Below are 72,089 nucleotides of genomic sequence, written 5' to 3'. Positions count from 1 at the left end.
GGCCAAAGAAGATTGGCATGATCATACATAGCCAAACTAGTTAGCTTGGCAAAATAGGCATTCAAAGTTGTATAAAAGAAACACAAAGAGCGTGCAAGGTGGTAAATTTCCATTAAAAGTTAGATTCATTACAGGAGGGGATACAACTACCCTAGCTACAGTTCAAAATACAAAGAAGAAAAGGAAAATGTACAAAAACAGAAGGTATAAGAGCAAGTTTCATCACGGTTACACAAACAGATTATCCAGCTCGACATCGACATTCGCACCGATTTCTGTTGCTTCCAACTTGACCCCAGTACCTTCGTCAATGGTCAGATCGACATTGCTCTCCTTAACGCCAATGTTTGGCTAGATCTGGTTAGGCACTTCCAACCAAACTGGCAAAGCGGGTTGACAAATAGGGTTAGCAGTGGCCAAGGGAGCTACAGAATTTGGTGCAAAGCCCTCTTGCTCTTCTATAGTAAGGAACTTTTTTTGCACGGCGTTGGCATAAGTTGCCATATAACTTGGAATGAAATGAGGAGGAGGGTTAGGAAGACCTAAGAGTCAAAAGGCTGACCGAGCTTATCCGCTGTCACACTTGAAAAAGATATCCTTGGCCGCCTCGCATTGCTAGACGTAGGTTTCTTCACCTTCTTTGTAACCTCGGTCCTCAGCATCCTCTATCTTTTTCTCTAGTGCCTTTATTTTTGTGTCTTTCTTCTTCTCAAGCTTGGTGAGTTCATGCAGATAGCGATTTTTCTTTTCAACTAGGGCCTTTTGTTTGTTGTCTTCAGCTGATTTAACTAGCCTACCTAGTTGGTTTTGGTCGGCGACTATCTCGACCAGTTTGGCCTTGATCTCCTTTAGTGCCTCCTTGGTCTCGTTATCCGCAATGGTCGCCTTGGCATTTTTTCTCAGTTCTAGCACACGTTAGTCAGCAATATGGTTTTTATGTACGGCTTGCAAATCATGAGAAAACATTAGCAAAATCGAACAAAGTGTTGAAGACGAAACGTAGATTTGAACTTACCAAAACAAGAGATTTGGTGGCCAATCGAGTTGCCTTTAGTTCGGTCAATTGCTCATGCCGCTCCATGTGGCCAGTTAGTGGTCCTTCTCAGCGCACACTGAGTCGGTGGTGGTCACAATGCGGCCCTTGAAGGTCACGGCTAGTGCCCACACTGGGGGAGGGGGGGGAGGAAGACGGGTCAGCATGGCCAAAGCGATGACCTCCCTAGGATTGTTCGGCTTCAAGTTGCCCGACCTCAGGATGCTCGATCTCCACTTCGTCTACCAGCCGTTGTTGTTTGATGAATGAATTGTGAGGCCTCTTGCTGGGCCGAGATGTGGATGCCTTTGTGGTTGGGAGAGCGACGACGATTTCACGCAGTTGCTCGGTTGCAAAAAGTTCGGCTTCAACTTTAACAGTGGCAATAGGTGCCTGTTTGGTAATAAGGGCACATACAACTCTTTTTTTTGCCATTTCTTGCTCTTTGGTGAGGGGGACGAGATTGATTTGAGAAAGGCTTAGGTCTAGTTCTGGTGAAGGTTCGAGGAAGAAGTCAATGACTTTGCTTCTCCTCTTGCCGCTATACCAATAGGTTGGCTCGAAGTTCAGTAGCTCAGTCCAATTCCTATGTCGATATCTTAGCGCAATGCGAAGCACATCTTGGTTAGCGTACATGTAATTCTCGTTGAGCACGTTCAGTTCTGTAAAAAGATGAAGAGTTAACACGGCAGTAGATGATGAAATAGCTAAGAAAAGTAAAACTGAGTTACTCACACCGGCTGTGCCTTTATTCCAGTTTATGTTATAGCCCGGTATCCTGGTCTCTTGGTCCTCATAATTTCTAGAGACCCAAAGAAAACTATTGTCGTGCAAGTCTTTGTCCGGTGTGCACTTGACGGGTTTTTCTCTTGGCCTCTTTGACTTTGAGGTAGTGTACCCAATTGTCATCGTTTTGACTAAATGGGTACTGGTGGAAAATCTTGGCCAATCCAAGGTTTAGGCCAAGATGTCGGTTTAGCTCGACTATACCGTTGATAATGCGGTACGTGTTTGTGGAAACTTAGGTTGGACACAGCCTGATTTGCCTAAGGAATTCACACATCAAGGGCTGGACCGAGAACCAAAGTCTGCCTTTCTACTATTGATAGTACGGTGAAGGGGCAATAACCGGACTTGTCTGAAGGTTCTGTGTCTTGTTCGGCCAAAATGAAATGTACATCGTTTGGGATGTTATAGTCTTTTCGGAATTTGGTTATAGCGCCTGGTGAGCTCACCATGAAACAATATTTGCCCATGGCCTTAAATTTAAGGTGATAGGTTTTTGCTCAGCTGTCTAGCTCAGATCTGGTTGCTCGATTGAGCAGCGCCGCCGAGGGGTAGCGCGAAAAGAAGTGCCTAGCCAACCTAGTCAAGTTTGCAAAGTGAAAAATTAAAGGTGTTATGCCCAAGTGTTGATCGAGCTAAGGCAAGCAAACTAAAGTTTGCTTGACCAAGATAGTGCATGCGATTTTCTGCGCGATTCTGAGCTAGTCTTGTTGGCCTGAGCAAGGTGTTAGCTTGGCTAGGAATGTGGGCAAGGGTTTAGCCTGGCTCTAACTAGGGGCAGGATAATAGCTCGGCTTTGGGTATGAATAATGTTCCTAGCTCGACTGGTTTCACTCTAAGTGGTACAAATAGGTTTTTTCGTTCGGTTGCAGTATGATTTTGGATCAAAATCATTGTTATAACTGGTTTTGATCCCAGTCATTCGGTATTTATGTTACGAAATTTCAGGGGTTTTCCATAGGCTTTGATTCAATTCCAACCTAATTTCAAACACATTTTAGTGGATTTCTACACTAAAATGTTATTTTTGAACCTAGATGATGTGTTGACAGTGATAGGAATGCTTAATAGCTTGAGTATTTATGGAAAAGCAGTGAAAGACATGAAGAACTTACTGGTTTAGGTGTCAAGTTGGAATTCTAGTCTGTAGAGATACCTCATCGAGTGATTGCGAGTTCATGGGAGCAAAAATTTGCTTTGACCTGAGGCTATAGTGGAATAGTTGAAAGGAACGAGAGCTCTTATTTCTAGCGTTCGATGTTGAAGATAATGAACAGTGAGTGGCACTATTCCTATGTATAGGCGTTATATACATACGACTTGAAATGGCGGCATTGTTTGAATGTTTGGGTAGTGTATGACGGCTGTCGCAGGGATATAGGCACAATGGGGGCTTGCCATGTGTCTCAGATGTGTTAGATATGTTAGATATTTTAAAAATGCTAGACTTGTGGATGGATGTGTTGTGCAATTGAAGAGACTTCGGTGAACCAAGCAATCTGTGTGAACCGAACCACTATTCTAGCTCGGTTAGCGTGAGCATTCTTAGTTTGGCTGGAAGAATATAATCCTAATCATGCTCTATCCATTATCTTCCAAGTCTTGGCAACATGGTAACCTCGGCAAGTACGTAGATACTTCTTTCAAAATAACCTTGGTTTAACTTCAACTTGTAAACTTTCCTTAAAACATCTCAACAAGTGTTAAACGAACTTTAGCTTGTAAATTTCAACTCCCAAGTATTATTCTCCAACTCTCTTCCCCCTAATGTGAACTTAAGTTCCACTTGGGTTCTCATTAAGCATGTGGCTATGACCTCGTCGCCAAAGTTTATATTAAGCAGAGACTAGCCGAGGTTCTCAACCTTGGTTGCTCTGTTAATCTTACCCAAATGCACTTAGTTTCAATCTGTGTTTGACTCTGCCAATATGGCAAGTCCAAGTTAATTCAACTTAGTTCAACTCTATTATATGCAAGTATAATTCAACTCTGCCATATGATGAGTCAAAGTTATTCGTTATGTTTCAATCAGAAACATCGCCAACTTAGTTCAACTCTATTATATGCAAGTATAACTCAACTCTGTCATATAATAAGTCTAAGTTATTCGTCATGTTTCAATCAGAAACATCGCCAACTTAGTTCAGCTCTATTATATGCAAGTATAATTCAACCCTTCCATATAATAAGTCTAAGTTATTCGTCATGTTTCAATCAGAAACATCACCAACTTAGTTCAACTCTATTATATGCAAGTATAATTTAACTCTACCATATAATAAGTCTAAGTTATTCGTCATGTTTCAATCAGAAACATCGCCAACTTAGTTCAACTCTATTATATGCAAGTATAATTCAACTCTGCCATATAATAAGTCTAAGTTATTCATCATGTTTCAATCAGAAACATTGCCAATTTTTTCAACTCTATTATATGCAAGTATAATTCTACTCTACCATATAATAAGTCTATGTTATTTGTCATGTTTCAATCAGAAACATCGCCAACTTAGTTCAACTCTATTATATGCAAGTATAATTCAACTCTGCCATATAATAAGTCTAAGTTATTCATCATGTTTCAATCAGAAACATTGCCAATTTTTTCAACTCTATTATATACAAGTATAATTCTACTCTACCATATAATAAGTCTATGTTATTCGTCATGTTTCAATCAGAAACATCGCCAACTTAGTTCAACTCTATTATATGCAAGTATAATTCAACTCTGCTATATAATAAGTCTAAGTTATTCATCATGTTTCAATCAGAAACATTGCCAAGGGACTGGTCAATCATTTTACACAAGTTTGAAGTGAAAAAATCGAGCTAAAACTTTATTATTACTTCGGCTAATAACAAAAAAACTTTGAAAAAGACAAAAAGAAATCTAATGATAGAAAAACTTCAGGTTGCAAGTATTCCAAGGTCTTGGCAACTTTTTGCCTTCATTGTCTCCAAGCCGATATGCCCCATTACCCAGAACTGAGATGATTCTATAAGGTCCCTCACAATTTGGGCAAGGCTTGCCCTCTCTAGGATCCTTCTTGTTGTCGATGACCTTTCTCAGGACGAGGTACCCAACTTGAAACTCTCGTGGGTGGACCTTCTTATTGTAAGCTCTGTCAAGCTGCTGCTGGTTTGCCCCTAGCTGAATTGCCGCATTCTCCCTTCTTTCTTCCAATAGGTCCAGATCTCGGGCTAAAAATGCATTTTTAGTTTCATTCTCTACTCCTTGGGTTCTGATCCCTGGGATGCGACCTCTAATGGGATTACTGCCTCTGTGCCATAAGCCATAGCAAATGGGGATTCCTTAGTTGATCTTCTCGACGTAGTCCGATATGCCCAGAGTACATTGGGCAACTCATTCACCCACTTTCCCTTTGCTGCTTCCAGCCTCTTCTTAATCCCATCCAATATAGTTTTGTTTGATGTTTTTGTCTATCCATTGCTTTGAGGGAAGCTTGGAATGGAATAGTAGGTCTTGATTTTGTACTTTGCACAGAAGCTCTTGATTAGCTTATTGTCAAATTGGGTACCATTGTCTGCTATTATCGCCCTTAGGATCCCAAACCTGGTGATGATGTTCTTCCATATGAAGTTCTTTACATCAATGTGCCGAATCTTTGCAAGGGGTTCAGTTTCTACCCACTTGGTGAAGTAATCTGTTGCCACTAGCAGGAATTTCCTTTGTCCAGTTGCTTGAGGCAGTTGTCCAACAAGATCCATGCCCCATTGGGCAAATGGCCAAGGGCTAGACACTGGGTTCAAATTTGCTACTGGTTGGTGTATCAAAGGTGCAAACCTCTGACACTTCTCACACTTTCTGACATAAGCTTCAGTATCTTTCTACATATAAGGCCACTAGTACCCCTAAGTAATGGCCCTATGAGCAAATGACCTGCCCCCAGTGTGGCTTCCACATACTCCTTCATGTATTTCATACAAGAAGTCTTCAACTTGTGAAGGATGCATACACCTCAAAAGGGGACCAGTAAAAGATCTTCTGTAGAGATGCCCTTCTGCTGTCAGACTGAATCTTGCCGACTTTAGTCTGATCTTGTGTGCTTCTTTATGATCATCTGGTAGTTTTCCATCTCTAAGGAATACTATTATCGCATCCATCCAGCTTGGTCCCATCTCCACACACATTGCCTCATGCTCTGTGTTCAGTGGTTCTACACTTAGACTTGACAAGTAGCCAACCATTATTGTCCTTGCCTCTCCTGGTTTCATTGCACTAGCCAGGTTGGCCAAGGAATTAGCATGGTTGCTGTCATCTCGGCTAACTTGCTATAGTCGGCAATTTTGGAATAGTCCTGCCCACCTCCTTTACATAGGCCATCATCCTTTTGTCTCGGGCTGCGTATTCACCTGTTGCTTGGTTGACGATAAGCTGGGAGTCACAGAAGACCATTACCTCGTCGGCTTCTATTGTTGCTGCCAACTTTAATCCTACGATCAGTGCTTCATATTCTGCCCCGTTGTTTGAGGCGTTAAACCCCAAATGAATGGATTATTCCAGCATCTGCCCATCCAGTGATACTAGCACTACTCCTGCTCCCGCTCCTTGTTGGTTTGAATTTCCATCAACAAACAGTCGGAAGGAATCATCGACGTAAATACTGCAGGGCCTGAGTTTCTTTTCTTTCCTCTGTTCTGCTATCCCCAACTGGGTTTCTCCTCATTCACCTGGACATTGTATACCTCGGCTTAACGGAGCCCAATGTATGATAGTGCTTGGTGTGAACTTGGCCACGAAGTCGGCCAAAACTTGGCCTTTGATTGTTGTTCTAAGTCTGAATTCTAGGTCATATTGACCCAACACCACTTCCTATCTGGCTATCCTGCCTGTCAGATCTCCTTGCTGCAACAGAGACTTCAAAAGATGCTCAGTTAACACCACAATTTTGTAGGCTTGAAAGTAACGATTCGGCTTCTTGGAGGCCATTACTAAAGCCAATGTCAGCTTTTCTAAGGGTAGGTATCTGGTCACTGCATCTGCTAGGGTTTTACTCACGTAGTAAATTGCCCTTTGTTCTTCCTTTTCTTCTCTGATTACTACTGCACTTACTGCATGCTCTGAAACTGCCAAGTATAAGAATAGTTCCTCTCCAGGTACTGGATTTGAGAGAACTGGAGCGGTGGTCAAGTATTTCTTCAAGTCGGCCAAGGCGACTTCGCACTCTTCTATCCATAAGAAGTCTGTGGCTTTCTTCACTAAACTAAAGAAAGGTTTGCATTTGTCAAAACTTCTGCTTATGAATCTATTTAGGGCTGCTGCTCCTCTTCCAGTCAACATCTGCACTTGTTTTGCCGACGTTGGGCTCTTCAACTCCAGGATGGCCTTGATTTGATCCGGACTTGCCTCTATGCCCTTTCTGGTGAGGCCAAGTATCCTAGGAACTTCCCTGACCCAACTCCAAATGCGCACTTCGACGCGTTGAGTCGGAGCCGAAATGTCCTTAGGATATCAAAGACTGCCTTCAGGTCGGCTAGATGATCCTCAGGTTCCTTGGTCTTCACGACCATGTGATCAATGTATACCTCCACTGTTTTGCCTATTAGATGTCTGAACATCTTAGTCACTAATCTCTGGTAAGTTGCTCCTGCATTTTTCAACCCAAAAGGCATCACCCTGTAACAATACAGCCCTTTTGGGGTGATAAATGCAGTCTTCTTCTCATCTGAGGAGTACATAGCTATCTGATGTACCCTCTATAAGCGTCCAGGAAGCTCATCCTTCCATACCCTAAAGTTGCATCCACCAATTGATCAATTTTGGACAGTGAGAAACTGTCTTTGGGACAAGCCTTGTTTAGGCTGGTGAAGTCCACGCAGACCCTCCATTTCCCATTCTTTTTCTTTACAACAACCGTGTTTGATAACCATGTTGGGTAGTTTACCTCTAGAATGGCTCTGGCCTCCAGAAGTTTATCCACTTCCTCTTCTACTACCTCAACATGCATCAACATAGGCCTCCTTGCACACTGGATGGCAGGTTTGGCCAACCTGTCCACATTCAGTCTATGGCAAGTGACCCTGGGGTCAATGCCAGGCATCTCGTATGGTGTCCAGGCAAACACTTCAAGGTTTGCTCTCAAGAATGCCTCTAATTCCTTTTCCTCTTCCTTGGCAAATCCTGAGCCGAGAAGGAAGAAGCGCTCTTCATCCCCTTGCTGGACTAAGATCTTCTTCAGGGCTTCCTCACTTTTCTCGGCTGGTTCTTTACCGACGTCCTCAAGGACCTCCATGTCCTCATCCTCAATCTCTGCTGCTTCTGCTTCTCGTACGTTGCAGGTGGATTTCATTACTTTCATAGAGCAATTCTTTGCCTACATCTGATCCCCTCTGAGCTCCTCAATTCCTTGTTCTGTTGGGAACCGCAACAACTGGTGCAAAGTTGAGGGAACAGCCCCCATTGCATGTAGCCATGGCCTTCCCAGGATATCATTGTAAGAGGAGGGGGTGTCAATTATGGTGAACTCAGTTTTTACCTTCTTGGTGCCAGCCTGCACCTCCAAACTTACTGCTCCTAGGGGCCACGTTGGCATTCCGTTGAACCTAACCATTGGACCATTGAATTGTTCCAAATCATCTTGGTGAAGGCCAAGCTCCTTGTAACACCTGACATACATGATGTCACAAGAGCTGCCCTAGTCAATCAGAATTCGCTTTACCTGTCACTCTCCAATTTGGAGGGATATTACTAAGGCATTGTTGTATGGATATTGTACCATCTCTAGGTCGTCTTCAATAAAGGACACCATTGGTCCCTGGCACTCGTCTGCCCTAGGTCTCTTCTGTCATACCTGATACACACGTTGTAAGTATTTTACCTTCTGAGTTTCCCCACGTATCTCGTTCTCATTGACCTTTAAGTGAATCACATTGATCACTCGAGGTCCGCCTGCTTGCGGTTGCAGTGCTGGTGGAGGTGGTACTGCCAGTGCCTGAGGTAGTCTCGCTTGTTCCTCTCTTGTCTTGGCTTCATCTACCAAGTCCCTTAGATGACCCTGTCTTACCAGGTCTTCCAGATGTGCCTTTAGGGCTTTGCACCCTTGAGTTAGATGTCTATCCTCATTGTGGTAGGCACAGTGCTTCCGCAGACTTCTTCTATAAATTCACCAAGAATCTTCTCTAGTGCTCTATAATAGGGCTGATTCCGGATTCTTTCCAAGACCTTGTAAACAGGAATTCAGAATACGATTGTGACTGTCTGTGCAGCCCTCAGTCCTGTCTCCTGCTTATTGTACCCACTATTACCTCGACCTTGCTTCGGTGAGCTGTTTCTCTTCTCCTATTTTGATGCCTTTGTCCCTGGTATGTCCTCCTCGGCCCTCGCATACTTCTCTATCCTGGCCATTAATTCCTTCATGCTTTTTGGCAGTGCCTTTGCCAGTGATTTTTGAAGCAGCCAATCATCGTTCAAGCCATTCTTGAAAGATACGACTGCCACCTCTTGGTTGCACCCTGGTATTCAGTTGAACACCTCATAATACCTTTTGGCATAGGCCCTATGGCTTTCACCTTCGCCAATTCTCAGAGCCATCAGGGAGTCCACCCTCAACGGCTATAGTTTATTTGTCACAAACCTAGCCACGAACATCTCGGCCAGGCCTTCCCAGCTTTTCACAGTTTCCTTCGGCAACTTATGAAACCATTCTAATGCGATTTCCCCAAAGGATGAGGGGAACACCTTGCAAAGCAACGGCTCATTCCCGGTGTATAATGCCATTGAGTTCAGGCATAAGTCGACGTGAAAGTTAGGGTCGAACTTACCATCGTATATCTGAAATCTTGACATGCGGAACCTGTTCGGGACCTCAAACTTGTCCAATTCTACCGAGAATGGCATTCTCGGCTTCACCAGTGAGGTTACCTCGGCATCTTGTCACTTCCTCTAGAGGTAATGCCTCAAATCCTCCTTGGTTCGACCAGGAGCTCAGCCATCAACGGATTTCATCCTCTTTGGTGCGCTACTCCTAGTATCGTTATGAGTCCTCTTGGACCTCCCTCAATTAGTTGTGTCGAAGCAAAGCTCCTTCCCTTGAACGTGCCGATGTTCTTTAGTGTGTGCTTTTTTCGTACAATGTGTCTTCTGAGACTCACCTTTCATTGACTCTCCTCGCCTGACCTCCTGTGAAGGCCGGTGAGAGTGTTCCTTGGTGTTGGTGTGTTGAGGGATTGTAGGAACTGTTTTATGCCCTCTTTTCTGGGCATCTTTCTTGGCCGCTGAAATCGACGTATCTTGTAACAGAAACGGTGGCTGCATGACGTTGTTCTGCATCATGAAATTGACGACCGATTGCAGGTCTGCCAATTTGTTCGCCATTCCCTTCATCTCTCCGTCCCTTCGCAGGCATCTATCTTTCCACACCTGGAGGTTGTTCTTGTTGTAATACCCGCCTCGATCTGCCTTCTTTGGTACGTCTCCCTCCTGGCCGACGTCCTTCTCTCCGGGGTTCTGGTCCCGAGTTTCTTCATTACAGTTATCCTCTTCTATGTTAGGGTCAATGCGTTTATCACTCCCAGTAGGGATGTCATCCCCAACATTTTCTTTCTATCCATCGTTGGCCATCCATTCTCCTTTTTTTCCCACAAACAACGTCAAATTGTGTGTGTTATTTTCTAATTACGCTGCCAAATAGGTACTCAGCTAGAGAACACCGGCAGAATAGATTGCGTCCAAATGACCTGTCACAGAAAGATGAGACTCCTGCGGTGGTTCGTCCACCCGGAGGCACTCTGACAATCAAGTCACTAATCAATATCTCTCAAAGATAACCAATTGTGCTTAACTCATAAGCCAGAATACAAAAGCGTACCTTAGATCCATGAGGGTGCCCTTCTTTTATAGCCAGCACTTACCTGATCCCTGTAGAAGCCTAACTTCTCTTGGACTCTGGCTCAATGCTCATCCTGACTCTCTAATAGATAAAGATAAACTCCGTAAGAGCTTCATCCTTATCTAGGCTGAGGTCCTCCCCCATTCTAGGACTGTTATAGCTTATCCGTTTATCTCGGATTTCGGTATCTCCACAGATAACCTCAGCCTAGTCGAGATCATCTCAGCGTCATGACCAGGACACGTGGCACCTCGGCTGGCACTTCGGTGCCACCTTGGCCACATATTTGTTACTCAAAAAATATGTCCCCACAACACGTATTTCACTTCTCTGGCTTCTCTCCCAATGTCAGTACCCCGCTCCCAGTACTACAACTCCCAATTCGAGCGGGGCCGCTGCATAGACTGAGACTTCCCTTACTTTCGCTGCTTCTTTGACACCATCGCTGCAGATCGGGTAACAAAATTCTAGTCTTCAGATTTTAGTGTTTCCATACTTTGCTGCATGGCATGCCTCTACCATGCGGATTTTGTTCGAAAGTCCTTTTGGCATGGCATATTACTTGGAAGAGAGGTTCATCCGTTAGACGTGAAGCGTAGCTGATCTTGACATTCCACATCCTCCTCCTCCTCCTCCAGGCATAAAAGTAGTTGATGATTTCCATGACGAACCCCAGATTCACTTACTGATGTTAAGGGAGGACGGTGATCAATAACATAAGCCTGGCGACGTCACTGCCTTCTCACAGACTCGGGTGATGGCGCTTTTTACCCAGGGTATGATTCACGTCGTTTTGGAGGTTGCTGCCACTGGAGAGGTTCCTGCTGTAGCTCTCATCCCTAGGCTTTCGATGATTCCTATTGAGGTTACGTACATGCGACCAGACGGGGTGATTGAACAGATCCCCCTTGAGCACATTAAGGAGAGGGATCACAGATTAGTGATCGTTCCCGACATCGAGCAGGTACACGTCTCTCTATATGTCTGCCCATTGTACTTTTTCCTTTTCTGCCCACTGTGCTTTATTACTTGTTGCCCACTGTGCTTATTTTGTGCCCACTGTGCACCATTTTCTTGTTTCATATTCTCAAATATTTCCTCTTTTACAAGTACCTACGTGGTATGTCGATGACCTCCTCCGGGCAGTTGACAGACTGCTTCTGATGGTGCGTAAGAGGCAAACTGCTCTAGCAAACAATGGGATCGAGGTACACTTTGTCCCTAGATTACGGCCATTACAATCGTGCTTATAATTCTATTGGTCTTTTCTAATATCTGTACTCTTTTTTTCAGCTTGAGCCAGCACCAATTACACCTACAGAACCTCCTTCAGCAAGGAGACGGGGCCCAATGAGAGGCAAATGAGGGGCTGATCCGAGGGAGAGGCCGAGTGAGACAACACTTACACTCCGAGGAGTCCTTTGATGAGTACATGACCCTTGAGGAGGAAGGAGAGGAGGTCGACATGTAGTCTAGCAGCCCCTGTGATGACAGTGATGCACCTCCTCCGTAGTCGAGGAGGAAGAGAGCGATGATGGGTTACTAATTTTCTTTGCTTTTCTTTTGCTTTGTAGTTAGGAACTATATAGCTTCAGATAGAGCTATGTATTTTTTTTTTAAAGACTTTTCTTTTGTTTTTGGCCTTTGTAAAACAATGATCATGGTTAGGCCTGCCAGTTAATGAAAGAATATTTCGGACGATTTCCTCTTGCATAACATGTGATGAATGGCACAACCTTTGCATGGTAACTTTGTACAAGACTTTAAAACTGTGAATTCTTGCACTTGCATTCATTCATGAATCGGATAACAACCTATAACCGGACAAAATGTTGCAACTCGATAACAGAAAAGCACAATGAAAACAACTCGAAAACACTAAAAAACACTTAATACAAACAAATTAAGAGTCAAAACATAGCCACAACACTTCAATGCCAAAACCTGCCTTTCTACAACCTGCTTAGCCTAGGCCAATATTTAGACCCGACCAGGTCTAAATAGGCACAACCTGGCATCAATGAGCCACGGTCGGGCCTAAAAATGAGGTCAACCAGTGGGATCCAGTTGTCATGCACTGCCTCTTCGCAAACTCTATAAATGGTGCTCTCATGCTGTTTTTCTGGCAGAATAGCAAGTCTTTGGTATTTTGCTCTCAAGCTGGAGATCTTGTTCAACAATATGCTCAAAGACCGAGTAGCCACTTTGGACGGCTCTGAAAAGGTGAACTTTCATGGTTTCGGCCTAAACACTCTTTTTCCTTTAAGCTGTACTTCGCTTTGTTTCCTATTCCTCCATGCTGTTGTTCGATGCTGGAACCCAATCACACGTGTATTTCACTTTGGATCACAAGAAATGTGTCCGACGCTCGAAGAATTTCAAGTATTGATAGAATCCCGGTGCAATGAAAAAATCAGGCCTCAGCCCCGTTTTGGCCATGCCCAAGCTTTGGGATGGATATGTGGGCTTACTTTGCACGAGGCTCGATCTTTAGCTCACGATGAGGAGTTGAACATCCCAGATTTGATTTTTCAATTTTCCACCACCAGAGACAATGGCGACCTCCTTTGGCGGGGTTATCGATAACATGCACTCTGCTTATGCTTACTCGCACACTTCCTTCTTGCCCCTAGTTGTGGCGGAGCTAGGATTAGGTTGATTGAGGTAGTCCAATGCTTGGAAAAAGGTAAGAGCTGCATTGGTTTAGCACTAGCCGAGATCCTGATGGGTTTGGATGCCTTTCATCGGCGAGAGACTACCTGATTTGCAGAGAGTCTGCTACTTCTTCTGGTATTGTTTCCCACCCTTTCTTATTTATGATTCCTCGCATCACTCGACACTCACTCTATATTTTTATCTCTAAACCCTTTTCTTACTTTTTTCTCACGTACGCCTCTCTATTCTTTAATCTCTCTTATTTTTCATCCCTTCCCAGGTATGGCTCATGGATAAGCTAAAAGTAGTGGACCCTTGCCCTAAGTACTCGGCCAGAGCTTATTTTTTCCGCCAAAGGCTAGTGGACTTCCCTTCAAAGGGATGATGGTGCGATTGGATGTGCAGTAGATCTACAGCTGACATAACTTGATGTTGCCCTAGCTTAATTTGACTGAGATGAGCTACAACATGTCCCGTCAGCCAAGTATATAGTTGATTGGCCTCACACACTATGTATTCTATTTCCCTTTTTGGTTCGGACGCCAATTGGGACATGATCAGACTTGTCTAGAAGAAAGGGTAGAATACCTAGCTTCCTTTTCAGTTTGTGGTTCACACTTGCCTCGGTACCTCACTACTTGGAGGATGAGAGAGCTTTTGGCCCCTACCCTTAGCTTCAGTTACATCTTTTCTAGCGAGTGCTTGTCTTGGTTTGAGGACGAAGCACAAGTTAGGCCAACTTTAACTGCAGAAACTTTTACAAGCACGAGTAGAGGACGTAGAACTACCTGACTTATCTATGTCCCTAGTTTATTACTTTGACCTTTTTTTTTTCAAGCTTTATGATGTAAAAACGCCTTCGATTTAAATCAGAGAGTTGGAGAATGTACTTGTGTTGAAATCAATAGAATTAAAGTTGCGAGTATTAAAAATTTTCCTTTTGGTCCCAAAATTGTCAAAGTTTTGAAAGGTAAATTTTGAGAAAAATCAACTTTTATTAAAACTTTTCAAAACCATATTCAGAAATGATCACTGCTTGACACACATGGACTTGGCCCTCAAGATGTACAGCCCCGAATCAATAGATCATAATTACCCATAACTGCATCCACCACACTGGTCCTTCAGCCAAAATGAAGATCGCGTAACCAAGCTAACTGATAATAAAGAAAGATGGCCCGATCAAATAAACGAAAAGGATAGTTGAGTTAGAAATGGTTGTGGCCAAACTTTAGGATGAAGTTGCCTACATATCCCAAAGATGGGAATCAGGCCTTACGTAGTTCGGTTCTGGTTCACTCGAGTATTAACTCTCTCCTTTTGTGCTCTAACTTTTGCCAAAGTCGCATTTTCAGGTTTTCAACCTTGCGAGTTCAGCTTTTCTTTATTTCTAATTTTTCATGATTTAATTTTTGCCTAGATCACCCTTCCGGGTTTTCGGCCTAGGGATCCTCTCAAGGGTAGTATTTCTTTAACTTGTCCATGTTAATCGGCTATCAAAATTCCAGGCTATCTAAGTCCATGAGAATAATTGCCCCTCCTAACCAGATAGATTTAATGATGTAAGGACCAGTCCAATTGGTTCGGAACTTGTCCCTAGGGTCATGGATAGGAGCTCAGCCTTCTTTTAGTACCATGTCTCCTTCCTTGAGATTCATGGACTTAACTTTCTTGTTAAAAGCCCCAGCAATTTGGCGTCAGTAGCCCTTGACGTGATACAATGCCCTTAGTCTTCTCTCATCAAACAACATTAACTCCTCAAATATACTCTGTTGCCAGTCTACCTCTACTATCTGACACTCGACCATAACTCGCAATGACAGCACTTCAATTTCAATTGGCAGAACAACCTCCATCCCATAGAAGAGAGAATATGGGGTTGCCCCTCTAGATGTTTGGATTGAGGTTCTGTAGCCCTAGAGCGCAAATGACAGTTTATCCAGCCAGTCCCTGTATGTTTCCACCATCTTCTGCAAGATGTTCTTAATATTTTTGTTGGTGACCTTAACTGCTCCATTGGTCTGTGGTCTGTATGTCGATGACTTATGAAAAGTCATGTTGTATTTCTCAAGCAGATCCACCACCTCCTTCTTGAAGTGTCAGTCGTTATTTGATATGATCTCGTTCGGAACTCCGTACTGGCAAATAATGTTATTTCTGATGAATTTGGCTACATGTGATGCTTTCAACACGGCATAGGACTGAGCTTCTACCCAATTTGTCAAGTAGTCAATCTCTACTGGGATGAACTCGTGTCCATTTGACCCCTATGGCGAGACTGCACCAATAACATCGATTCCCTAAACTGAGAAAGGCCATGGCGAAGTCTTATTGTAAAGCTTTGACGGCGGTATGTTCATGTGATTAACATGGATCTGGCATTTGTGGCATCGCCAGACAAAACTAATGCAATCCTCCTCCATGGTTGACCAGTAATAACCTTGTTTAAGGATCTTCTAGACTAGCATCACACCATTCATATGTGCCCCACACTCTCCTCCGTAGATAGCCTCCATGAGACGCTTCGATTCCTTTTTCTCCATACACAGCTTGTGCATTCCCAGATGACCTCTTTTATACAACTTACCCCCTCAGATGATAAATTAGACGATCAGACCCCGTTTGTCCTTGGCATTTGCCCTTGGTGGATACGTCTCTTTTTCTAGAAAATTTCAAATGTCATAATACCATGGATTTTTGTCTTGCACTTCATCTATTGCGGCAATGGTCTCATAAGCCGGCGTGTATTTCTGTTCAATAATAATTGGACACATCTTCACTCCTAATGAGATGTCTACCATAGAAGATAGAGTTGCCAGTGCATCAGTGAACTTGTTGTTCTCTCTTAGCAGGTGCGTGAATGTCATCTTTTCAAACCCTGGAATCAGAACATCTAAAGCCTGATGGTAAACCTTCATTTTCTCTTCTTTGACTTTCCGGTCTCCGTTTTCTTGAGAAATAACCAAGTTTGAGTCCCCAATGACATCTAACCTTATTGCCCCTAGCTCTAGGGCGGCTTCTAAACCGGCAATACACGCCTCATATTCTGCTTCGTTATTAGACACTTTGAACCAGAGTTTGAAGGCTAAGGGTATATGGGAATTATCGGGTGCAATCAACAGCACGCTTATCCCATAACTGTACTAATTGGACGCTCCGTCAAAGTACATCGTCCATGTTTCCGCTTCCACTAATAGAATGTCCTCATCTGGGAACAAGTATTCTACTGCCTCATCTCCTTCTACTGGGTGGTCTGTCAGGAATTTCGCTATAACTCTCCCTTTAACAAATTTTCGCATGACATATCTGAGACCAAATTCAGAGAGAAGAAGCAACCAACGAGCTAGCCTACCCGTAAGCGTTGGTTTCTCAAAGAGATATTTGATAGGATCTAATCTCGAAACCAGAATTACAGAGTGAGCTAACAAGTAATGTCTTAACTTCCTGGTAGCGCATACCAAGGCTAAGCAAGCTTTCTTAAGAGGAGTGTAGCGGGTCTCGTAACCTAGCATCTTATGAATTGTACTTTACCCAGAAAGCCATGCATCTCCTTTTCAATCCTTGGTGATGGCATTTCTAGGATAGCCTTGATTTTGGATGGATCCACTTCAATTCCCCTCTAGGTGATCAGAAATCCCAGCATTTTCCCTGTCTTATACCGAATGTGCATTTATACGGGTTTAACTTCAACCTGTATTCCCTGATCCGTTGAAAGAATTTTTCCAGTGTGGTGTAGTGGCCTTCTCGCTCTTTGGACTTGCTAATCATGTCGTCCGCATACACCTCAACCTCTTTGTGGATCATATCATGCAGAATGGTGGTCACAGCCCTCTGATAGGTAGCCCCAGCATTTTTTAACCCCAACGACATGACTCGGTAATAGTACGTACCCCATGGTGTGGTGAAAGCTGTCTTTTCCCAATCCTCGGGTGCCATCAGAATCTGGTTATACCAAAAAAATTCATCCAGAAAGGAAAGCAATGCATGGCCCGCTGTGAAATCTACCAACTCAATAATATGAGGTAGTGGAAAGTCATCCTTCGAGTTAGCTCTATTCAAGTCCCGAAAGTCGACACAAACTCGAATTTTACCATCTTTCTTCAGAACTGGGATGATATTGGCCAACCAGGTCCGATACTCGGATACTAAGAAGAATCCTACAGCAATCTGCTTGGCGACCTCTTCCTTGATTTTCAGCGCCCAATCCAAACGAATTTTGCACAGCTTCTGCTTGACTGGTCACGCCTCGGGGTCGAGAGGGATCCGATGCTGTACAATCTCAGGATCGATTCCAGGCATGTCTTCGTAAGACCATGTGAAAACATCTTTGAAATCTTTTAATAAAGCGATTAAATGCTCGCGTTCCTCTGGAGACAACGTGAACCCGATCTGAACCAATCGTGGATCCTTCTTAATACCCACATTAATGGCAATGTTTTCATCAAAACAAGGCTTAGCAAACCTCTTCTCCTCTCGATTAATCAAGTTTTTTCAAAGCCAGAGGAATTTCTTCCTCTTCGTTTTCGTTAAAATTTTGAAAATCCTAGTTAATGCAATAAACCAGCAGCACAGAAAGATACACAGAATTTGTAGAGTTCTCATTCAAAAGGTCCAGATCTTTGGTTACAAACTCAAAAGAAAAGCTGAATGAAGACCTAGATAGGACTTTGGTATCCGGGTTACCACCCCTAGAAAATACTAGACTCAGACTTAGAAGAACTCGAATCTGATTCCAACTCCACAGACTCAGTGGAATCAGATTCTGGCTCATCACCCGATTTAGAACTAGAAAGAAAGCCTTCCTCCAGCTGCCAAGTAAGACGCGGTGCCCTCGATACATCCAAAATTCTAGAGATTGGGTCTACACCCAGTTCTTCTCCGATCTTTGAGACAGTAAAGTTATCCCTCCAGTTCTCTAGGTTGGTTGTAGGATCTGTTAAGAGATTGGCCAGTGCTGCCCCCACTTCAACCTTGCTATTGTCTGAGTCATCTTCCATTCTTTGGTTAGCTTTGATGTTTTGTTCAGCCATTTCCTCACCACTATCCTGCACCTGTATATCAAAGAAAATCCCAAATCCGACGATGCGTGTGACAACCCAACTCTATGTTATGTTAATTAATCTTAACCATGCTTATAATTATGCGATTGATGTGACTTTGATTGTTAATTATATGATTATGTGCGTTTGTGAAATTCTATCTGTTTACCGTAGGAAAATCTGTTTGATTTCCTATTGTAAAATTTAAATTGAGGGCCGTAGAGGCATCAGAAACTAAAATTGATTGTACCAATACGATTAGCATAATTTGTAGAACCTACGGTGAAATTTAATTAAAAATTTATTCAGATCAAAATAATTAGATTAAAGTAATTAAGTTAAACTTAGTTAATAGGCCTTAATTAAGTGGATTAGCCAAGTGTATATATATGGGCCCTTTTAACACCCAAGCTCGTTCCTTTGAGCTCAAAATTCCAGGCATACACTCTAGAGAGAGAGAGAGAGAGAGAGAGAGAGAGAGAGAGAGTACACGGTTCTAGGGAGAGAAGGAGCTCAAATTGTGGAATTTGGCTTAAGAGTTTGGAATTTTGGAAGCTAAACTCAAGAAATAGCTTGAAATTGTAAGAATTGAGCCTTTAAGTGAGTGTTTAGACATGAGTTCATGAGTTTGAGATGTAATTATGTGAACTCAAGGGTAAATTGTAATCAAGCATATGAATTGAATTGAATTTGATGAATTTAAAGCCAATGTAATCATGCATGTAGAAAATTTGCAATGAATTTGCATAATCTAGCATGTAGCATATTAATTTGAAAAAAAAAAAAATTGAGTATCAAATCATACATGCATGCATAAATTTAATGAGCTTCATGATCTTGAGCATCATTTATGCAATTTGAAATGGGATTGGAACAAATAGTTGACATGCATGAAGGATTAATGAAGTTATGAAATGTGTATGAAGTTTGAATGCACAAACTATGGCCATACCAAAAAGAATAAAGAATAATTTGGTGAATTAGATCATGATTTTGAGTGATTGGTCTCAATTACCTGTATTCTCATGACATATAATGGTTTTCCATGTTTCTGGCATCAACTTGCAAACTTTGGAGCCTTGAACATCAAGCTTGAACTTCAAACAGAATTCTAGAAAATCCAGAATTCGGCTTGTCCGCTCGAGCGAGGAAAGCTTAGCTCTAGCGTAAAATTGTAGCTCCCAGAAGTTTTGCAGAAATAACACGGTGGCTCGAGCGGATGAATCTGCCCTCGAGCGTACCCTACCTTGTGTGACTCTTCACTTGAGCGTCAAAAGCCTCACTCAAGCATAAATTCCAAGCAACCAGAAGTTTTGCAAACCAAAACGGTCCGCTCAAGCAGAGGACCCTGTTTCAGAAATCTTGTAAAGGAGTTTTATGTTTTGTTTTCCGTTCTTTTTTAGTTCTAAGCACTCTTAGGCATGCATTGGGCATTCTAAATGAATTAAAGAGCATGAAAGAAGCCTAAGAACATTATATGACTTAAAGAACGGAATGAATTGAATTATGACCCAATGTGTTATGAATTATGTAGGGTCGAGCGTAAGGGCAAATCAAGCACCGGATCACTGTAAGTAATATCTTAATAAAGATATTTTTGTATATACATCATTTCCTAAATGTTGTATATGTGGTAATTTCTAAACTTATGAATTCACACTATGAATGAGTATTCTATCTACTCGTTTTGTGAAAGAATCTGTAAAATGAATGTTGTGAAAATGGAAAATGGGCCTAAGGCCGTTTGGTATATTTGACAAGGACATAGATGGGGCCTAAGGCCATTTGGTATATTTGACAAGGACATAGGTGGGGCCTAAGGCCATTTGGAATGTTTAACAAGATAGACTAAAAGTCATCTTATACATGAATTGGGCCGTAGGGTATTTTGTATGATTGATGAATAGACCAAAGGTCATTTTGAATAAAGAATTGATTGGACCAAAGGTCATTTTGAGTATATATACGGATGCAACGCATAGCTATGAATATGAGAATGTTGGACCCAAGGTCGTTTAGTATTATGACATGAAGGACCGATGGTTATTGATACATGGATCCATTAGACCTGAAATTGGTCTACGAATGAGTATTGGACCCGAGGTCGTTTTGTATAGATGGATCCAAGGTCGTTTTGTGTGCGATAGACCTAAGGTCATTTTGTACATGAATATGATGTGTTGGACCCGAGGTCATTTTGCTCATTATGGTCTATAAATCTGATATGAATGGAAATAGTAGTTCAACTGTTTAAATTATAAGTATGACCTATTCATGAACGAATCTCATTCGTTAACCTCTTTACTCTAGTATTATTCACTGAGCATTAGCTCACTGTTTATATTTATGTATGTAGGTGAACAGCGGGATGTGTAGCCCAGCCCCAGTAAGCAATGAGAAACCATGTTCTGAGAGATTAACCAGAGTCTCCTCACGCAAGAGGCCTTGCTTTTGCTTTACTGCTCTTTGAACCTTTTGTGGTCATGTATGACCAACCTTGACTAACCTGGTGTATAATCTGAATTTTTGTTAACACTGGTTTTGAATAATCCTGGGTGTATGTATGACATACTTAATGTGAATATGCGTATGGTGTGAGTTATTATGTGCATGTATGAATGTTTAGTTAAGCCATGTATGCACAGCTCAACGGACAAACTTTGAAAATTTTCTTCCGCAATTTGGCCCCTTATTATTAAATACGTTTTGATTTTTTGAATAAGGTCACAGGTAATCTCGTGATTACTGGCCGGTTATGACTCTAATCCATAGGGACAGGTTTGGTTCATGACAACGCGCTTCTTTGAGGAATTTACCCAAGGCTCGGGAAAGCCACAAAAAGGAAAATCCTCTCACTCTCGAACAAAACGGCCGTTGAGTGTCCCCCAAATTGGCATGTGGACGAGCTCATAATGCTTTCCAACTCTCTTGGCCTTAGCTTTGCCCTTTATCTCTTCTCATTTTCTTATCCAGTCCTCTATTGTTGGCACATAGCCCAGTCCAAAGGTATGCGGGTTATGTGGCATCTCTGCCGATGCTGCAACACCTTTATGTCCGTTCTTTCCAAGTCGCATTCTTGGAACATGCCGCAACTTGTTCATGACGTATATGGACTGGGCACTAACGTACATGCCTTCGTCCGTAGCCAGAATTGTCTGCACTACCCAGGCTTCAGCCAGGGTGAATCCTGAGAGGAATACTTCCTCCTCACCATTGTTGATCTCTAGCACTAGCGTGGTCAACTCTGGTGGTGGTGGATGGATAAGTTCCCAAAAACAATGGCTACTTCTCCCTCATAAGGGTACTTTAACATCTGATAGAGGGTGGAGAACACTGCCTTCACGTGATGTAACCAAGGCCTCTCTAACAGCAGATTAAAGGTAGCCGGTACATCCGGGACATGAAACTCGATCTCTTGCTCTGACGGGCCTACTTGAACATGCACTTTCACTGTACCCATAACGTCTCTGCTTGTGTTATCATACGCCCGTATCACCTAGGTTGTGGGGATAAAGTCTTCCGGTTTAAGGCCAACCACATATGCAATGCGGGAAGGACAGACATTAATGGAATAACTGATATCTACTAACACCACCGGTACCCACTTCTCCCTACATTCTACAGATATATACAACGATTTGTTGTGAGCCAACCCTTTCGGCGACAGCTCTTTGCCAGAGAAAGTAAGCATTGGCTTAGCACCACTTGGAAAAACCAGGTCCACAAGTTGCTCGGGCGTAGTATCAATGGACAATTTAGCCTTGTCCATTGCCGACAATACCGCCTGTCGGTGCACCTATGAGGCCGTGAGGAGTCCCTAGATAGAGATATCAACTTGGATTTTCTTAAGCTGTTTCAGTACTAACTCCTCTTCTAGTTGCTTCTCTTTCTATTTCTCAGCCTCCTTGTCCTTTTCAAACACCTGTACTTGATCTAGGTGCGGTGGTTTAAAATACCATCCACTGCGGGTAAGATGGTCTATCTCCTCCGCATACCATGTATTATCCAGAATGCAGTCTCGTCAATCTTCATCAATATGGCCCAAATGCAAATCATTGTCATCCCACCACTCGTCTTCGGTTGCCGACAAACAATTGTCCGGCTCTACTTGAATCGTTTTTACAATGCAATTGTCCCCCTTAGCACGACAAGCGATTGCGATTTTCAGGCTGTTCTTAATTCTTTCTCTCTCAAACTACATTAGCATAGCTTCTTGTTCAGTGTCTGTGGTGTTCAAAACTCCCATTTTTTAACTTGGGTTTCCCGCACATGTGCCCTCCAGCAGTTTTCCTTTCTCATCAACCTTTCTGGCCACTACAGCTATCTCTACTTCATTTCCCTCTGGTTTCATCCTAGTTTCTTCTTCCTTGTTTGGCTCATCACTCAACCATCATGTGTTATTAGTCGATCCATTCAGGTTGAACCACTCAATCTGTACATCTCCCTGATCATGCATATCAAAGAACTGTAGGTTATCCAAATCCTCTTCGAGGTCTACCAAATCATCCAACCCTGGGCTCTGGCTATCCTCCCTAACCACATTGATGTCTTTCGAGATTGGTAACACCAATTCAGGCTTGGTTTGACTATTTGCCGCAATATAGTAACTCAGATCATATGCCTTTTCAAACAAATCCCTAGCACACTCCGACGACAGGCCAACACCTCGTTTCGAGGCCAGACCCTCCGTTACCACAAGTATTACCACCACATTGTGAGGCTCAGGTTGTGGGTTAAATACGCCATATCATGTACAGATTCGTGCTATCAAGAATGAATAATATTGGTTTCAGTAGATGAGAGGGGGTAATATATACGCTGGGGTCATAAGAGATGGCCAGTGTATGGATACGGTTAAGGTTTCGGGGTGGAGGGACTTGATTATGGGCTAAGAGTGGATTTGTGGTTACATTTGGTTTCTGAGGTGAAGCGATAACCTTGTTGTCAATGAGATCCTGAAACTCATGACGCAAATGGCAGAACTGGTCAGTGTCATGACCATGCTGCTAGTGAAAAGCATAGTACTTTACAGGATTATGCTTGGGTAGAAGAAGGTCGGGGAGTGGACGAGGTTCTAAGGGTTTGAGGTGCCCTTTTTTATCAGCACTTGCATGGCTTTGGAAAGGGTCATGTATAGCTGGTTAAAAGTCCTCTGGGATCGGGTAGGGTTGGACGATGTTTGTGGTCCTATATTGGCAAAGGGGTCAGCAGTTTTTGTCATGGTGACAACACTTACATCCAATGACGTCGCAACTGCGCTACCACTGGCAGCATTGGAATTGCGAACAAATGACCTTGTTGCCGACTCCTTCTCGTCTGTAATAAGCCCCTCCTTTATGGCATCTTCGACTTGCACTCCCATTTCATGAAGTTCTGTAAACATAAACAATGGAAGCACAATCATTTTTTGCAACAAGTTGCCATGTAGATTCCGGATGACCATTCTAATATGGTCCTTCTTAGAAGGCCTCGTGGCCATCATCGAGGCTTTAGCTCTCCACCTTGTCACAAATTTAGAGAAACCCTCCTTCGGCTCTTGGCGTGTTGCCTCGAGATCACGAGTTGTGACCTCAATCTGCGTATTGTAAGAGTACTGAGCAATGAAGGCTTTGACCATCTCCTCACAATTCTGTTTGACGGAATCTTCTAACTTAGCATACCAAATGGCCGCTATACCCGACATGGTGCTACCAAAGAGAGACAGCTTTTGTAGTCTAGTTAAGTCCATCAGCCGCAAGATATCTGAAAACAGTCGCAAGTGAACCATCGGATCCCCGAAACCGTCAAAATGATCAATGTGTGAATCAGTGTATCCATCCTCTATGTCTGGGATCGAGTTAACCCCTTGCGCTCTTTTGAATAGTTCCTCTAGTTTGTTGACATTGAGTGCAGTTGGGTCAACCTCGAGCTTGAATGGAGCCTTGGTCTGATAAACTGGGGCTTTGGAAACTTGCACTAGGATTGGCTCTGTTTCGATTGGAAAAACTGGATTACCCTGGTTTTGTGGATCTTAAGCATTGGCAATATTAGTAGTGGCACTGGGCACAGGAATAGCCATGGTGGGTGCATGCAATACAAAGGCCGCAGCCGGCTCTGGTTGCTGTTGTTGTAACCTAGTTATAACCTCGGCTTGACAGGTCGTGTGATGTTATAAGGTCTTAACTGTTTGTTGCAGATGGAGTAGCAGTTCCTCTATGTTAGCCGGGGGATACTGTGCCATTGGAATAGGTGACTGGTTTTGAATCGGACTGGAAGTGGATGACTTCTCTTGAACCAGACTAAACACAGGTGAGCTGAGAGGTAATTACTGTAAGAATTGGACTAGCGAACTCTGTCTGGTTCTCCTCCGTCTTGTAACCAGTGAGAGTGAGGTAAACACGGGTTATCCCCGAACAAGATCCCCGGCCTTACAAAGTCTTCCAACTTGGATCCAAAGAACTTGGGGGATATCTGAATTTTCTGAAGCTATGGTTCTTAACTACCTAGAAAAAGAAAATAAAGAAAAGAACAGTAATCAAAAACCGCACAGCACCTCAGCTAAGATATTATTAACACAGACATGGTCAAAGCTATAGAACTGTATTCCACACTAAATCCTGCCCCAAAATAGATACAACCTTGCAATTGATATGCACATTCTTGTACAGTTTCACTGTAAAGCACATACCAGTTTAAGAAAGCACCCTTATGAAGGGGGTTAGCCTGTCCTAGTCTTGTCATGAACTAGGGTTCACTATTTTAATCAAGCAGTTTCACGCAATCCTGCGTACGGGTGAGCATCCTGTCCTAGTTTGGAACAGTCACTATGGCTTTACAATATGCAACTAGGCCAAATGGTCAAAAAAATGGTACCTCAGCAAGACTACCTAATATACTTCTCACATCTAACACCGAGAAGTGAAAGGAGGATCAAGCAATACAGTGGTAATCCAGATCCAAGGGTTGTGTTTCCAACATGACAGAGCCCATGACTGGCCAGCCTTTTGGCAAGTTTTTTAGGCAAGCCTTCGGCAAGCCGTCCAAGAATAGCAGATGGACAACACAGTGACTTAAAGTAACAAATACAAATGCAATGCAAATAACATATATATGTAGATAAAATTTCACATCATGAAATTCAAGTCACGTTCTCTAAATTCCCAGCGGAGTAGCCAGAAATTGTAGCTTGCTTTTTGTGCTCTTCTTAGACACAATAGCTCTACAGTTCGGACTCCCGTGATTCTGAATTTGATCTCACAAGTGCAATGTGAAATAGATAAGCACAAAAGAGTCCAAATCCGACAAATCTTTTGAAAAATCGATTTTGAATCAAAAATACCAAAAATGGACTACTTTGTCAAATTATGGAATCGCCACCTAAATATTTTTGAAAAATTTAGGAAACCCGTGACTCGTGCCAAAGGCCACTTATCCGTCATCACCAAAGTGTCTCGACTTGGGAAATAAGGTACAAGAGGGGAAGGTCATGAATTGAGCACCCCACTCACTCGATCAAAGATCAGCCTCTACTAATTATGATGTGATTCTTATTTACAGTATATGCTCTTATTTCGATTATTAAGCTAACATTACTATGTGTTGCACACAAGTATAGACTAATTTGCAAAAATTAGAACACTTTGATTTCATGTTTGTTTGAATACGTGCCACGTAAAAAAGTGGGCTTCTATGTACATTAAGCAAATTATCCCAATTTAAGCAATTAGTCTTCATCCATATGCATTCAAACAGTTATATCAATTAAGCACTTAGCGTCATGGTATTCATGCTTGACGTGGCAACAATCACACGCATATGATATGCTAAAGCAATAAATGCTAACCTAGTACTCCAAGGGAAGCCAAACAAAGCAAAAGAATTAGAACATGCATGCTCCAAAATAATGCAACATGACTAATGCAACATATGCGATATGCAATTTAAATTGGCTCAGGTACTAACATGACATGTGAATCAATTTGATAGCATGCGATTTGAGCACGTTTTCAAAGAAGTAATAAATAACAATGTGAGTTAGAATGATGCACCGAGCCTAATGTATGCAAGACAAATGAATGCTTTATACATGAACAATGCTAAAAAAAATATGATGCTCTATGCCATCTATCGTAAGCGGGTAAATAAAAGGGAAAAAGACGAGAGGTTAGAAGACATACACACATTATTACAATTTGCCCTTGCACAAGAGGGTCTGAATGAATACCCAAGTGTCCGAAATAAACTAACTATTACAAAACCAAATGAATGAATAAATAACTAATTAGCTAAGTTATTACAACAAGGATGAATAATAAAACTAACTAGCTAAGTTAACTAACTAAGATAATTACGAGTAAACATTAATAATAATTATAACAATGCTAACTATAATGATAATTAATTAATTACAACAATAATGGGAACATTAATTTACAAGATTGATATAAACAAAGATGCACGAGGATTGCATGCACGTGACTGTTTTCAGAAGCAGCTCTGTCTACCTCACTGGGAATCTGTCCTGTTTCACCTTCAGCCACTGCCCTCTATTTCTACAAAAACACATTGTTTTACCAAACATTGGAGCCTAATCGATCCCCAATGAGGCTCGGCCGGGTCCAAACAAGGGGCCGTGCCCTGATTTTATGCAAAAGTTTGCTTCTGTGCTCTTAGGTGAAAACGGTGCAGACAGAGTTTTTTCTGAGCTCTATTTGTCCCTTCTGCTCCTCTGTCATGGAGAGGCTCAAGAGAAGAACGAAGTTAGTTCCAAAACCATCAATAAACAAGTTGATCGCTTGATGATTTCAGAGACAATTGAACAAAAATCAATAAATGCAATGAACAACAACCACTCTTCACTCCTATCATGAAGTGAGCTCAAAGAGGGAGGTAGAGACGCTTCAAGATTCATCAAAATATCATGAATTGATGTGTGACGACTCTTGACATGATGGATTCAGCATAACGTCCGACCGAACCTAGGCAATCTAACTCATTTTCTTTACGTCAGTTTCATTGGTTTTAAGCCCATTTTATTAGTCCTTTCCATTCTTTAGTCCATTTGTCCAAAGTGATAGTTAAGTCCATTAAGTAAGAAGAAATTTCAAATGAGAGGTGATCTAAAGCATGAAAAGGGGAATACGCCTTGACGATGAACCTCTGAAAACGTAAAGCCATTGAGCATAGCTCTCTTTCCCATGCCTTGAATAACCATCAATCTTTTGAGACAACTCTCGAACAAAAGAAAAAAAGAGAAAAGGGAGGTTGCAGACATGTTTGCGAAATTGATTATTAGAATGAGACTGTTGACATGAAAACCAAGCAAAGGAAACCAAAAGATAATCAAAGCATAGACAACACCACACAACAAGTAAGATATGACGACTTTCAACACAACAAGTAAGGTATTCAAAGTAGAAACTAATTAAATTAATTAGGACAACCCTAAAACAACCCCTAATATGTAAAAATCAATGACTAAAATGATTTTTAAAGAGTACGAAAAAAATAGGAAATAGCAAGGAGTCATAAGGCTAGTGAGCAAGAGCAAGAAGAGGTGGCTAGCCCCTCCATTTTTGAGACCTCAAACCATGTTTTTAAGCCTTTTTTTAACTCTAAAAATTAATTTGAAGACTAAAAAAAAGAGAGTGTAAAGACAAGGGTGTGAGCTATGAAGTAAGGTGCAAGAAAGGGTGTTAAACCTTTCTACCTTTGGTAGCTATTCAAACCCAAGGTCCAACACTTGATATGGATCCCAAACAACACAAGAACACTAGAAATAGATAGAGATAGATTGAAATGAAAACAAAAACAAAGGTTACAAACTTATACATCTTAAATAGAGTAAGCTTTGATTGTTGATCAAACTCAATCCTAACACACTCTCAATGTTGAATTATGATTCTCAAGGTTCAACCAAGGCTCCAAGGTTAAGGTTGGAGGGTGTGTATGATGTATAGCTATGACTCAAAGATGGCAAGCACTAGAAGAAGGAGCTCTCGAGTTAGGCTCTTTGGAAATTGTTCAACCCTTAAAACAGAGACATAACCTCGTATTTATAGAATTTGAGCAAAATAGGTCGAAAATATCTTTAAAAATAGACAGCTGGCGGGCTCCTGCCCAAAACAATGTTTATTGCCACTAAGGCACAGCTGATCCCAAATGGCCACGGTCGGCTCCCAATGTACTCTCATGTTTCTCTGTTTCAAGCTCAGTGTAGGGTGGCACAATATTCAAAAAGGGACCTCTGAAGTATGAACAAGGTAAATAGGAAGGTGTTGGGACTGTTTCAAAGTTCAACCTTGGAATCCTTCGTTGAGCATTAGAATCACACACAATGTAACTTTCACCATTGAGTGCACAAGACAAAGCGCCCAAGTTTTATGGGCAGTTAAAAATGGGGTGTCTACAAGGAGGCACTTCATTTGGGAGAGGCAGAGGCATAGGAATAGGAAACACTTCATCTCTAAGCATCTTTTGTTTTCTTTGCCTTTGTATTTATTTATTTTTTTTATTTTTATTTTTATTTATTTATTTATATTTTTTGGTTTGCAACTCAAGATATTCCAAGTTGGAGAGGCAAAGGCAGAGGATCATCTGGAAGAGGTATTTCAACTGAGAATGTCTGGTTAGTGCTCTAAATTGTTTGGTTTGCAAGTTATGTGCTCTAAATTGTTTTTGTTTTTGTTTTTTGTTTTTTGTTTTTTTTTTGTTTTTTTGTTTTTTGTTTTTTTTTGGTTGGTTGTTCATTGCATATAAATGGTGCACTTAGTGATGGTTTTTGGGTACACATGTGTGACAATGAACAAGTACAAAACATATAGATAATGCATAGTGCTTATAGGATGATGCACCCACTTTTATTTTTATTTTTGTTGTGGGCATCTTGATCATACTTTTGTAACCATGATGTAGTGATAGATGAGTAGCATAGTGCTAAATTGTGAGATAGTGATTGCTTATTTTTTGGGGATGTAATTTATACACTCTTATGGGATGTAAATTTCAAGTAACTATGAAGCATCAAATGTAACTATGAAGCATGGATATTTGAACTTGTTTATATATGTCTGAAGCACTCACAATTGGAACACAATTTGGGATTTGCCATGCTTTTATTCTTAGGGAAAAGTAGTACAAGCTTGTTGTCTTAGTCTTACACTTATACTTACATATTTCATTACACAAAAACTAGCACAATACTAGGATATCCTTGCATTGCATATCCATAGAACAAGCTTTACATATGATAAATAGGTTACTTCATAATGGCAACAAATAGGGAAAACAAACTTATCACTAAACTTATGATTATCAGTAGCTTCAAATATCCTTGGTTGTCTTCGAGTTCTTGCACTCTTGTATGCACATCCTTGAAATTGCCTTGAGGTAGTGGCCTTGAAACAGTATCAATAGTTTCATCAGTTGAGTTAACAGATTTGCACCAATCCCAGAATTTGCATTTTATTTCTGCACAAGCATAGTACAACTTTCCTTTGTTTTTGTTTATTTCAGATTGTGTCACCTTGATAGCTGCCTTTTCACCACACAGACATGTTTTGCTTCTATATTTCAGTATGTTGCTTCCATTGTTTGATGATGACATATCACTGTACCTATGCTTGCATTCCCAAAAAAAAAAAGGAAATTTTTTTTTACATAGTTCACCTATAAATAACATACACAGAACTATAAGAGAGAAAGAGAGAGAGCTCACATGAAATCTTCATCTATGTCAAGCAATGTTGTAGAGAGAGAGAGAGAGAGAGAGAGACTTTGGAGGGAAAGAGGAAAAGTTATCAAGTGCTCTGGGAATTGGAGGGAAATAGTTAGCAAGGGGGTGTATAGTTTTATAAAGGATAACAAGGGTATTTTGGGCATTTGCATATTTATGTAGTCTGATGTCACTGATTTTGTTACTTTATTAACGTCAAGTTAACAACAGGGGAAATCTGTATATTATTTTCAAAAGTAGGGGAGGGCAGTGTTATTTTTTAAACTATTGAGAAAATTCCTATAATTAAGGTAAACCTCAGAGGAGGTCAGTGTAATTTACCCAGCTAAAGTAGTTCTTCTCAAACAAAGGTTTACTGTGATATATTGGTAAAAAAATCACTTCAAAGATAACAAACGTCAAATTAAATTTGTTATTTTCTTTGAAAAATGACAACTTTATTGGGTTAAATTTCAGATAACAAATTAATTTTTTTAGGTAAATTTACACTGACTAACCTTTTAGATTTTAAAAAATTATACGTAATCTTATAATTTTGACATAAATATACTAAGTATTTTTTATTAACAATAGAATAAAGGATGTTTGGAATGGAGCTAAAAAAAATTACTTTTTGAGAGACATTAGGAATGTGTTAAAAAAATTAAATTTTTAGCTAAAAGAAATAAAAGATCAAAAAAATTATTTGTTATCGGTTAAAAAATTTATAGAGTTAAATCAATTTTTATTTATAAAAAAATAATTTCTTTAGTCACTTTTTAAATAAAATTAATTCCAAACACCTTGATTGAAAAGTAAAAAAAAAAAAAAAAAAACCCCTCAACCACCTGCGTCTTGATTGTAGACAGAGAATTACCGGAGAAAACTAGAAGAGAAAATGATGATATGGAACTGTGGCGAAACTAAAAAATTAAGTTAAATGGGTACTTATTAATTATAATTTTTTATTTAAAAAAATTATGATTAATATTAAGATAATAATAATTTTATGAGTTACATTTAAGTATAAGAAATCAAAAATTATTATTAATAGGAACAAATTAAAATTTTATAATAGTGTGTAATAGCTTGGTGTGGAATGGTAATGTAAGTTTGTAATTTTAACATAAAAAATTATTGATCAAAATTTTTAATTTTAGAAAATAAAAACACATCATTTATAGCATAAATTATTATAAAATCTATTTAATTTTTATTTGACAGAAAATATTAGAGAGATAATATTGTTTATAAATGATGTGTTTTGAATGGAAATTATAAAATAGTCTTAGAGTACCATATGACATTGCCTATGTGATGCTCAAAGCATGAGAAATCACAAATCATACTAAGTAACTTGTCAACAACTTGAAAATAATGAGTTTATTATATTTGATTCATAAAATTTCTCACTATACTATTGGTTTAGATTCTACATAAATAATATCACATAGTGCTCTCAAAGTATCAAATAACTACTTATTATGAATAATACAATAAATTCTTAGTCAAAAAAATATGTTAAAGAAAAAAAATATATTTTATATATGATCACAAAAAAAAAAAATTAAAATTAACGAGAGACACGGGACTCCCTAGGCCTTATTCGGCTCCGCCCTAGATAGGAAAGAGTGAAAGGTTGAATTAATAGTAGTTTTTTATTATTTAAAAAAAAAAAAAACAACAACAACAACAACAATTTCTTTAGTCAATTTTTAAATATTATTAATTCCAAGCACCTTAAATTGAAAAGTCACAAAAAAAAAAACAAAAAAAAAAACTCAACCACATGCTCTAGTCGGCTTGGTTATAGAGAGAGAATTACGAGAGCAAACTATCCGTCTTAAAATTAGATTATTTTAGTTGAGTTTTTTTTATAATTATTTTTAAATAGTTTTAAAAAATTATTTAAAATGATAGTTGATTTTATTTTTTTTTAGTTAATTTAATAGTTGTGGGAAAAAAATGATCATAATTTAGAAATAATATTTTATCTTATTAATTATTTTAATATTTTTATCTTTATTAATTATCTTAGCCAAACTTTGACATCTCAAAAGGTTGAATTAAGGCAGTAAAATCACATTAACAAAATAATCATTAGTCCTAACTCGTGCCTTTAGAGAAAGATGTGGTTTGGTAATTTACAATTAAGGTGTGGTTTGGTAATCATTAGTATTGATGTTAAGGTGTGGTTTGGTAATCATTAGTATTGATGTTAAGGTGTTGTTTGGTAATATTTATAATTTATAAAAAAAAAAACATATTAAACATGTTTTTGTTTGTTTTGAATAAAGGCAAAATTTGAAAATATGTTTTGTATAAAAGTATTTTAAATTTCATTTTGAAAAAAAAAAAAAAAAAAAAGTGAAAATGAGTGGTTGATGAAAGTGTTAGAGGTGCTAGCGAGAGGTGGTTGCCAACTATGTGAAGTGATGATTGAAAGTGATTGTCAATGGTCTAAGATGGTGATAAGTCAGTTCCCTAAGTTGGTAGTCAAAGGTGATTGCCACTAGTAGAAGTTGATTGGTGTCAACAAGAGGGGAAATTATTTAATAATCTCAGAACACCACGTGGTCATACTCTAAGTCAATTACCAATTACTTAACCCTCATGTTATTCTCCATCCCAACATAAATTGTGGGCCCCTATCCCTCTCTACCAATCAAAACCTTATAGAACACCACGTGTCCATACTTCAGAAATACTGAATAATCATCCCAACAAGAGATAACTAACCGATGAAGTCATCTATAATGGGTGGCGATGAGCAATTGATGATCATTAGAAAACATGAGAGAATAGAGGAAGAAAAGAAAATTAATAACAATCATAAACGGAAAAATATATATTAAACAGGTGTAAACCAATTTTTTTGTATTTATGAAATTTAAAAACAAAAATAGAAATCAAATGAATTTTTTTTACAGTTTCTAAAAATTCAATAAATATAAATATAAACGTTAAGGAATCCTAAACAAGTCTCTCTCTCTCTCCCATGGAGAGTGAGATTCATTCAACGCCTGGCGTTTTCTCATAATAAACTTAGTTGTCCCACCAAGAAAAGTTGGAAAGCAAATTTGTCAAACTAATAACAACACCAAGGATCCTCTAAAGTGAAATTTCTCTAAAGTTTCCTAGAGTGCTACATTGTGTGGTTGAGATTTACTGACAAGTCACGTCAGAAAAATTGATGTGACTTGTCAGTAAATCTCAACCACACAATGTAGCACTCTAGAAAACTTTAGGAAAAAATTACTCGGATCCTTGCTCTAATAACAAAGCCTTTGAATTTTATACAACATCATAATTGTGAAGAAAAATATGAGGAAGACTTGGTATAAACTAATAATAAAGCCTTTGAATTTTATACAACATCATAATTGTGAAGAAACTAAACAAGTCCTCAATGGATTCCACTGCCAATCTACTACTCTCATCTTTTTTCTGTTCTATCTTAGTAATCTCCACCACTGCAGTGAACACAATATCCACAACTCAATCCATTAAAGATAAAGATGGTGACACAATAGTGTCCATTGGAGGAAGCTTCGCGCTCGGGTTTTTCAGCCCTGGAAATTCCAAAAACCGATACGTTGGCATATGGTACAACAAGATATCTAATGATTCCAGGACTGTTGTATGGGTTGCCAACAGAGAAAACCCTGTCACCGATTCGTCGGGCATTTTAATGGTTACCCAACAAGGCGTTCTCATCCTCCTCAACAGTACAGAAAGTACCATTTGGTCTCCCAATTTGACAAAACCCGGCAAAAACCCAGTTGCAGAGCTCCTGGAATCAGGGAATTTTGTTCTGAGAAATGCTGATGATGATAACCCGGAGAATTATTTATGGCAGAGTTTTGACGATCCGACTGACACATTTTTACCCGGTACGAAGTTTGGAGTTCACTATGAAACTGGGCTTAATATGAGCCTGTGGTCGTGGCAGAGCAGTGATGATCCAGCTCGAGGAGATTATACATACAGTATGGATGTTCATGGATTTCCACAGTATTTTCTCAGGAAGGACACTGTGAAGGTGTTTCGATCAGGGCCGTGGAATGGTGTCCGGTTCAGTGGAATGCCTACTATATCTTCAAACCCCATTTACAATTTCACTTTTGTGTTGAATCAGAATGAGACTTATTTCAATTACGATCTTCTCAATAGCTCGGTTGTCACAAGAATGGTGATGAATCGGGATGGTGTTCTAAGGCGCATGACATGGATAGAAGGATCATCCACCAGTTGGGTTGAACACTTGACTACAGAGATGACAAATTGCGATACTTTTGCATTTTGCGGTCCTTATGGTCTCTGTACTGTTAATAACTCCCCAGAATGCGGTTGTTTGCAGCGATTTGAACCAAAATTTCCTAAAGATTGGGGTACGGATTGGTCAAATGGGTGTGTTCGAAGAACACCCTTGAATTGCAGCGGTGTTAATGGAGATAAGTTTTGGAAGTACTCCGGTGTTAAAGTGCCGGATACAGAAAATTCATGGTTCAATGTGACCATGACCCTTAAGGAATGTGAGACCATGTGTTTGAAGAATTGCTCGTGTGTGGCTTATGCTAATTTGGATGTAAGTGGAGAGGGAAGTGGGTGTTTGCTTTGGTTTGATGAACTTGTTGATATCAGAGTAATTGAAAATGGCCAAGATCTTTATGTTAGAATGGCTGCCTCTGAATTTGGTAAGAATTCTTACCCATTAAGAGCATTGATGCTACAAAATTTTTAGCCCTCTTCAAATTTAGTCCTCCAAACATGTTAGGTCTCATTGAATCAGGATCTGCATGATCAAATTCATTATCTTGCTCATTCTTGATCGTATATATGTAACCTGTGCTTTTCTTAGTTTTCTATACTCATCTAACACTACACATAATGCAAACAATCACAGCTATGCTAATATATGCATATTAATTTCCACAAAGAATCTTGATATATAAATTCTCGTGTCTGAATTTGGTTTCAAATTAACAAAAAGAGAGAGTCACAATGAGTTTGCATCGTCTTTATTGATCATACAGTTCATTTGAGTAGATAAATTGGGATGAATTCACCATAAATCCCTTATAACCCACCTGGAATTCCCTAGTTTCTACAAATTTAAATGATTTTAACTAAATTGTTCTGGTATTAGGTCAAGCTGGCCACAATTGGAACAAGGCAAAGACGATCATAATCATCTCAGTAGTCTCAATAGCAACACTTATACTTGGCCTGGCCATTTCATTGTACATTTGGAAGGAGTTGCAGAAGAGAGAAGGTAATAATAATTAGTCAATAATGCTTCAATATCTCACCTCTGTAGGTATTCTAGCATGTACGTATACTTGTTTTGAACAAATTGTTTCATTTAAATGTTCTCAACACCCTCTTTCTGCAGGAAGAACAATAGGTCATCCTGAACAAGGTTACTATAAAGAATCCAAGAATGAAGACATAGAATTACCATTATTCAACTTGGTTACAATCACTAAAGCTACGGATAACTTTGCAATCAACAATAAGCTTGGAGAGGGAGGATTTGGCCCTGTTTACAAGGTAACAATATAGATACACTAACAAGAGTTTTCAATATCCGAACTCGTTTAAACGAACAAAAATGTCGTATAATTTTTCAGGGTATATTGGAAGGGGGACAAGAAATAGCTGTGAAGTTGCTATCAAAGGATTCCAAACAAGGAGTCGATGAGTTCAAGAATGAAGTTATCTGCATTGCCAAGCTTCAGCATCGAAATCTTGTAAAGCTTCTAGGGTATTGCATTCAAGGAGAAGAAAGGATGTTAATATATGAATTCATGCCCAACAATAACCTGGACTCCTTTATTTTCGGTATGACTTTCCTATACATACTCGAGAAGTTAACTACTAGCTAGAAGCTTGGTTTAACTTGGGTGAAAAATTGAACAGATCAATCACAGAAGATGCTACTAGATTGGCCTAAGCGCTTCCACATCATCAATGGAATTGCTCGGGGGCTTCTTTATCTTCATCAAGATTCTAGACTGAGAATTATCCATAGAGATCTTAAAGGAAGCAATATTCTACTAGATCATGAAATGAACCCAAAAATATCAGACTTTGGCTTAGCCAGAATCTTTGGAGCAAATGAGACGCAAGCAAATACGAGAAGAGTGGTTGGAACATAGTAAGAATCTTCAAACCAATTCAAAAAAATTCTCTTTCAACTATATAAATTGGTTTATTTGTTCTTTTTTTTCTGTAGTGGCTACATGTCTCCCGAATATGCGATTGAAGGACTCTTCTCAGTAAAATCTGATGTATTTAGCTTTGGCGTTTTGGTATTAGAAATAGTGAGTGGGAAGAGAAACAGGGGATTCTATCACCAAGACCACCACCTCAACCTTCTTGGGCATGTAAGCATAGAGTTGAATAATATAATCCTACAAAAGAAAGTTACAGAATGATGTAGCAATGATATCTCTAAAACTAATTTAGAACCATTTCAAAGGGTGTTTAATAGAAAGGCTCAATTCAACAACGTCATTCTGTAAAAAAAAAATTAAAACAATCGCTTAAAAGTCTTTCTAATTGTCCAGGCATGGAGATTATACAAGGAAGACAGAACCAGAGAATTGATTGATGAACCAATACAAAACTCATGCAATCTACCTGAAGTGTTGCGTTTGATTCATGTTGGTTTATTGTGTGTGCAACAACGGCCAGAGGATAGGCCTAACATGGCAAGTGTGGTTTTGATGTTGGGCGGAGAAGGTGCACTGACTCACCCCAAACAACCTGGTTTTTTCACTGAAAGGAATCTGCTCAAAGCAGAGTCAATAGGAAGCGATGTTGAACAATGTTCAGCCAACACGGTCAGCACAATAGAGGTACAGGCACGATAGAAGAAAATTCCTAGTGATATTTTAATTGTTATGGTTGAAAGCTTTTAAGTCTGTTTAGCTAACGAACACAATGTGAAAGGAATGTTTGTTTTTGGAAGTTTTCCATATAGCATGTATATTTTAAGGTTTTTGTCATATATATATATATATATAGGTGTTATAATCGTTGTAAAAAGCTCAAAGTTAATACATATAATATGTTGTGTTCTTCCATAAAACTTACAGGATAATTGTAGCCTTTGAATGGTGTTTCACATATGTATCTGAATATAGAGATTGTGAAATCGTATCTCTTAATCACTACAGATATTGCATATGACATTGTAATGTGTTTGGACTAAGCAAATTGAGAAATAAAAATGCTAAAATGAAGTTCCATCTCATGTGTACAAGTAGGCAAACAAGAACTAGTTATGAAACAAAGAGTAATGATATGCAAACATAAAAATTATATAGAAAATTTATATAGAATGATGTGACAAATTTGTCTACAGAAAAGAGTGCGCATGTTGTCAATATGTATATTCTCGATACTTTGTGCGCATGTAAACTTGTAACCACAAACAATGATTAAAGTTTCACCTTAATTATTGTATAATTTCTATTGACCACTTAACAGAGTAACAGTGATTTCATTGCCCGTAGTTGTTGCTCCCATGCTTGACAAATAACCAGGCTCAACAACATTTCTTATAGTGAAGAAACTAGGTTGTTTGGCCTGAGGCAATGCAATTTCACTACCCAACATCATAACCACAGATGACATGCTTGGCCTATCCTCTGGACATTCTTGCACACATAAAAGACCCACATAGATTGATCGCAACGTTTCAGTTTGGTAGCATGAATCCCATAGAGCCTCATCAATCAATTCCAATGACTTTTCTTCTTTATAGAGACTCCATGCCTGAACAATCCACTACAATATTAGCAGTATGAGGGAGGTATCAGACTCTCTCTCCCCAAATCCGACCGTTCATTTGTCTCAAAATACTCAGTTACGAGAGTTTTGAAATGGCGGGACAAAAAACTTTGAAGACAGAAGATCCTTGAACCGTATTAGAACACATGCATATAATATAAGAATACTTCTAAACTTGGTACACTTACATGGCCAAGTAGGTTGAGGTGGTGGCCTGGATGATAGAAACCTCTTTTTTCTTCCCACTCACAATCTCTATCACCAAAACACCAAAGCTAAATACATTCAATTTTATTGAAAATAACCCATCTATTGCATACTCTGAAGACATGTACCCACTGCAACAAAGCACAGGATGAAAAACTAGATTTTGAAGCAACAATATAAGTGAATTAGACAAAAAATATCATACAGATTCTTACTATGTTCCAATCATTCTATTTCTATTTGGCTCTGTCTCATTTCCTCCAAAACTTCTAGCTATTTCGAAATTTGATATTTTTTGGTTCATGTCAATATCTAACAAAATATTGCTAGCTTTGAGACCTTTGTGAATAATTCTCAGCCTAGAATATTGATGAAGATAAAGAAGCTCCCGTGCAATCCCATTAATAATGTGGAAGTGCTTCGACCAATCCAGTAATGTGCTTTGGCTTTGATCTGTCCAAATTTTTTGTTTGATTTAGTCCACACTCTTGCTAATTTGGTGGATGAATTTAACAGGATTCCTCAATGGAAATCCCAAATTTTGGAAGACCAAGTTCATGCAAATGCACATGTAATAAAAACCACATATAATGTTGTTCTCATTATCAAATAAAGCAAAAGGTTTCTACGAAATCGAAAATAAAACATAAAAAAAAAAAGTATAGGAAAAAATAAAGAAAGAACGACTGCTGGTTGTCTTCTCAAAGTGGAATAGTTGCGGTATATATAGTATTATAGTTTTGAAAAGAGCAAACCAAATATAAAATGGTCCAGGCTTTTGTTGGGAATATATTCATGGATTAACATTGTTTCTTCTCCTTGAATGCAACATCTTAGAAACTTCACAAGATTTCAATGCTGAAGTTTGGCAATACAGATGACTTCATTCTTGAACTTATCAAGTCCTTGGCTAGAATTCTTTGAGAGTCGTTTCACAACTATTTCTTGTCCTCTTTCCAATATACCCTGAGAATTATTATTATAATTGATAGAATGATCTTCTGCTAGAATTAGCTTGAAAGCAAACAATTTTTTTTATTTTTTATTTTTGCCATATATTAATTGTATCTTGTTGTTTTTATGTTGCTCTATCTGACATTGTTCCAATAGGTGCAACCATGACCAGTGATTTATGTTACAACTACTTAAAGACAACATTACAGACTTATGAAGTTTCATATGGAGAAAAGATGCATCAAGCCAAATGTCTTTGAAAGTTGAAAGAAGAATATAAAATTATCGCAGAAGATTCAAATTTTCTTTTCAATTTTCCTCATTTTCAATGCTTCTTTTGTAAATCCCAATTTTTTTTTTTATTTTTTGGCCGGTTTTAATTATCCTTTATTTTTTATTTAATTTAAAAAAATTAAAATTCGATGATGGCAGTTTGAAAAAATGGTATTCATTTTAACTAACGAAATGGCCTTGGATAAAATCGAGTGGAGAAAAAAAAATTCATGCAGCCGACCCCATTTGATGAGAGTTAAGCCTTGGTTGATGATTTTTACAAAATTGATTGTTTTTCCATATTAAAAATTTTAAAAGAATTCATACAAATATTAGGAAAGGAAAATACACCAATTGACATACTAAATTATATTTAAAAAATCTAGATTATTTTTCAAATGCAAGTATTGCTTACAAAATATTACTGACTATACCCATAACAAATGCTTCTAGAAAAAAGTATTTCAAAATTAAAATTTATAAAGTTCTATCTATGGTTAACTATATCACAAGAAAGATTAAGTGTATTTGCAATTTTTCCTTGAAAATGATATGTTATAGAAACTTGATTTAAAAAAAAAAAAAAAAAAAAGCTTAATTACTAATTTTGCATCAGAAAAAGTAACAAAAATTAATTTTGATGAAACTAAAATAATAAAAATTAATATTTAAATATAAAACATCTCATTTTAAAATTTTGCCTTTGGCTTCCTAAAGGGTAGAGTCACCCCTATTTAAATATAAAACATCTCATTTTAAAATTTTGCCTTTGGCTTCCTAAAGGGTAGAGTCACCCCAATTGGCTTGATATCTTCTTCTTTGATGGGGCATGATGAAGTTGTTCTCATTAACACCGAAGAAGTTTCAAACACATCAAGTCATCCCTCTCAAAGACTATCAAATTCGAGAGCAGACCATTCTTTTGGGAAAGTGTTGGCACTAAAAATTATTTTCTCTGTCGACAAGCATATCAAAGCACAGAGAACTGATCCGGTGGATGGTAGAAGTGAAGGCCACAAGTTTGGTAATATGATGTGGGTCCCAAAATGCAGAATAGGTGACAAGGGCGAAGCAGTTAAAGAAACAGTTTCATGTACAGAGGTGGTAGAGGCAGTTTCTTCTGTCGATTTGTCTGATGATGTGATGAAACATGGCCAAACGTGGCCCAAAAGTGGAGCCATGAGTTCAGGGGTATGTTGAAGCAAGGCACATGGTTCGTTTGCACAAATTAAAGAGAGAAAGAAGGCTACAACAGAGGAAGCAATTACAAGCAGTTGTGGAGATCATAGGCAATTATTCGAGAAGTGAAAGTAACCTGCTCCATGGTGGGACATGTGTCAGCATATGGGTAGCATGATCAATGCCACAAAGGCTGGAAATTTGAAGGAAAAAACGACAGAAAATAGATCAACTCACAACCTGAGAAGTCTAGTAGTAGTCTAATATATCTAGGAGTAACCGTTCTTGTAATTAGGAGTAACAATAGTAGTAGCAGTTAGCAGTTCTTGTAATTAAGTTATGTCGATTGTAGTGTTAAAGGACTTGTAATTTGATCCTTGTGGTTAGGAAACAAGTTTTATTATTGTCAATCAAAATTTAGTTTTATTTGTTGTGTTTCTTCAAGAACTAAACCTCCAAAGAAGTTCTTGAACCTGTCAAGGCATTAAGACACACAACCACATTGCTTGATCTTGCTATTTGTGAGAATTGGTTTGTCTGTTGACTGTCAATATTGCACCTAAACTAGATTTTTGCTAATATATTTTGGCATGTCCAATGGGACTTTGTCTAATTTGGAGTAATGGCTAAGAAAAAACAAACTGATCAGTCCCTAAAGATGCATTGGGATCCTAAGAAGAGGCCTTTTGATAGCACTGTCTTAGGAGAAAATTATGATGAAGAAGTCAAAGACAATGTTGATGACAGCCATTCAGTGGCTGGCCAGGATGATGGCCAAAGATATGGCCACAATGTACTCATAGAAGGCCAGACAAGTGGCTCTCCAGTGGATGTTAGGAAAGCACTAGTTTTGCATGTGAGTAAAGTTCTTGCAAGTTTGCCTCCACATGAAAATCAGGCTTCAATTGATGAAGTCCTTGCTGAATTTGAGAAGCATAACATCAGGCTAAGTCAGTCAAGGCAACTCGGAGATGAAGCTCAAGGGAGTGAGGTAAACCTTGGTCCTTCTTTAACTCCACAATATTACATATCAAGGCCTACCTTGCCTGCAAATGAGCATGTATCATTTTATAGACCTCCCACACTTGAAGAGGAGTATAAAGAGAGAATTAATTCAAATCTTGTCTTTGAGTTAAATGAAATGAAAGGATACCCACCAAACTTAGTTTTTGATTTTAATAACAATGACATGGGGCCAAGGCCTAGACCTGGAGGGCAACAAAGGCCTCCAATGTATGAACAACAGGCAAATAAAGGCCCTAGAGATGGTACTCATAACCTAATGGACCAAAGGGTAAGGCAACCAGAGATGATGAGGCCTTAGCATGTGCAAGAACATGTGCACCAACAACCTTATCAAGAGTTGAGTGGACTTAGGCCTCCCTCATTCCAACAAGAGTTGCGACAGCCACCCTATCAACAACTACCGTATCCACAACTACACCAACAACCACCATATCAACCACCACCACTATACCAACCACCATATCAGGTACACTACCAGGAACCTAATGTTGTTGAACCAAGGCCTAGAGGGCCTGGACCTCCTCCTTTGCAACAAGACTTTTATGGAGGGGGGCAATAACAAATGCAGATAGGCCATGACCCTATGCCAAACAGACAACAGATCATAAATATTATACAAGAACTGTATGGCCCAGGCCTGAGAAGGCCAAATAGGCCAATGTTTAGGAGCCCATACCCTTCATGGATAAAAAACAACCCCCATTCCAAGGAACTATATAATTCTTGAATTTACCTTGTTTACAGGGAAAAAAAGGCAGTCAACCATAGAGCACGTAGGCAGGTTCATACTTCAATGTGGTGAACCTGGTTATGATGATAATTTAAAGCTGAAACTCTTTCCCCATTCTCTATCCAAAGTGACATTTACATGGTTTATTAACTTGCCAGAAAACTATGTCCGTATGGAAAGTCAGTTTCATGCTCAATTCTTTAGAACTGAGTCTGAGGTGACAATAGTAGACCTGTCAAAATTTAAACAAAAACAAGGAGAAAGTGTAAAACAATACATTGACAGGCTTAAGAAAGCTCAAAATAGATGTCATGTGTATATGCCTGAAATAGAAGTCATAAGACTAGCCCAGAATGGATTAGACTTTGAGCTTAGGAAAAAGTTTGAAGGCATGATATTTAGAGACTTACTTGAGTTGTCCTCAAGGGCAACCAGCTATGAGGCCATTCTCAGAGAGAAACAACAGAGAAATGCATCCTCATTAGCAGGGAGTTCAATTTTCAACACGCAGATCAAGAAAACAATCAAATGGGTATTCATTTACAGTCCATGATAATCCAAGCCAAGCAAATTTTGAAGCTTCAATCTCATCTCCTCACTAGAAATCTATCATCAGACGTTGGTCCAAAAGGCCATTTAGTAGTATATGTAGGAGAGTCGCAGAGTAAGAGATTTGTGGTTCCAGTGTCTGTATTGAACCATCCTTCATTTCAAGACTTGCCATTTATCAAATTTGGGTTTCATCATCCAATGGGGGGTCTCACTATTCCCTGCAAAGAAGAAGCTTTTCTTGAGCTCACTTCTCAATTAATCAATATTTTTTCAAATTAGTTTTGACTGGACACTACCCACTCTATTCTGATCCAATTTTTTTAAAGGGATCTTTTTGGCACTCGTAATTTTTTGTCTTAATTTTCTGTATATGTAGAATATGTAGTTGAGTGAAGCAGTTATTTCGGTGTTTTATTAACTTTTCTGACTATAGTATAATCCTAATTTTGGGAGAAATTATATAAATCTTGTGTTCTAATGTATACGTGATTTACAAATTTTCGTATCTTTGTCGCGAAGGAAAAAAACTCTTCCCATGAAAACATCATACTCTCACACAGTGATCGCAGTCGTAATCCTAATTTTGGGTGGAATAACATAAATCCTGTGCTCTTGTATATATATGATTTATAATTTTTTGTCTTATTATATTTGTTGCGATAGAAAGAAAATCCCTTTCCCATGAAAACATCATACCCTGTTCAATTCAAGTGTGATAGAACGATGATTTCATTATAATATTTATTCTCAGGTTTTATTCTTTGAAAAAATGATGCAAAATGATTTACAAATGAAATTATCATTTACCATTGTAAGGTGAAAACTCTACTTGTCCAAACACTTAAAAAAAAAAAAAAAAAAAAAAAAGAGTTAAATACTACATTAGTGTTAAACTGTTCTCAAATTGCTCAGTTCCTTTATCCCAACGCATTTCTAATCATACACACATAATGGGCAGAGTTTCATGTAGCAACCAAGCGTGTGAACAAGATTAACAACCCATTGACAGACAGAGTAATCCCCTTCTATAGTTTTAGTATCTTGATTAGTATGAATTTTGAAATGTATGAGCTAAACTAATGGAGGAGATTGGATATCTCATGTGGCTTTTGAGATGCAAGTGATTTGGTGGCTATTTTGGGAGCGAATTAGAAAAACAAAGCCAAAGCCCACAAAATCAGAACTGAAATTTTTGAAAACAGATGAAGAAGAGGCAGAACAGGGCAACTTTTCAAATATTTTCATTTATTTGACTAATCAAACAAAATATTTTTTTTTTCCCCCCCAATTTTATAGTGATTTTAAAAGGGTTTCATTTTTAAGAAAGTTAGGCGACATACTTATTATTTTTACTTATAGTTTACTTAAAATTTGCTCAATGAATCAGGTGATTAGAATTACGATAGATATATATGTCAGAAATAATAAATCAAATTTTTTATTTATACTACTATCACTCTATCTTTGCTTTTTCAATTGGAGCACTTACCAATCAATCTTATTAATTAGACTTATTTATCTATAAATCCTGACACTGTAATTTATTTATAAAAATAAGAGACTAATAAATTTATTAATAGAATTTAATGGATAATAAGTTTCAAAAATAAAATCTGTTAATAATTTACCTTGATTGCTGTATCAAAAAACTCCTCAAACTACTAGGGAATGAAAGGTCACAATCAAGTGTATGAGGTTCTCGAGTGTCAATTCATGTGCTTTATTTATTCTGTATTCTGTTTCTATATATTCACAGATTTATCCAACTTCTTATAAGCACACATAAATCAAAACAGAATCATACAGAATTTATTGAGGATCAATATTTTCCACCCAAACAAACATAATGTTAAATTCAAAATTATTCATATGATGGGAAAGCAAGAGATCGAGAAAACCCACAAAATCTTTAATATGGAGACCTAAGAGGCCCATCGTGTAGCAGAGAGGTAGTTAAAGATGGGAACATGTATTTAATAAGCATTATTAATCATTACAAACATGACAACAACCAATAGTAGCATGTATTTATAGCATTATTAATCATTATAATGATCCAAACACAATGTCACACATTTATCAACCCTAATTTTTCATTAGCTTGTCTACCGATCACCCTTACAAGAACCATGCATCTCTCTGTTTTACATGAACTGAGCATAAGTTCCAAAGGTTTTTATTTTATATTTTGTTCATTCTCACCTCATATTGCTGCCCTATGGAGTGCTTCAAGTCAATTTCCATTTGAATGCGAAGAACAGGACAGCAACTAGAGCTTGGGGAAGAAATGTGCACGCTGGGCCATTGACGATGAAGTCAGAGCATCAATTATTTCATAAAATGTGTTTCCAGATTGGCATTAATGGGATGTTACACTCCTTTCCCTACATAAAGGATAGATTGGCAAGTCTAATGCTACGCTGCTGATGGCTGATTCCCTTACCCAACCGTGACAGGGATGAATTAATTTCTGCTGGTTTCCCATTGAAAGGAAAAGAAAGTTTTGGCTGAAACCACTTTTTCACAACAACACCATTGATTCGGATTTTCCCATATGATTCATTCCCATGGTAAGGAAGCCCCAGCCTCCTCAATAGTGATGCAATTCCCTGGCTTATCCTGTTGACCAAAACCGAACAAACATTCACAACAATATGGAAGTCAAAAAGGGTGAGAAAATGAAAAAAGAAAAAGCGTTGAATTGGGGGGGAAAGGACTAGTAAAAAAATATTCACAGGATGTTGTATGGAAAGAAAATGCTAATTTATGAACCTAGGTTGAGTTGAATGCAGGCGTTTGAGAGGACAGATACTTCCAATTTGTCACTATGTAAATGCCGATATGAAAATTGGGTACATAAATTTATATTTGAAGACTTCGAACCAGCCATCTTGGTGGATAGTATAGCATGTACAAATTTGATGAGAATTATATTGAACATGGAAAAGCAGTCCTTTACACTAATTATATCACTAATAACCACCAATGGGTAATTTACTGGAAAAGCTAATCAAAATTGACAATCATGATTATTTTTAATCCAAGTTACAAATGTATTCAAATTCCTTCTGAAACAATTCTTCAAATTTCATTGGAATTGTTACAATTTCATCCTCCAAGTCCACACATTTCCTATTTTCTGTCTCTAATGGCAAATTATGCCCTTGATTATCTAGGTTAGAAATTAGAATAGCTTGGAATGACATGAGTCCGAGTTGCCCCCAATTCAGGACAGTGAAAATGACTTCACTACATTATTTGATTTTCCCGCAGATGGGTTACACCCTAGGTCCTAGTGTTGAGCAAATCTATAGTTATATGCTTGAAATTGCATATCATGAATTGGCACTTTCTGGGTTTTAATACCCGAGAAATTCCTATGCCCTTCCCTCCCTACCTTTGTCTATACCAACTTGTATTGTTAATCAATATTATGCAAGCTCTTATCATAGCTAAAGCATTCAAATATAAATTCTTGTGAAATCTACTGCATAACATCTCCAGAAATATGTTCAGTTCAAATAATACGAAATCAAAACATTCACAATAGGGAGTATTTAAGGTACATTACAAAGAAGTTCATCTCACCTTCCTGCAACGTTAATTGTTTTCTTTACCGTAGGAGATTGAATTTGTGTCCTCTCTATAGGCAGTAATATGGTTGTATTAGGCAACCTTGCACCTGCACAAAATTTTAGGAGGAACAACCAACGGTGGGAAGTCAACAAACTATACATACAAAACACAAGGTATCATCCATAATTTTTCTTCAATAGCAAGTTAACGGTCATATGACTCGCAAAAGTAAAAATCTTTAGGATAAATTACACTTACACCCCTTGAGGTTTGGGTTTAATACATATCACCCCTTGACGTTTGGAAAATTACACTAACCCCCCCTGTCATTGTAATTATTTAGACGGAGTGAAGATATTGAACTCATGTACTCTCTCTTTTCTTGCTTTGCTTTACTTCCTCAGTTTTTTTTTTTTTTTTTTTTTTTTTTCCAATGTACTAGGAGTTGTTACATTTTATATAAGCAGAGGAGTTTGTGAAATGAGACTATTAACCATAGGGGTGAGAATGTAATTTCCAGAACATTAGGAGATGGGATATAATTGGACCAAACCTCAAGGGGTGTCAGTGTAATTTACCCAAATCTTTAATTACTTGTTTATATTAGTTCTGAATTTTTATTTTATATTTTTGGTATCAACTAACTCAATAAGACAGAAGAAATTTTGATGACGAGAGAGAGAAGAGAAATAAGATTATGTAAGGTGAACATAGCCCAAGATTATGTCTAACTCTAGGAATGAAAAATTAGTGTAGATGGAGTTACCAGCAGCAAGCCGATGCTTGAGACCCTTCAAAACTGTCAATAGGTATACCTGGCCAGTTATTGAGAAGAGTAAGTAAAAGTGGCATCATGATCAACATCAACATGTATCGTCTTTGCATGAGAGAGAGAGAGAGAGAGAGAGTCCTGAATGTCACAGCTGAATGAATGATGTTACAGATATCAGAGAAGTGATTAAAGAAGGAACAACAATGAACAAGAATATTGGTTGCTAGAGATTTCAAATGTCAGTATAAAACTTGCATATATTTAAAAATGTGTATATGGGTATATGGGTATACAACCTCAAAATTTTGAGAGAAGGTTGGTCATTTAAATATGGTTCCAAATTTTGGACTAGTTGAAAGAGAGTGAAGTACCCAAATTTTAATGCTTGGTGCTTCAAAATGCTTGTGTGGTGGACATCAAGAAATTCTGTTACTTTTACGATAAATGAAGCAACACTAGAACTTCCAAGAATAACACTAAAAATGAAAAGGTCACCTCAGCAGTATGAATTGGTAATTTCCTTGCATCAACAACAATTGGACTTTCTTTGAAGGATACAGATGGTACGATTCCAAGAGAAGCAGCTTCCTGAGATCCAGTTATCTATTAGCTAATTTTATGAAAAAGAGTTCAAAAAATAAATAATTAAGATTAGTAGTCACCTAACCTCCAATAATGAGAAAGCCCGAGGATCATATTCTCCAAATCCTTCAACCAATGAACAAAGGTTTGACCTTTTAGGTGAATCAGTATCTACTCCCAGATTCTCAATTAGTCTGTCTCTCAAGGAAGCATCACAAGGAAGTTGCAAGCAACCCAAGAGTTGTGAAAATACTTCCATAGTAGGTACAACACCAGCTATAATTGCTTCCCTGTAGACCATCAAGGCCAAAGATGTCCTGCAGATCAAGTAAGGATATTGTCACCGACTTGCTAAATAATGAGAACATCATACGAAAATTATTGGATAAATTATACGGTTTTCAAGCAAGAAGTTAAACATAGGACATTTTATTTTGACAAACTGATCAACACTGGGACCTTTCATATTTCTAAGTGCAATTAAAGAGATTCTGTCAAGGAATTCAAAGTATTATTCATCATCGTCTTTTTTTTTTGTCCCCGTCCTTTTAGCCAGAGTTATGTACAAAATCACGATGTAATGAAATTTTACGTAAGAGCATTTATGTAATTGGTTTCAGGATCCTTTAAAGCATGCCTTGTGCACGCACATTTCAGATTAAAAGATAAACAATTTAATAATAAAGAAAAGAAAAAGATAAGCTACTAAAGGATTTACTTAAAAAGTCTTTAAGGCTGTGTTTGGAGAAACTTTCCAAACACATTTCCATCCACTGATTTGACTGTGGTGTTTGTTTTGAGTTTTTAAATTATAATTCCACACTCACTTTTGCAAACTACTTTCTAGGCGGGAAAATTTGGCTCACCCGGTTGTCCTCCCGGATGTCTAGCCGGTTGACCGAAACAGTGTTCGTTTTTTTTTTTTTTTTTTTTTTTGCACCTGTTATTTTTATATTTTAAATAAAAAAATATTTCCAATTTTTTTTTAAAATTTTTTATGAGCTTTGAATAGGATTTTGGGTTGTGTGTTTGGTGATGAGCTGTAAGTTTTTGAATTAAATATCATATGTCACATCATTCATTTCAAACTCAATTCAAAACTCTTTTCAAAACTCATAACCAAACAAATTTTCCACACTCAAATCATAATTCCAACAGTCACAAACTCAAAATACAACTCTATTCTCAAATCATATTTAGAAAATTCTACCAAACACTACCTAAATTTCTCCAATACAAAAACTAATGGAAACTTACCATAGTTACAAGAAGCACCTACCATTTACTATCAATTTGTGGCCGTCCTGAGTTGAAAGACAAGACAGGCTCACCATGCATACAAGCCTTCTCAAACCTCCGAAAGCACATGGCTGCAAGCATAGTATATTAAATGCATAACTAAACCAGATTCCTGAAAAGAACGCATAACCGGCATAAACACAAAGATTGATTGCATTCAAAACATTGATGGGCTTTACATGGGAAAGAAACAAGGCCATGAACACTTCCCATGGAGCTGGAAGAAACAAAAGTATGGGATCAAGCCATGAAAAGGAAGCTATTTTTGTCAACCTTAAATGAGACAAACATGAAATTCCAGAATCGTATGGAACTTGTATGTTGCATTTCTAATGTCCTTAGAAAGGGCAGGGTTGCATGACACAATTTTCCCTTCCTTCAGTCATGCAAACTGTTAAAATCCACCTACTCTCCACCTACTTCACCCACTTAAACCTACTCCACTAAACCTAACCCCATAAACTGTAAAATACATAAAAATAAAAAAGGATAAGGTTTAGTGGAGTAGGTGAGGTGCAGCAGTTAAACGCCCAACTGGCTCTGCTCCAACGCATGTATAAGGATGCGCGAGCAGAGTTAAGTGTGCTAAAGGCGGAAAATAAGGAGCTGAAGCGGAAGGCCACCGTGATGTTCCGATTTGGAGGTCCACCGTATGCTGTAGTGGAGGAGCAGGGAGGAGGCAACTTGCTTGGTGGTCTAGGAAGCACGGAGGCAACACCGGCAAGGACCACCCAGGACGGAGGCAAGAAGAAGAGACCGGCGGCAGAGTAGAGAAGGGATGTCGGTGTGTGGCCGTCTGCAGAAAAGAAAACAAAGCCGTTGTTTTTGTGTGTGTTTGTTTGTTTTTTTTTTTTGTTTTTTTTTGTTTTTTTGTTTTTTTTTGTTTTGTTTTGTTTTTTTTTTTTTATATGTGTAAAATTGTGATCGGGGGTGATCCCGGAGATGAATAAAATATGGGTTGGTGTGCAAATTTGTAATTTTTTTTTTTTTTTTTTTTTTTTTTTTTTTTATGTTGGTTTATTTTTATTTTATTTTATTTGCGCTTGGTGGGTGGAATAAATGAAGGCAAATGATGGAGATGACAGACAACATTTTTTTTATGTGGAAAGAAGAAAAAGAAAAAATATATATATATATATATATTTAAAAACAAAAAAGTGGAAAATGTGATGATGGTGCTGGGTGGAAAAGATGTTAAAATATGTTATAATGGAAAATATGTTAAAATAAGAATAGTGAATGGGTGGCCCGAGGTGGTTCAATGCATGTGCTGTTGATATAGACATGAATCCAGAAGCAGCAAGTGGGTCTGACATCACCTTTGGCTTCATTTCATCTTGAGCAACCTTAAAGGACATGAAATGAGGAAGGGCCGAAACCTTGTTTGACAAGGGCCACTGAACTCCTGAACCCTTTGAAAATGCTGAGTCTTTACATCCTTCAGCAGCCTCTTCCTTCACAACAACTACAGAATCTTTAGAATTCAAACCCAAGAAGTCTCTCTCCATTTCAGATTTCAACCAGCAAAATTAGAACCAAACCCAACTCTAAATCCAAGTCAAAGCACTCAAATTCTGCAGATAAAAAACAGAGTAGCAGGTCTCTGCTACTGCAACCACCAAACCCTAAAGCCAAATTCTCCCCCACAAACCGTTTTGGCAGACTAGTAGCTAGAGAGAGAAAGTAGAGAGAGAAAATGCAAAACTCTCATCTGCGAGAATGCTTCTAACTGCAGCAAAAAAGAGAGAGAGACAAGACGGTGGTGATTTTGAACGCCACAGTGGAACTGGACGAGGAAGTGATTTCAAACGTGAAGGAGCTGTTCGAAGAAACTGGGGAAAGTGAAGGTATGTGTAGAGAATTTTAGCGGACTAGTTTGAGGTCCGGCAGGCGGCCAAGGTGAGGTTGCCGCCTGCCGGTGAAGTGAAAATACTGGGTTCTAAACCCGCTCTGATACCAAGTTAGGAGTAGGTGAAGTGGAGGTGGTAGTGGTGTAGTGGGTTAGGTTTAGTGGAGTAGGTTTAAGTGGGTGAAGTAGGTGGAGAGTAGGTGGATTTTAACACAAACCCATTCAAGAAAACAAATAAATGAAAATTCGACACATGCATGGCTCTGGATATCATCACTGAAACAACAGGCTTTATACTTTCCTTGTGTCATTACCAAAAGAATTTCAGGAGGTAGATCACATTCTAAATAGAATTGAATGCAATTTCGGAGTAGTTCAATAACTATTATTGGTGGGCGAAAAAGAATTCAGGCATTGATTTATCTATGGTATTAACATAGCTGGAGTTGATAACATGATAAAAAAATTTCTCCACAGGATGATGCAAAAAGGGTAGACTCAATCAACTTAAAGTGACGCATAATTTTCAATAAACGATAGATAACAACCACTGTTATTTGATGCTCAACCTTAACCCTCAAAAAAAATTCTTCACTAAGTGTTTGTCCCAAAAGCTTAAGATGGTAGGAAATGGGTCTAACAATGTATATATATATCAAGCTATCCAACACCCTCCCGCAAGTGCAACCCCATCGGCATCTTCCACTCGGAGAGACAAACAAAGAACCAAACAAAAAGAGAAGCATACAGCCAAACAGTTGAGCAGAAACAAATGGGAATTGAATGTCAAATGCCAACAAAAAGATTTGAATTCAAGACCTCTCACAACCTAAGCTGTGATATCATGTTAAGTCACCAATTATCCCAAATGCTTAAGTTGTTGGAAAATGGGCCCAACAATATATATCAAACTATCCAACAAATATAAACAGTAATTATGAAAAATTGAAGTCATCACCCCAAATGCAGAGAGCATAATGCATCACAAAATGCTTATCCAAATACATGATGCTACACATGTTTTTGGAAAAGGAAAAAATATATATATATATGTGTGTGTGTGTGTGTGTGTGTGTGTGTGTATGGTAGAAAGAGGGGAAATCGGAAAGGGGATTAATTTCAAAATCCAAGACAAAAACACTCAAAGCAACTCCTTTTTTGTAGAAATTTCTGAAGACTTACCATTCATGTGAGAAAAAAGACAAAAATTAAGTGGTAGGCCAAATATATTAACCCTACCTATCAGACACCTGGACATAACCAGGTTAGGGGCGACACCATCCTTTTTGGCTTGAGAAAGGAGCATAAGGCCAACATCCGCATCATCCTTCCTACACAGGAGTTAAAAGAGGAAAAAAATGCAGAGTTGTAGATTCGTGCGGAAAAATATCAAATGTTAACTGCACTAGTCGCAGATGATAATAAAACTAGAGCAATTACTTTTCACTTGCCACTAATAGGATGGAGTATGTTATGGTGTTTGGGTGCAAGCCAACCCTCTTCATTTCAGAAAAAACCTCCTGAGCCTTCTGCAGTTGATTCCCGTCACCTGCAGTGAAGTTATTTGCTTTCTCAAATAATTTCCGATAATGCGATTCCAATCAAACAGATCAATGCTTTCAATTAGACAAAAGAGTTAAAAATCAACTTTTATGATATTGCCCAATACAGCTTCTATTATTTGTGAGAAAATCCTTCTCAAGTGTTTTGAGATTAATTCAAAATCTATGCACATCACAGTCAAATTAGCTAACAAACTATTTTTATACAATATATTTTAGCTCATATATTATGATGCAGTTTTTGAGCTGTTGCAGGTGCAAGAGCTCTCCATAGAACAATATGACAAGTTTGCATGTTGTTAAATACCTAGATGCTAACCATATTGACCAGCAATAAATATTATGAAAGCTATTTTTCTACATCCAATACACATAGTTCTGTAAGAAATTAAAAATGAAACTAAGGACAAGATTCCAGAACCAACAACACATACTCAAGAAAGGGAGTGCTAGCATGAATCCTGTAAGCCAATTGCACTCTATTTAGGCTCATTCTTTAAATTAAACATGCACATCATGTCTTTGCTTAATCCATAACTACCTTAATTCACATTACTTCCACTCACCCTAGTAACAAGTTCAATACAAATCATGCAAATATTCCTTTTTGTCTTATGTTACCTCCACTTCTACCTTTTTCCAATCCAAATCATGCAAATTACAACTCAAATGAATCACAAGGAACACTATTTTGTCTCCTCTTCTTTGACCACCTGTACTCATTAATAGCTGCTATTGCATTATCAGCGGTTCAAATCAGTTTTCTAAGTGCTCCTCATGTTAAATTTAGTACCCTGTATGGTTCATCTTTACATCTCATAAACCAAATAAAAAACAGACACCAAACTTCCTTAAATGAGGGAAATTATTCTGCGTTCCCCTTCTCATAGTTTTCATACTACATGTCATGCGCTATATATTCTTACAAGCAAAACTCATACCAGTTCATGCCAATTTATTAGGCTATATGAAGAAAGCTAAACAAAAGCTATTACACTTACACAGGGCAGTAATCAAGGCATTCATTGTTGAAACTGTTGGTTTCAGTTTAATGGACTTAATATCCTCATATAGTTCCAGCGCCTTCTGCCAGTTTTTCGCCTGAAAATGGATTGCATAATTCCATCATTCTCATAGCAAGTTCTACAACATAAGAAATTAAAGAAGGTGAAGTGCTTGCACAAGCAGTCTTTGAGAATAAATGTACCTAAATATGTACCATGCACGCAAGTCACAGGCTAGACAAAATGTCTCAGCCATCTTGTGAGGATCTAACTTGGAAACATGCCAAGGGTCAATACCTTGACATTGAAAAAAGTCTGGGCCCAAACCTTAGAATCTGACTTCAGATAAAGATTATCATAAACCTTTAGCTTATGTCCTACTTGATTTCTTAGCTAATTTTTTGGGTAAACTACGAATAGATCCTAATAGTAGGACTCAATTCCCATTAAATCCTAGTGAAAATAAGTGCTAATAAAATTGTTGCTAAAAATAATTTTTTGTGACGATTTTTTGCATATGCCGCTAAAAATTGACAATTAGTTACTTTTTTTTGTTACAGTTTTACAAATTGTGTCACTAAAACTTACAATTAGTAACGTTTTTGTGTGACAAATTTTTCAAATTGTCGCTGAAAGTTGAAAATTAGTGATCTTTTTTTGTGACCATTTTTATAGACTGTTGCCAAAACTTATAATTAGTAACATTTTTTGTGACAATTTTCAAACTACCGCTGAAAATTAACAATTAGAAACGTTTTTTAATAGTGTTTGATGAAAAACACTATTAATTATCATAGGACCTATTGGACAATAAGTCCACCTATTAAGACCTACACGTAAGTCCCTCTTATTTTTTTGCTACTATATATGTCAATACAACATGTACAAAAAGCTTCATTCCACTGCCAAGATTTTTTACACGGTGGACAAAAATTCAATCTTCCAATAAATATATGATAACAAATTTATAAATTAGTTAATCGAACATACGTTGCTACAGGCTCCCATCAATGAGCTATATGATATGGTTCCAATATGTATCCCTTGCTTCCTGGCTTCTCGTAGGATTTCAAAGGCAGCATCCACCTTCCCAGCATGCCCCGCAACATCTATTAATGCACTGAGATACATCTGTATGAAAGATTAAAAATTTTGAGTAATCAATCTCAATTTACAAACATATATTGGCATTAATATCAACCATAGTATGCTAGAGAGAGAGAGAGAGAGAGAGAGAGAGCAAAAAGACAAACCAGCCTAATTTGACTGTCATGTTTGGGCCATTTGATGATACATTATGATCCCTTTCTTTCTTCTATTTTGCAACCAATTATTTAGCATGATTACCTAAAGCATTGGTTATGTCAATGATCAATTTGTTGGTCATATGTTGACCATATGCTGCATTATTAAGTGATCTCTCAAATTTTGATAATTTAATAGGCAAATTAGGTCATCAAGATAAGTTTAAATTATATGCTCTAAGCCACAATTTGATATTATCTACTAATGGAAAACTCGATACCTATTTCATGGTCAAATCACAAAATCTCTTACCTGCCACTCAATTAGTTTGTTTATTTGACCATCTATTCACCTTTCTCATGTAAATCAAACCATCAAAAGACAGCTTATACATAATGAAACCTAAGTCTCCATTTCTCTGTGAACGCTAACTCATCTCAACGTCAAGAGATCAAAAACTTCTAACAGACGAGTAGTGTTGAAAGAAGTACCTCATCAGGGATGACTCCTTTTCTTGTCATGTCACTGTACACACTACAGGCAAACTCCCAATCACCAGTCTGGCTGCAACTATTCACAGCAATGGTGTAGACCTCTGGAGTGCCCTTGATCTTGTATTGATGAATCATATTGTATACTTCCCGTGCCCGATCAACCTATAAGCAATCCTTCATAAGTTGTTGATTGAAATATGGTACGAACAAGATATAAGACTTGAAGTGATCATATAATAGCAAAAAAGAAGATAGATGTCTCCGAGGGAAAAGTAGACAAATCTCACCTGGCCAGCATTTGCACATGCCTTTATCAAAGCACCAATCGTGATGTGATCAGGGTCTATAGGCTGTATCTCTGCTGTCATTTCAGCTAAGACATCAAATGCACGATCAACTGCACCTGATTGACCGCATGCTGTGATGAGTGCATTGAAAACAACTCGGTCTGGCTTCACATTCTACTGCACACAAGATGTGATCACAGTGAAGACTTATTTAAGATTCCAATGCAAAATTAAATGATGCAACCCACAATCATGTTTCCAACCAAAATTGGCAAGTAAAAGCAAGATTTAGAAGGTTGGAATACATGAGTATAATACTGAAAAAAGAATACAAAGTCAGTTGCTAAAATCGTACCTTAGACCTCATTATGCCATAAGCACCAAATGCCTTGGCGACTTGCCCAGCTTTGGCACAACCATCTATAAGAGCCCCGTAAGTATGAACATTTGGTTCCACTTCAGCATTGACCATTTCATGAAAAACCTGGGGTGATAAGTTCAGAAGTTTCAAGAACATGACATGCCAAAACGACATATGTCAAGATATTTTAGTTTTAGGCAATATCCAGGAAGTAAAAGATGTCACCACCGTCAGGCCATTATTTTTTATTTTTTTATTTTTGCAGAAAACAAAAACAACTTATGTTTCAACATTTAATTAACATTCAGACATTAAAAAAGAAGAAACTCATCCCAATTAGGCACTTTAGACTCGTTAAGTAGAACATAGCCATCACTGCACGTGCAATCAAAGTAGAAATAAGTTTTTTCCCCCTACTTATTGGTACACCTGCTCAATTATCGGAGGCGTTGTGGTATGAGAAGATATGTTGAATGGTTCAACACATATGGCATTACTGATTCATCTGTTTTATGAGCATGGAAATAAAATAAAATTATTTTCGCTTGCTTTCACAAATGGAAAATATGTTAGTAAAATTTCTTGCGTCTACATGAACCAAACGAGTTTTTTTTTTTTTTTTTCTTCTTCTTTCTTGAGTTCTTTCTATTGAAGGATATTAAAGAAAGTTACTAAATCTTATATAAAAAGGAACAATAAAAATGATAGTCCCAAGTGAAGCCACCAGTTCACATTACATTTAAACAAATAATATCAAATGCAACTCTCTCACTCTCTTTATTTATTTCTTTATTTTAATTTATGATCTGCTTTAAGGGCACTCTTGAAAACCTAGTGGTAGATCCTTGATAACACGAGGTAAAAAATTATTATAATAAAAAGGTAGTGCGATACGAAAATTTCCTAAAACTGGCCCTCGGCCCACCCAATTCAAAACCAGGCTTGGCTCGATCTAAAGGGCAGTAAAAAGCAGTAGTAGTCAGGACAACCCAAATTACATTTCAGATTAACCTTTCATGCTGATCTCAGACCAGAAAAATTATACCCATTTTGGAATAATCTACACTAAATCTGTAGCTAATCACCTGATGTACTTAAAATTTATCACAAAAACCTAAGCATTTTGAGAGTATGATTCATTGATTGTTGGATTGTCTTTTGATATTCAATTCTGATTCTTCCAAGCAATAAAAGGTGGACTTTTTAATCTGTACAAAGCAGAATTTTCACCCTTGATGTACTGCATTTAGAACAGAACCCTCCAATAACAAAACAATATAACAACATGGGTGTGCTAACAAAAATTGCATAACGTGACAAAAAAGAACGCAGAAACTAGTCAGCAAACCTCATTGAAAAGTCCAAAGAATTTATAGATAGTAGAATGGATATGGCCATACTTTGAACATGGCATCAACTTTTCCACTTTTTGCACAAGTTGATATCAGAGTTGTGTAAAGTTTACAATCAGCTATCAGACCAGCCTCCTGAACAAGTCGCATAACCTCAAAAGCTCCTGAATGTGCAATAAAAGAGTTGAAATTTATGTAATATTGATTGTTATTGATTGTTGTGTATATATTTTGTACAAAAATGCCTATTATATAGGAGATGATTCTGGAGTAGGTGAGGAGTGAGTGGTGGAGAGTAGGTGAAGTGGAGGTGGTAGTGGTGTAGTGGGTTAGGTTTAGTGGAGTAGGTGAGGTGGTAGTGGTGGTAGGTTTATGGTAAATTCTAACAGCCCCCCGCAAACTCAAGGAGGATAGAAACTAACCAACTTGAGTTTGAAGAGAGGAACAAAACAAGAAAAATACATAAAAATAAAAAAGGATAGGAGACACTGTATGGTCGTGTCAGACCATTGGTGAAGACACTGAAAGGTGGTGTCATAACGTTGTAGAGGACACTGTATGGGGGTGTCATAACTTTGTAGAGGACACTGTATGGGGGTGTCATAACGTTGTAGAGGACACTGTATGGTGGTGTCAGACCGATGTAGAAGACAGTTTATGGGGTCATGTCGGACCGTTGTAGAAGACAGTTTATGGGGTCATGTCGGACCGTTGTAGCAGACAATGTTGTGACAGTTGTTGTGACAGTTTACGGAGTCTTGCTGGACCCTTGTAGAAACTAACCGGAATCAATGTCGGGACAGTTTACAGAGTCTTGTCGGACCCATGAAGGAGCTAACCGGAATTAATGTCGGGACAGTTTACAGAGTCTTGTCGGACCCATAAAGGAGCTAACCGGAATCAATGTCGGGACAGTTTACAGAGTCTTGTCGGACCCTTAAAGGAGCTAACCGGAATCAATGTCGGGACAGTTTACAGAGTCTTGTCGGACCCTTGAAAAAGCTAACCGGAATCAAATGTCGGGACAGTTTATAGGGTCATGTCGGACCGTTGTAAAAGGTTGCACCATCAAAAGGTGTGCCCAATGTTGTCAAAAGGCGTGCCATCAAAAGGCGTGCCATCAAAAGGCGTGCCCAATTCATCAAAAGGTGTGCCGAACATGATAGCGAGGCACGTGGGCGTCTTGGCTTGCGTGCCCGTTTGTCGGCTGGTGGCAAGAGGCGCGCGATGCGCGTGGCTGCCTCGGCTATAAGACGGAGGCTGAGACTGAGGCAGAGAAAAGCTGCGAAAAATCTCTGAAAAAAAAACTTCGTTGTGCTGAGAGAGAGAGTCTGTAACACTCTGTTGCGAGAGATATTCTGTAACACTCTGTTGCCCAGAAAATGGCTTCATCGTCTTCCCGTGGACTGCTCACCCTCTTTCCCGACCTCAACGAGTCAACGAGAGAGAGAACTGGTGCGGTGGCACTGGAAACTCAACCAAGCGCCCCGGAGTTTGCTCCGTTGAACTTTCCGATGCGGTCGGTGGAGCAAAGAATGGCAGTGCAGTCGGATGTGGAGGCCAATCAGTATACTCTGAAGGCATGTGTGGAAAGCATGACGGCGGTCACAAACTTGTCGAACCGGCTGCAGAGTAGGACAAATGAGGTGCAGCATTTAAACTCCCAGCTGGCTCTGCTCCAACGCATGTATAAGGATGCGCGAGCAGAGATAAGCGTGCTAAGGGCAGAAAACAAGGAGCTGAAGCGGAAGGCCACCGTGATGTTCCGATTTGGAGGTCCTCCATATGCTGCAGTGGAGGAGTATGGGGGAGTGATCATGCCCAGTAGAGTGGGAAACACGGAGGCAACACCGGCAAGGGCCGCCCAGGACGGAGGCAAGAAGAAAAGGCCGGCGGAATAGGCGAAGAAGTGAGGTCGGTTGGTGGCCGGCTGCAGAAAAGAAAACAAATTGTTTTGTTTGTTGTGGTTGTTGTTTGTTGTTTTTTTTTTTTTTTTTTTTTTTTTTTTTTTGGATGTAAAATGGTGATCAGGGTGAGCCCCTGATATGAAAAAAATATGAGTGTTGGGCAAATTTGTAAATTGTTTGTTTTTTTTTTTTTTTTTTTTTTTTTTGGAAAGAATAATAATAAGAAAAATGTAGTAATGGGGAAGAGGCAATTCCCGTCGGTGTGTTTTTTGTTTTTTTTTTTTTTAATAAAAAAAAATAATAATAATAATAAGAAGAATAATATGGCGCATTGAACAGCATGATGGCTTTGGTGGGTGGAGTCTGTGGGTGCTGTAGTTAATATAGTATAATAAGCATATATTAAAATAAAAGAAAGTGGTTGGAGAGAGAGAGAGAGATAAAATGCCCATGTGCATAGGTCTGCCATGTAGTAAAGGCTGGTTCCTCTCAAATTTGATCTTCTTCCAAGGGCCATCACGTAGACATGTGAACTGGTCAGAAGAATAACCAGCATTGACAGGCAGTTGTTGGGATGGATTAGAATCAATTGTGATCTGTTCTGAACGCCAGAATGGCAAGCCCAGGGATTGGTGTAACTGCTTAATGAATGATGCTTCCAAAGCATCAAGATATGAATTGTGCTTCTCATCCGTCCATGCCGTGCACGGTGCCACATTTGTATTCCGGTGAATGAAATCCTTGGAATGATCGACGGTTACAGAGGAAGACTCCAAGTTGGTCCAAGTCAACTCACTCCGGCGACCGTCCGGAGCGGCGAGATCTGGCGGCGGCTCCGGCTGGAGATTCTCTGCCATGGCGTGTTCGGACAATGCAATAACAACCTCTAAATTTAGAGGAACAAGCCCTTGATTCAGCAGAGAGAAACCCTCGCCTGGTTCTTCTTTCCTCTCGGTGTGAACAAGTTTTAGAGAGAGAGAGAGAGAGAGGCGGTCCATGAGGAGAGGGAAAGAAAGCTGCGGGCTACTCACTGGTAAATGTGGCAGCGGTATGTGTAGAGGTCCGGCGAAATAGATTGAGGTCCGGCGGGCGACCAAGGCGAGGTTGCCGCCCGCCGGTGAAGCGAAAAATAGTAAGTGCTTAACCTTGCTCTGATACCAAGTTGAAATTTATGTAATATTGATTGTTATTGATTGTTGTGTATATATTTTGTACAAAAATGCCTATTATATAGGAGATGATTCTGGAGTAGGTGAGGAGTGAGTGGTGGAGAGTAGGTGAAGTGGAGGTGGTAGTGGTGTAGTGGGTTAGGTTTAGTGGAGTAGGTGAGGTGGTAGTGGTGGTAGGTTTATGGTAAATTCTAACAAAAAGCAATAGAAAATTTGAAGTATACCAATGTCTCATATAGAATTTTATAAGCTATCCATATAAGGCCTAATACACTGAAATTAAACAATCATACCCTCTGAATCTTGAGAACTTGCACAGACAGACATTAGCATATTAAAAGTACTCAGAGTTGGATTTGGGATCATATTAGTGAAACGAAAAGCTTCTTTAACAGCCCTTTTCCTTTGGCAGTTTTTGAAAAATCCCGTATGATAAATCTGAAATCAAATTATTTGATAGATTAGCAACAATGACATAGTATGTCAAAATCACAACAACAGAGCATTCAGTAAAAGGTGAAAGGAGGCAGCCTTGCCTTGTCCATATCCAGCAAACCCTTTCTTTCCATATCTTCAAGCAATTCCAAGCAGTCAAGTAACCTGATAAGCCAACAAATTGTTCAAAGATAAGCTCTGAAAATATAGAAATTAAAAAGGAAAAATTCTAAAAGAAATGCTTTCAACATTGAACTTCTTTCAAATGTTATTCATTTCAAGTCAAAACTTGTGGTTCAAAAGCATCAATTTCTTCCATGTAATTTTATCAAGGTGACAAGCACATGTAGTTTTATATGTCAATGTGACAGAAAGTTACCTCCCATCTTTCAGCAAACGATTGTAAGCACTGATTTGCCGAGAAGGATAATGTTTGTCATTGACATGCGTGCCATTTGGTTGACAGGGCAGGGGAGAATATCTGTGGCCATCCTGAGGTAGAATTCTTCTCTCCTCTCTAGGGAAGCGCTTGCTTTTTCCTAAGTCTGTACTTCTGCGGGGAGAGCTTTCTTTATAACATGCAAGAGGTTTTTTTCCTTCAATGCTCTCTGAAGAGACAAACTTATTTTCTGTAAAGTCGGAACAAAGAGACATTACAAATTTGGAAACTTTTTCCAAGTAATATTAGTCAGAGGATTCAGAATACGGCAAGAAAGGATTATGCTCAACTACGACCAAAATTGAAGTATGATCAGATAACTGTGTTTATATGTCAAAACCTGCGGTATGAATGAAGTCATGTGTTGACAATTTCACTCCAGTAGCCGTAGATTTCCTCATTCGAGAAGAGAAACTATTGTTATCTCGAAGAGCGACATGAGCAGACAACATCTTTCGATCATTCAAGTTTGTCATAGATTTCACTGCAGATTGATTTGTCTCATAAAATGTGTAAAGCCCTTCACGGCCAGATTCTCTGAAGATACCACCATAGCTAATGATTTCACCCACTTCACCAAGTTCACCAATTGGTCTTTTATGCTCATCCACCTCTGTATGCATATAATTCACAAGACCAGTAGCCGCACTCGACTGGGTTTTAACAATTAGTGCAGGCAACTCAGACGCACACTCAGTTTCCTGAGCACATTTTTCAAACTGCAATTTAGGAATTTCTCTCATACAAGGAAGTGGCTGTGCCACACCTGATTCAGAGAGCACAGGAAGTGGAAAAGATACACCTGTGACTTCAGATTCTCTTGTGGACATAGAATCACTAACACTAGAAGTAATAATATTAGAACCAGGAGACTCTAATGTGTTAGTTATGAGAGTTTCTTTAGACATCAAAGCAGTTTCCAGAAGTTGAGGCTGCACCAGTTCATCCTCATACTCGTGTCTGCTTTCCCTCATTTCCTTCACTGCATGTTTGCTTTCGTTGGTAGACATCAGTCTTTCAGGATCAAGAAAACCCAAACTCTTATTCTTAATTAACTGATTCATGACAGCTCTGACTTGTTGAGAAATCTCCAGAAATAGCGGACCTGATACCTGAAAGATTTACAGGAGTATTAGACAGTTTCTAGAATTTAATTTATCTGAGGCTGAACCCATCTAATTACCATTGAGTTTTACACTCACATCAATCCTTGAAACCGGTAGTAAAAAAAAAAAATGTTTAATTTAACTGAGCATATAGCCTTTGACAATGCAAAATGGCGCAATAAAGGTTTCATGTATACAACGGTTTGATTTTGTTATCAATTCTTGAAACTCCAACAGATATTTGATTCAAGAAGCTTTTTGACTTTTTATTTGATCACGTAAAAGCTAGTAAGGCTTCTAACTTTCAGATGATGTCAAAATTCTAAACTTATTGTAATGTTCCAACAAAAAATATTTCAAATTTGGTATCTTTTCTTGACTCTTTCTTGTTGGGTGTGATTCACTATACAAGGTAGAAGCCTACTATTCAGATTTCAAATTCAATTTCCAACTCTTCCAATGATTCTCCCCTCCTGTGCCATTTTATAATTTATGGGACATATAGACAACAGAAGTGAGGCAACAACCCATAGCTAAGTTTTGCAGTCACATACCGCTTATGCACACATTTGTGTAATACAATGCAAAGTTGTTATGGTACATTACTGAGCCAAAGATAACTGGTATTAATATAAAAATTCAAACAAAACCCTAACGCTATGTTTAGATCCTAGATTTATGGAGGAAAAGGAAAGGAAAAATATAGGATAAGAAACTAAATGAAAGAAACCAAATTTATGTATTTTTTTGTTCGCTAAATATGAGGGGGGAAATGAACATGTATTTTGTATAATAAAAAAAAAAGTAAATTTTCATTTTGCCCCCCTAAACTTCAAAACTCAACCATTAACAACCTCAAAGTATTATTTTTATTTTGTTACAATTAACCCCTTCTGTTAGGATACTGTTAGGGATTTATACAAAATCAAATCATATATAAAGCACATGACACTTTTTTTCTTTGACAAATAAAAAAGCACATGATACATTTATTAAATTTTTAGAATAATAATGCCCTTACCTGATTCTGTTTGAATTTTGTCACTAAGATAAGGGAGATAAAGTACAAATGGGACCACTAGATAATGCCCTTATCTGGGATCCTATTTGCAGTTTGTCACTAACACTCTGTTTGGATCGTGAGGTGAGGTGAGGTGAGGTGAGGTGAGGTGAGATGAGATGAGAAAAGAAATAATTGTGGTTTCTCACTTAGGTGAGAAAAGAAAAGAAATGATTATGGTTTCTCACCATTATGTTTAGATGAATAAAAGAGAAGAGAATGTGATTTCTCACCTATCCAAACAAAATAGAGTAAATAAGAGAAAAGAAAGGAAAGTGTTTTATTTCATTTTACCAAAATAACGTTCCATATTAATACGCTATTTTTTTTAATTTTGGTATTTTAGAATACTTTCATTAAACCCAATTCCTTTCTCACCAAATCTTACCACTTTTGGCGAAAAACAAAACACAAGTTTGGTGAGAGTCCTTTTCTCACCATCTCTCATCATTTCTCACCATTGCTTTAAACAAGTGAAGGGTTTCATATTCTCACAATTTCTTTTCTTTTCTCACCAAAACCCTCCATCCAAACAGAGTGTAAGATAGGAGAGATAAAGTACAAATGGGATCACTAGATAAATGTATTATTGTCCTAAAAAAATCAATAACGGGTATTATTGTCTTAAAAAATCAATAAGTGCCATGTTATGAAGTACGGGTGCGGGTACCAGTACTGGTACGAGTACGATATAAGTATTCCAATACGGCAAAATCTAAAAAAAAAAAATGGGATACGGGTATGGCTGGTGCACGTCAATAAATTTTTTATTTTTTATAATTTATAGTGTGAGATACAATCTACAAATCAAAGTTCAATACCAAAACTAAAATGAGAAATTACAGACCCAAAAGAAAAATCATAGTTCAACAATACCAATACCAAAACAAAGTCTATAAGCTGTTTTAATGCCATTAAATACGAGAAATTATAAAATAAGGTTTCATTCCAAAAGCAAGCTAAGCAAAATTTAAAAACTCGAAGCTTTATTTTTCACTTCTATCAACTACATTATTGAATAATATATCTTTCATCTCTGGCACATCAAGTAAAAGATTTTGATTTGCAATTTCAAGTAAATAAGAACACTCTAATAAATTAAATGTATCCCCACCAATGTCTCATAGCTTGGTGTACTCTCGATGTACTCATGGAGTACTCAACTGCCAAAGAATGTATAAAAAGTAACCAGTGAGTATTTTGAGTACCCGGTATGCATGTAGCCCTATCAGTACGACTACCAGTTCCCGGTAAGTATCCAGTACGAGTATGGCAACATTTTCAGACTACCCGTGCTTCATAGGCGTCACGTGATTCACACATGACCTGATTCCATTTAAATCCCGCTATAGAATCCTAACAAAAGGTGTTAAGTGTAACAAGATAATAAGTTGAGGTGGTTAACGGTTGTGTTTTGAAGTTCAAAGGGTCAAAGTGCCCAAAAAAAAAAAAAAAAAATCGTCTTTTGGGTTCCCCGTGAAAATTAGTAATTTCAATTTTTTCCCTAACAAATGCAAAATTCCAAACATAACATAAAAGTTCACCAATCCCAGTTCACAACCAACATTGAAAATAAAAAATAATCTACAATTGAAAAGTGAAACAGCAGTAATGTCAGTTCCAATGAATTGCAAAATACGGATACAGAAACGAGTGTATATTGAATTACCCGAGTCTGTTTCTTCTTTCTCTTGGAGTAATTTACAAAGACGACAGCGAGGGCTGAAACGGTGACCAGAGCAACAACTATAAGAGTGGAATGCGAATCCAGAGAAGCTCTGAAGAGAAAGCGAGGGGATCGAATGTGGAGCCCTAGTTTCTTGCATTTCCTTCGGGAGGGAAGGCCTGGTGGCCTCAGTCCCAGAAATTGTCTGGGAAGGGATCGAAATCGAGAAGGACATAGCAAAGAAGAAGAAGAGCAATAGGATGAAGAAAGTGTAGGGAAAGAGATTAGGGATAGACTGTGCGATTTTGCAGAGAGACTTGGGTCCATAGAAGAGAGTGAAGAGGGGGTTTGTCGTTGAGTTGAGAGGATAGAGAAGATACAAGGTAGAGGTGGTTATGAAGTGGAGTGACTGAAGAAGCAATGTGGTGGTTTCGCCAATCCGTTTGTTGCCCACGTGGCATCAATGCTGTTTGTTATAAAATGTGGACATTTTTTTACAATATATATATATATTAAAATAAAAATAAAAAATAAAAATATATTATCAAATAGAGTTAATTATAAATGTATACTGAGATTTATTTAAAATACAAATTATCTCATGTGATTTGGTAAAGAAAAATACTTGAGACAATTTATCACTTTTAAAAATCACCACTAATGTTGTATCTGATAAGTATTAAATTTTGATTTGTCACAAATTCTATTATGTGGGATGTAATCTTAATATGACATGTCATTTAAGAATAATAAATTAGAGATATGTAAAATTGCTGTTTTTTAAAATAACTTTCGTCCATTCAAGTTTATAATGGCATGACAAATTGTTACTTTTATTAATAAATTATTAAATTAATTAACAGTTTTTAATGATATTTTTAATTAAAAATTTAGATAATTTTATTATTGTATAAAAAATAGTTAGAAATTTTATTTATTTAGTTAAATTTAAAAAAAATAGATAATTTTATTATTGTATAAAAAATAGTTAGAAATTTTATTTATTTAGTTAAATTTATTAAACAATAAATTTAAAATTTTTAAAATTATAAAAAATAATTAATATTTTAAATAAATTCAAAGAATATATTTATAATTTATCCTATTAAATAACACAATTTGGGCCATGCAAAGAATTTCAGAATACGATGATTTGGGGAACGGATGTAACATGAAAATGTAAACTTTCGTTATCTTAGATTTGTTTGGACAGAATTTTTTTTTATATTTTTTAGTGTTTACTATAATAAAAAATCGAAGTTAATAGAAAATATTTTTTATAATTAATGAAAAAAAAAATTATTTGAGTAATAAATATTTTTTATTTTTAAAAGAGGGCAAATTACCTACACCTCTCTTGAGATTTAACTAAATTACAGATTCTTCTTGAGGTTTCAAAAATTGCATCTCGCTCCTCAAAGTTTATATTCGTATAATAATTTAACCTCTATCGTTAACTAAACGTTAACAATGGTTAACTAACATCACCAAAATATAAATTGATTGATGATATTGGCCCTACTGAAATCCCTTTGATAAATCAACAAAATTTATAAAAAAAAGATTACGTTAGATGGAAAAAAAAAAAAAAAAAGTTTTCAGAACCATATTTGATTTGTTGTTTAAAAAAAAATTCAGAATTTTAAAAAATAAAATAAAAACTAATTTAATAAAAATAAATATGAAAAAATATATTTAATTTGTAAAAATTATTTCTAACCACTCAAAAGATAAAATTATATAAAAATAATATTTATTTTTTATTTTTTAGTTCTTAACCAAATTAATTTTTAATTTTTTAAAAAAAAATTTAAAAAAATTCTAAAAATCAAACTAAACATATTCTAAGAATTTTCTAACAAATCATTTCTTGTATTTTTAATTTATTTAATTATTAGTTAATTTCATGATATTTTCACCATCTGACACTACAATATATAAGAGTTTTAAAGAATAATTTTTTTGATCTCTAAATGTGAAAATTTTGTTGTAAAAGACATTTAAGGACTAATTTCTATCGTCGTGAAGATAGTCGTCTTGAAAAGTCAAAAATAAGGTTTTTAGTAATAAAATTTTCAAAATGTCAATAATAAATAGACTTATAGGAACAAATAATTTATTCTCAAAATGGTTTATTTTTTGAGACAAAAAATTTGATATCAAAAAGATAATGATTAATCACTGTTCAATTTCCATTTCTAAAAATATAATGACACTTTTCGCAACAAAAATATTTAGTTTCCTAAAAATAATTGTGTCCTTAAATTTTAGTCTCTAAAACCTTAATTTTTTGTGGTGTAATAAGTGTTTTTTCATTTTAATTTTACATTTCATAATTTATTTAAAAATGATAATTTAGCCAAACCTCAAAGAGAATCTGTAATTTAGCTAAATCTCAAGGAGTGCAGGTAATTTGCCCTTGTTTGTTAAAAGAGTGCTGTTATTAGCACCTACCAAAATTTTTTGGACCACAATCCTAAACCCTAAATTTTAATAATATTTTTTTGGACACCCCACTTATTACCAAATCTACCCATATTCATAATATTTTCACAATGAAATGCACACCCACCTAATTTTTCATCCCTCTCATTCCCTGACTCACTCAATCTTCAGAGTTTGGAGCTTTTGTCCAGTACAGTTCCTCCGACCTCCCCATTGCGTAAGGATGGTAATTCACTCTCATATCCTTCTTCACTACTGTCCCATCTTGCAACACGTCGTTCTTTAAAGCTTGCTTTCCGTCAATGGGGATGGGTGGGTAGGGTCTCATGGTCTCGCTCAACGGCGCATGTGTGTAAACCATGTCTTTCACTTCTTCGTAAATCGGAGCTTCGGATTTCTCATTGATTTCTTTGAGAATCTCAGTTTCTACATCTGAGTTTTTGGAAACAAGCCAGAAGAACCAAATTAAAGCTTTCATCTAAATGCCTTGAATTCAAGAATCTCGATAGGAGATCAACAGATTCGAGTGATGATTTTGAATTTGTTTACCACTGTGTAGCCGAAAAAATGTATTTTGTTCAGAACTGTTTTGTCGAACAATAATGATCCTGTCAGTACTGTATGTCCGAACAAAATTTGTTCATCACTGTGTAACTTGAATTCATTCCAATTCACAACTTAAAATAACATGAATTAAATCCATTCAAAATACATAACTTAAATCCATTCCAATTCACTCTTTTCCATTCTAAGCTAGTTTAACAAAGAAAATTACATAACTGACTATCTGCATTAATGTTCGGAACCTATGTATTGAACAAAAGGATTATGCTCAATACTGTATTACCGAACATAATTCTAACAATCAGCAAGCCAATACCAAACAGCTCGAATGAAACAAGAACGACCGAAAACAACCGAGAATGTTAATACAAGACAGATAAACTTATTAATGAAACGCCGGTCTCACTAGAATTGTTGTCCTCGTCCTCCATTGCTCTACACAGTAAAATAAGTGATGAAGTATACGTTATACTTGAAGCAAAACTTTTAAGTTCAATAGCGTTGATGATAGTGATGAAGATGACACATTCAGGATTTGAGATGATTATGAAAAATAATAGATTTAGGGTTTATATTAGTTGATTATGAAAAGTAATAGGTTTAGGTTTACAAACATGGAATACGTATAGTTGGAGTTAGAGGTAGGGGTGGGGGTAGGGGTGGGTGTCTAATATTATAGAGTATTAGTTCTTATTGATAGGTGGGTGTTCCATTTAATAATGTCTTTTAATGTAATTTTACTTTAGGGTATAATTGTAATAAAAAAAATTATAAAATCGGGGGTCCAAAGAATTTTGACAGGTGCTAATAGCAGCACTCTTGTTAAAAAGACATTTTAGTCAATTTATGATATCTGTTAACGGGGAGCCTCTATTTACCCACCATCAATTCTCTTATCCCACACCATTTCTTTATTCACACCACACAATTTCTCAATTCACACCATTAAATTCCTCAAACACCATTATCTTTATCATTTTTTACTAACCAGAACCTTAACCCCAACCACTTCCACTGCCGGCGCTGGAGCCTTCTCCCTTAGCCGTCACCTCTCTTTACCACCTACTACCTACCTGGATCTTTTCTATCTCTCTCTTACACACACACCCACCTACGATTTCTCACTCTCTCAATCATGATCGCAATATCGCGATCTACTCTCTTTGTCAGGCTACGGAGGTGGCGGCGGTGGTTAGATGTTTTGGGGGAATGAGGTGGTGATCTCTTTCTTTCTACAATCTACGATTTCTCTCTCTCTCTCTCTCTCTCTCTCTCTCTCACAATCACGATCACAAAATCGTGATCTATTCTATTCATCGGTTTGCAACGGCGCTGTAAAGAGGGCACTGGGCAGACGCGGTGAGATGAAGTTAGGGAGTGGGTAGCCAAGGCAGAAGGGCTCACAGAGGAAACGGTGGTGGTGGCTGGTGGTTTTTGGAAATGAGAGGAGTGGGGAGTGGAGCAACCTGCAGAAGAAGATGGCTAGGGAAGGTAACTGGGATGGGTGGTGCGAGGGTTGGCGGTGTAAAATGAGAAGAAAAAAAAATTGAAAAATGAGAATTGTGGTGTCCTTTTTGGTAATTTTCTAAATGAGCAAAATGAGAAAAAAAAAATTGAAAAATGGTGTGGGATAAGAGAAATGGTGGTGTGTAAATAGAAGCCCCCCGTTAACGGCATTAATTGTGATGGGGTGGGATGTAATTTTTGAAACCTCAGAGGAAAATCTATAATTTCGTTAAATCTCAAGGAAAGTGTAGATAATTTTCCCTTTAGAAGACTGAAAATATTTTTTAAACTAAAATTTTATCAATATCAGTACATTACCATTGTCTCTCCTACCTCCACTATTACCGCCACCTCCAAATGTCAAAAAATATTTCCTACCTAAACAAACGAATCATTCATAAAAAAAAAATTAAAAAAAAATTAAAAAAAAAATCAAACTAGAGAATATCTTAAAAAGCGAGTCGTCTCTAAATAAGTAAACTTTCTTGATTTGTCAATTGGTTCTTGGCAATAGCTAAAAAGTTAAAACCCTTAATTACATTACAAAAAAACTATTTAATATTTTTGGAGTAAGTTAGGGTGGTGCTTCAAATCAATAGTTATTAGTCTAAATCATATGATTGATCACTTTTGTATTAGAATTTTAAGAGACAAAATGTTAGATGTCAATATGTAAATAGAATGAGCAATGCTCCTTGAGCATTGAATAATTTCTCATTACATCATTTTTTTTACTTCTTTATACGTCTTTTTACAAAAAGTCAAAAAATTAATGAAAACAATCAATTTCTAGGCAAACTCAGCTATTTTGAGAAGATATTTAAAAGTCATCTTTCAATTTTTAACTCATTTTAAATCACATCATATCACATATTTTACATGTATTTAAAAAAAAAAACAAGAAAACAAAAAAAAACCAACTTTTTAACTATATTTCCCTCAAACAACCAGTAGACTGAGGTGTAGCAAAAGTAAATCACACACAAACTCGGGCGATCACTAACCACATCTACATCGTATGCTACAATCAATCTAATTTTTTATAGAAAAATAATCAATAAATTATATTTTACTCTTAACATTACTAATAATGGTCACCCTCTTGGGTTTCTCCCTCTCATGTTGGCAAGCTCCGGTTTCTGGATTCTTCAAAATTAATTCCGTCGGAGCTCGCTTCAGAGAGAGTTGTGAAGTTGGTGTGGGTATTGTTATCAGGGACTTTCAAAGGCAGATTATTGCCTCCATGGCTGAGAAATTGATTGGGTTTGTGAAACAGAGCAAATAGTTGAGTCTTTTGCTCTGTTTTCTTTGGGTACTACTTGCTTTTGTTTTCTCCTGCTTGTTGTGACAGTCATCTATCTAAAAATAACAACAACAACAACAACAAAATTGAAAATATGCTATGAAAAATAGGATTTAATTGTTCACATTGAAAGTTGATAGGACTTGAGAGTAATCCTATGAAGGACGGATATTTCAAAAATATTGCCATATTTATATCGGGTACTTACCGGAAATTGGTACTCGTATCAATAAGGTTATATGCATATCGAATACTCGAAATACGTACCGGTTTCTTTCTATACATTCTTTGACAATTATGTACACCATGGGTACTTCATGGATACGGGATTGGTACCTCGAGAGTACACCAAGTTATGAGACATTAGTGGAGATACGTTTAATTTATTAGAAAGTTCTGATTTATTTGAAATTACAAATCTTTTATTTGATGTGTCAGAGATAAAAGATGTATTATTCAATGATGAAATTGATGGAAGTGAAAACTAAAATTCAAAATTTCAAATTTCACCTAGATTGCTTTTGGAATGGAACTCTATTTTGTAATTTCTCCTATTTAATGACATTAAAATAGTTTATAGACTTTGCTTTAGTATTGGTATTGTTAAACTTTGATTTGTAGATTGAATCCAAAATTATAAATTACAAAAAATAAAAAAAATTATTGACGTATCCCAGTCGTACCTGCATTCTATTTTTTCAGCTCTTGCCGTATTAGCGTACCCGTATCGTACTCATACCAGTATCCGTATCCACATCCGTGCTTTATAGTAGTAATCTTAAAAGCAAAATAAGATTTATTAGTTATTTTCTCTTATTTCTTTCACTATTTCATTGTTTTTTCTCTTATATATTTATTTTTAGAAATTCTCTTATATATCTTTTTGCTCCCTCATACTCTTTTTTTTTTTCACCCAAATAGATTATATCTTAGCTGGTAAAAAAATTTCCCCCTATGCGAGGTACTTTGCTTATTCTCTTTCTATATGAGCATGCACATTTTCTTGTATACAATTTGTCATGCTCCAAGCTCCGTGACAACGCCGCACACTCATTTAAATGAGCATGAAATGCTAAGAGTCCAACATATAACCAATAACGTAAAATATTCAAATTAAATCCTTAAATATCATAAAGCTAAAAACCATACAAATATATAATTCTTATCATATAAAATTGTCCACCAAGTTCACTAATAAATAAATAAAAAATAATCCAAATACTTAAATCATAGTCCTACTCTCGGAACTCCCATAAATAAAAACCCTGCACAGCTCTACTCCTCATAATCTGAAAAAAATAAAATAAGAATAAGTTAGACAGCCCAGT

General features: G+C 37.6%; 2 protein-coding genes and 1 pseudogene across 4 annotated transcripts; 1 reads left to right on the top strand and 2 right to left on the bottom strand.

The window, feature by feature from the left end:
• The first annotated feature begins 33,430 nt into the window (after positions 1-33,430).
• Positions 33,431-37,153, top strand: LOC114310938 (G-type lectin S-receptor-like serine/threonine-protein kinase At4g27290). 2 transcript variants are annotated; one of them, XM_082868280.1, is made up of 7 exons: positions 33,432-34,754; positions 35,207-35,332; positions 35,453-35,610; positions 35,691-35,901; positions 35,980-36,217; positions 36,296-36,446; positions 36,630-37,153. In XM_082868280.1, the coding sequence occupies exons 1-7, from the start codon at positions 33,467-33,469 to the stop codon at positions 36,933-36,935; spliced, it is 2,478 nt and encodes an 825-aa protein (XP_082724406.1). In that variant the 5' UTR covers positions 33,432-33,466; the 3' UTR covers positions 36,936-37,153. The 2 variants fall into 2 exon arrangements, with proteins under 2 accessions (XP_082724407.1, XP_082724406.1); XM_082868281.1 differs by lacking the exon at positions 36,296-36,446 and having other exon boundaries at positions 33,431-34,754.
• Positions 37,154-37,536: 383 nt separating this feature from the next.
• On the bottom strand, positions 37,537-40,615 carry LOC145791238 (G-type lectin S-receptor-like serine/threonine-protein kinase At4g03230 pseudogene; annotated as a pseudogene).
• Positions 40,616-44,780: 4,165 nt separating this feature from the next.
• On the bottom strand, positions 44,781-65,346 carry MRL1 (Pentatricopeptide repeat (PPR) superfamily protein). 2 transcript variants are annotated; one of them, XR_014329160.1, is made up of 19 exons: positions 64,947-65,346; positions 61,452-62,223; positions 61,052-61,301; positions 60,774-60,837; positions 60,531-60,675; positions 57,210-57,325; positions 55,804-55,932; positions 55,449-55,622; positions 55,159-55,323; positions 54,413-54,553; positions 53,420-53,519; positions 52,297-52,405; positions 52,096-52,187; positions 48,988-49,078; positions 47,794-48,025; positions 47,622-47,714; positions 47,121-47,277; positions 46,367-46,460; positions 44,781-45,397 (listed from the first exon to the last, which is right to left on the bottom strand). XR_014329160.1 is itself a non-coding variant. In XM_082868279.1 (19 exons), exons 1-19 carry the CDS (start codon positions 65,268-65,270, stop codon positions 45,163-45,165), a joined length of 3,375 nt encoding a protein of 1,124 aa, XP_082724405.1. In that variant the 5' UTR covers positions 65,271-65,344; the 3' UTR covers positions 44,781-45,162. The 2 variants fall into 2 exon arrangements, 1 of the variants encoding a protein (XP_082724405.1); XM_082868279.1 differs by having other exon boundaries at positions 47,121-47,169; positions 64,947-65,344.
• Positions 65,347-72,089: the final 6,743 nt, after the last annotated feature.

The sequence above is a fragment of the Camellia sinensis genome, chromosome 5 (assembly GCF_055761805.1).
Source record: "Camellia sinensis isolate YWXY chromosome 5, ASM5576180v1, whole genome shotgun sequence".
Classification (NCBI taxonomy): Eukaryota; Viridiplantae; Streptophyta; class Magnoliopsida; order Ericales; family Theaceae; genus Camellia; species Camellia sinensis.
This window is presented reverse-complemented; position numbering and strand designations above follow the sequence as displayed.

Coding starts and splice junctions, on each gene's coding strand:
- LOC114310938 (XM_082868280.1), top strand. CDS start 33,467: ATGGATTCCACTGCCAATCTACTACTCTCATCTTTTTTCTGTTCTATC. Junction 35,902..35,979: donor CCTGGACTCCTTTATTTTCG/GTATGACTTTCC, acceptor AAAATTGAACAG/ATCAATCACAGAAGATGCTA. Junction 36,218..36,295: donor AGAAGAGTGGTTGGAACATA/GTAAGAATCTTC, acceptor TTTTTTCTGTAG/TGGCTACATGTCTCCCGAAT.
- MRL1 (XM_082868279.1), bottom strand. CDS start 65,270: ATGGACCCAAGTCTCTCTGCAAAATCGCACAGTCTATCCCTAATCTCT. Junction 60,838..61,051: donor CGTTTGCTGAAAGATGGGAG/GTAACTTTCTGT, acceptor TTGGCTTATCAG/GTTACTTGACTGCTTGGAAT. Junction 45,398..46,366: donor ACAATTAACGTTGCAGGAAG/GTGAGATGAACT, acceptor TTTGGTCAACAG/GATAAGCCAGGGAATTGCAT.